Here is a 72089-nt window from a genome sequence, read left to right as displayed (position 1 = left end):
TTCCACTGTATTTGTTTTCCACTGTCTTGAATGCTGAAGAACAAAGACGTACTGTTTCTCTCTCACTCTCTCCTCCTTCCCTCGCTCCCTCTCTCCTTCGCTCTCTCGCTCGGCCGCTCGGGCAGCTCTTCACGGGCCAACAGTAATAATTAGGCGAGGGCCCACCCGACCTCCGGCAGACTACACACACACACACACACACATGCCAACACAGACAGACAAACATTCACCAAACAGGCCGACCCGCCTGGGCTGTTCTTGAAAGCAAAATGGGGAAATAAAAACACATTCCACTTCCCGTAAAGCGGCGGAGAGGGAAGGGGGAAGGACTGGAGAAGAGCCGGAGTGACTCACCGGCTCTTAACGGCTGCCTTTTCCTTAAAGATACAATCAGGAGCTTCTAAAAACACCAGCACTTTAACCAGCATTAATAGACCTGTCTGAGATCCTGAAGCTCAGTTAGTATAGGATGTGGGACGTCCACAGTCAGTGGTCACTGATTGCACCACCTAGATTTTTCATTTACTTTATTTATAAAGTGGCAGTCCATATTATTTTGTTTCTAAAGTGAAAGCAGAAGCATTTCTGAGTAAAGAAGGGATAAAATATAGTGTCGGGTCGTTTTTTTGGCCTTCTTTACATACTTCCGTCAAACGTACAGCCTCTAAAAGAAGATCCGGCTCAGTTTTACTGAACGTGAGTGGCTGGTGGAGCAATGGAGACTTCAGAAGAGGAAACTCAGAGCTCAGAAGTTCATTCACATATAGTAAAAACAAAGAAATGAAGGAGCGAACTTTCTGACTGAGCGCTCTCTCTCTCTCTTTCTCTGTAACTGAACATAACCTGGAATCGGATTCATCCGCTCTGAAAAGAGACCGCATCACACCCGCCCAGTTTAAAATGAGTCTTCCGCATGCTCTGTGCAATTACCCATTCTCACCAGAGAGGTCCCTAAATACCCCAAATCTAAACTAACTAACTTACGGACATAAGCTTTAATTTCCAGTCAAAACCAGACATTATTCATCAACAGAAAAAGAGGGCATGGGCATGGGACAAAATCTACTCTGGTGTTCCCTGATGTTGGCCATATACTCTTCTAAACATTTAAAATAACTGTATTTCAGACAACGTCAATGCATCCACTTTCAGATGTTGTAAACAAAGTAGAGCCTTCAAACAAATAAAATCAAATGAAAAACCACCATTACTATTTTTAAAGGTTATAGACGTTGATGTATATTATGATATATGATGTTAAGGTCTGAAATATGTGGTGATTCTAATGTCTTCCAGCCAAAACATGGGCTAGGTGGTCTTCAGGTGAATTCCAGGTGGGTTCTAGGTGGGCATGGACTCTGTGGGTTTGAACATGAGCTTTTAATTGGACCAGGTTGGGTTTTTCAAATGAGCACCATAATTTTAGCCCATTTTAAGCTCACATGGGTACCATCTAGACACTACTTGAGCTATAGTTAAGGCCAAAAGTTTGGACACACCTTCTCTTGTAGATTCGCACTGAAGGCATCAAAACTATGAATGAACACGTGTGGAGTTATGCACTAGTTTCCTCAAAATAGCCACCCTTTGCTCTGATTACTGCTTTGCACACTCTTGGCAACATTCTCTCAATGAGCTTCAAGAGGTGGGCACCTGAAATGTTTTTTTTAGATGTGCCTTATCAAGGTTTATTAGTGGAATGTCTTGCTTTATCAATGGGGTTGGGACCATCAGTTGTGTTGTGCAGAATTCAGGTTACTACACAGCCGACAGCCCTGTTGGACAGCTGTTAAAATTCATATTATGGCAAGAACCAATCAGCTAACTAAAGAAAAACGAGTGGCCATCATTACTTTAAGAAATTAAGAAATTACTCTAAATGTGTCCCCAATTGGAGTCGCAAATACACATGAGGAGGAAGACCCAGGAAAGGAAGACCAAGAGTCACCTCTGCTTCTCAGGACAAGTTCATCCGAGTCACCAGCTTTAGAATTCGCAAGTTAACAGCAGCTCAGATCAGAGACCAGTTGAATGCCACACAGAGTTCTAGCAGCAGACCCATCTCTAGAACAATAGTTAAGAGGAGACACGCAAAATCAGGCCTTCATGGTCAAATAGCTGCTAGGAAACCACTGCTAAGAAGAGGCAACAAGCAGAAGAGATTTGTTTGGCCCAAGAAACACAAGGAATGGACATTAGACCAGTGGAAATCTGTTCTGTGTGAAGTTTACAACCCAAATGGCGTCCATGTTTTGCCCCTCCTGGTCCCATAACTGACCCTGATGGAACAACATGGAAACTATTACCTGGGCTGCTAGAGAATTTTGTGACGTAATGTTAGAGAAGAAACTGGTTTCACCGCAAGTCCATAAGTATGACTTTACCATGTCACAAACATCTCTAACAACCAGTTCTGCTGGAGTCTTCCTTAAACCTCGTCTTTAGACAGGCTTCATCTGACCTGACCTTATTGACCTAAAATAAATTATTGACCTAAAGATAAACAGAAGTAGCTTTAGTGGTGGTGCTACACTTTTAGTTCCCTTCTTTTTGCTTCTTGTTTGAAGTAAACGAGTCCCGGTGGAAATCTGTGATTGTTCTTCTCCTTTTTTCGGGCCCTGGCTTGAGGGAAAACATGACTCGCTACATTTTTCCACCACAGATGCTCCAAGAACCTCCTCAAATTGCAAGTCTTGACAAGACAATAGCGTCCAAAAAGGGGGGGTTGGGAGTAATTACAAGGGTTGTTCTAAAGTGCTGGAAGAAATTACAGCTGGGAGAATGGTAAACAGCATCCCTGCACCACGTAGCCGTCATTAGCGAGACGCTGACACACAGGCTGGGTTAGCCGTGGACGCTGAGGTTCTCTCGCGCCGTCTGTCAGCCTGAATGTCGCCCGTTGCCACTTCTTGTCAGATGCCATCGGCACGTCTTTAGTCACAAACAGATAACAGCGCCGTGTCAAAACAATCACTCGCAACCACTGTCAGACTGTCTTTGAATCTTCCAGGAGACAGCGTAGAGATATACAGCTCAAAACTGTGTGTGTGCATGTGTGTGTGTGTGTGTGTGTATGTGTGTACGTGATATATATATACAGCTCTACAAAAAATTAAGAGACCACTTCAGTTTCTGAATCTCTGATGTTACTATTTATAGGTATATGTTTGAGTAAAATGAACATTGTTTTATTCTAATTCAAATAAAAATATTGTTGTTTGCAGAAAATGAGAAATGGCTAAAATAACAAAAACTATGCAGAGCTTTTCATTTTTTTTATCACAGTTTTCATGCATCTTGACATGTTCTCCTCCACCAGTCTTACACACTGCTTTTGGATAACTTTATGCCACTCACTCCTGGTGCAAAAATTCAAGCAGTTCAGTTTGGTTTGATGGCTTGTGATCATCCATCTTCCTCTTGATTATATTCCAGAGCTTTTCAATTTAAGTGTTCTCTTTTTTCCCAGAACTGCATTTATACATATGCATAGTAATAGCATTGTTATAACACAACAGTAACAACATTATAATGACAATATTAATACTAATGTATGGTTGGAAAGACAGATGAATAAATAGGAGGATGGATCAATGTATGGACAGAGGAAGGATGGATGAAGGGGAGACTGGATAGATGGATGGATGGATGGATGGATGGATGGATGGATGGAAGGCTAATGGATGATGGATTAAAGATGGATGGAGGGAAGGATGTAGGTAAATGGATGGTTAGATACATGAGAGATAACATATGAAGGTGAATAGGTAAATGTTTGCAATGATCTATGGATAGATGGATGAATGGATGATGGATGTATGGATGGGAGGCTAAATACATGATTGGATGGATATCTAAAAGGCTAAAATGGATATCTAAAAGATAGATTAATGCAGAGATGGATGGATGGATTGACAGATATTGAGATGAATGAATGAATAGATGGATGGATGATGGATAGATAAATGTATGGAATGGATATGAGGTTGGCTACACGTGTGAATTGAAAGAAGGCTGGATAGATGGATGGATGGATTGACAGATAATCGGATGGATGAATGAATAGATGGATGGTTGGATGGATGATGGACAGATAAATGTATGGAATGGATATGAGGTTGAATACACATGTGAATTGAAAGGAGGCTGGATTGATAGGTGTATGTATGGATAAAAGGCTGGATTGACAGGTTAATGGACGTAGATTGATGAATTAATAAATGGATGGATAATGGACGGATAAATGAATAGATGGATATAGATTTCACAAGAACTTTTTTTCTTTTCTCACTCTTTTAAAAGCTTGAATAAACTTGTAGACAATAGAGACAGCTGCTGGTAAATGCTATTATCTGTTAAACTCACATGTTCTCCTGAATCTTCTATACGATCTGCTTTATATAGCGTCACACAGCTGCAATCAGCTTCACCCTCCAGTTTAACGATATCTGGCCATATGAACTCGTCAGCCGGCTGTTCCCTGATCAGCGCAGCCCTACACGTGTGACTGTGATTCATAAGTGATAGTGATTCACTCCAATTATAAAGCAGCGTTGAGAAGTAGCAGTGCAGATATTATAATTGTGTTCCTGAAGAAAAACTGATCCCAGATGAGCAGCCTTTAGATCACTGATTCATACTGTGTGCTGGTAGAACTGGTACACAGTGCTGGCACTTCCCACAGCTCCCACAGCTCCCCCAGCTGCTGCTGATTCACTTTATACAGCCACGTGAGGGCAGTTCTGTTTCCTACACATCCCAGAGCATCTTCACTGATCGATTAACAACAGCTGCAGCAGGAATTCAGAGAGATAAGCAGAGAGAAGATCACTGATACTGTTTGAACTCAGCTAGAGAAAAGAGCGATGAATGGATGGATGGTGGGACAAATGGATGGATGGATAAATGGAGGAAAACCTACATTTTTAATTGGGTAAATTAAAGATATGACGTAAGATGATGGACATATTAAAGATAGATATCCTGCAAAAGACACAGAATGGCACACGTGTAGATAGACAGGTGGATGGATAAATAGATGGATGGATTTGTAGGATGGGAAGGTGGAGAGATTAGAATTAATTAAGAAATGGATAGGTGAGAGCATGGATAGAATGATGGATGGATGGATGGATGGATGGATGGATGGATGGATGGATGGATAATGACTATATGGACAGATGACAGAGGTGAAGGATGGGCTAAATTAAAAATTATTGGTTGGATGGATATAGGGTTAAATGGATGGGAGACTGTGTAGATGAAAGAATGTACGAACTGGCGAATGAACAGTGGGATAGGTGCATGGATGGATGAATGAATGGAGGGCAGAAGGATGGATGAACCACTAGATGAATAAATAGGTGAATGAATCAATGAATGGAATTAAATTATGGGGAGGGATGGATGAACCAATAGCTAAATAGACTATAGAAGAATGTGTGAACAAACCAATAGATAAATGGATGGAAGAATGAATGGATGAAACAGCAGATGAATTGATGGGAGGAATGGATTAAGAAATAGATGGACAGTTGAATGCAAGGATGGAGAGATGAACCAATAGAGGAATAAATAGGAGAATAGATGGATTGATAAACCAATAGATGAATGGATGAACCAACCAATGAATGGATCAGGTTTGGATGCACTAACCATATAAAGAACAAATAGGAGAACAGATGGCTTGATGATTCAATAGATAAATGGATGGAATGGTGGATGGATGAAACAATAGATCAATGAATAAAACTGAATGGGTGGGATAAATGTCTAAAAGGAGTGCTGAATGATGGACGGCATAGTTGGATTACCCAACAAATTATTAGATAGAAGGATGGAGGGATGGATGGATGTACCAAGAGATGAATGAATGGTTGGATGAAGAATGGAAGAAAGGGGATGAGGTGAATGGAGGGAGGGATGTAGGTGAAGAGATAAATGAGAGATACCATAGAAGATGATGATTGGATGATTCATGATATGGAAGAAAGTTGGAAAGAATGGGTGAAATAAGGGACAAATGATGGACAGTTGGACGAATAGACAGTTGGATGGATACATAGGTGGAATGAATGGATTATAGAAGAAATAAATAATGGATAAATGGATAGGTGAATTGATGGATGGATTGATGAGGTAGATAAAAGGCTGAATAGACAAAAAGACAGTTGACTGGCTTGGATAAATGGGGGGTTAGATGGATGCGTCAAAGTATAAATGATGAATGAATGGTTGGATGATAATGAATTGGTAGCTGGGAAGAATGGGAGAAAATAGGAATGAATGAATAGGAGATAGATGACTGGATCCGATAGATGGAGGGAAGGATGTAGGTGAACAGATGGTTAGATAAGGTGTATGAAAATTGGATAGATGATAATGCTGTAGATTTTAGTTGGGTGAAATGTGGGATGAACGATGGATAGTTGGATGAATACACAGTTGGATGGATGCACAGGCGGGATGAATGGATGACAGAAGAGATAAATGATGGATGAATGGATTAGTAAATGGATGGATAGATGAGATGGATGACAGGAGGTGGATGGACAGATGAGATATGTAGATGGACAAACAGACAGTTGGCTGGGTTGGATAAATGGATGGTTAGTTGGATAGGCCCATAGAATTATAAATGATGAATGAATGGTTGGATGATAATGGATTGGTAGCTGGGAAGAATGGGAGAAAATAGGGATTAAAGATAGATGACTGGATCAGATAGATGGAGGGAAGGATGTAGGTGAACAGATGATTAATTATAATAATTGGATGGATAATTATACTGTAGTTGGCTGGGATGAATGGGTGAAATTAGGGAGGAATGATGGAGAGTTGGACGAATACACAGTTGGATGGATGCATAGGTGGGACGAATGGATGACAGAAAAGATGAATGATGGATGAATGGATGGACAGATGAGATATGTAGATGGACAAACAGACAGTTGACTGGGTTGGATAAATGTATGGTTAGTTGGATAGACCAATAGAAGTATAAATGATAAATGGATGGGCAGATAAAAGTTCTACTTTTCTTTTTCTCTCATTCTGTTCTTTTTTTGTTTTCTTTTTAGGATCCCATTTCCCAGAAGATCCAGATCCAGTCATTAGCATTAGCTGGCTGTTTTTAATGAGCTTAGTTCTTGTTGCTAGTTGGACTCATTTGTTATCAGATCCGGCTGTGTGGGAGATCTGATAATTTATACACATTTATTATAAAAGTCGAATATTTATCACTGTAATATTAACCCCACTTTCCCACGAGTGTGTGTATGTGTGTGTGTATGTGTATATATATATGAGGGGTTTCAGAGCTGTGTGGTGATACAGCTGTGTGTGGGTGAGACCAGACACAAACACACACACACACACACACACACACACACACACACATCACTTTACTGTGTGTCCCCCTTAAACACACATATAAAACACACACACACACACACTCCCACACACCAAATTATACACAGAGACTCCTGATTCACACACTAGAAAGTCCTCTTTAAAACACACACACACACTTACACACACACACACACACAACCACAGGTCTCTCTGTTCTGTTTCCAGGACCCACGCACACTCAGCCACAAACAAGACTCAAGCACACAACCTCAGGGAAAAGCCTGTGACTCACACACACACACACTCACACACACACACACACACACACACAAGGAGACGGACAGGCCGAGACTCAGACAGAGCAGTTTGAGTGCACAGACAGTCGCTCATACACTACTTACAGACACTCAGACATAAATAACAACAGCATAACGACTGCCACACACACACACACACACACACACCCAAACACACACACACATACGCACACACTTACAGAATTGTGTACTATTTAAATCTTTAAAATGCAGGCTTTTACTATATTTATAATTCACGCATACATGTACAAAATTCTGGTATCTAAAAATACGAAAGTATTGGGATCAAATGGATAGGTATTATTGGCTATTTAACGCATTCATGGCACTGAACACACACACACACACACACACACACACACAGTGTGTGTTAGCCTTGTTCCAGGTCACCTTCCATCCACCCTTCCATCACATCCCCACCCCCACTTCCAGACAACTGGACCAACACCCACTCTAAACATGAGCTACAGGCACTAATCCAGGGCACAGGAGTGGCAACCTGGCCTTCACGTGCAATTCCTACCCAATTCACACCTACTGCTACTGAGAATTGAACCAACAACCAACCTCAGGCTACAGGCCAGAAGATTGGACCTACCTACTGCTGGTCCACTGAATTAGATTGAACCAACATCCTTAAAGACTACTCTAACCTTAAGCCATTGGACTGTACCAATCAATTTGCAGTCCCAAACATTATATTCCAGAGAACTGAGCCAGCAACCTTCTAGGCCCAAGCCCATTCTAACTCTTAAAGTATACTTCAGTGTTTTTCCCAATTTCTCCTTGCCCTGGAGTTTAAATCTGCAACATTCTGGACCCAAACCCACTTCCTACTGGTCCAGGGAATTAAACAGGCAACCTTCTGGTCCCAAGCTTGCTTCTTTATCTTTTAGACTAGTGTCCAGAGGGTTGACCCTCTACTTCCTACTGGCCCAGGGGATTATACAGGCAACCTTCTGGACCCAAACCCACTTCCTACTGGCCCAGGGAATTGGATAGGCAACCTTCTGGTCCCAACCCCCACCTATTACAGGTACAGGGAATTAAATAGGCAACCTTTTGGTCCCAAGATTGCTTCTTTATCTATTAGGCTTGCTTCTCTGACTTTCAGACTAGGGTCCAGAGGTTTGAACTCCAATTTACTACTGGTCCAGAGGATTGAACAGACAACCTTCTTGTCCCAAGCGCCAATCTACTTCTGGCTCAGGGAATTGAACAGTCAACCTTTTGGTTTCAAGCTTGCTTCTCTAACTTTTAGACTAGTGTCCAGAGGATTGAACACATCCTTCTTACAGGTCCTGGGGATTGAACAGGCAACCTTCTGGTCCCAAGTATGCTTCTTTAACTTTTAGATTAGTTTCCAGAGGTTTGAACCCCAACTTTCTCCTGGTCCAGGGGATTGAACAGGCAACCATCTGGTCCCAAGCTTTTTTCTCTTACTTTTAGACTAATGCCCAGAAAAATAAATGACCACTTCCTACTGGTCCAGGGAATTGAACAGGCAACCTTATGGTCCCAAGCCCCACCTATTACTGGTACAGGTAATTGAACAGGCAACCATCTGGTCCTATGCTTGTTTCTATAACTTTTAAACTAGTGTCCAGAGGATTGAATACCAATTTCCTATTAGTCCAGGGATTTGAACAGACAACATTCAAGCCACACCTACGTCTGGTCCAGGGAATTGAACAGGCAACCTTCTGGCCCCAAACCCCACATATTACTGGTCCAGATAAATAAACAGGCAACTTTTTGGTCCCAAGCTTGCTTCTCTAACTTTTAGAACAATGTCCAGAAGATTGAATACCCACTTCCTACTGGTACAGGGAATTGAACAGGCAACCTTCTGGTCCCAAACCCCACCCCATTACTGGTCCATATCTTCCCATACCATACCTTATTTATTTACTTATTTACTTACTTATTTATCTTTTAATATAATGTTTTATGGCGTATCCATGTCCAATACAACGAGGCTTACAATGAGTGGGTTATAATTAAAAATATATATATCTGCAAGAATATGTAAAGAAGTATATTCTTACATTCTTGATGTGAACTTGCTAAAAAAGTGTTTTTATATTCGTTGCCTTGTGCATCCTGCATGTTTTGGGTTCTCACTTGCTCTAAAACACCTGATTAAAATAATCAGCTTCTTACTCAAAGTCAAAGTGTAAATTAAAGATTGCTATATTCACAGTGGCTTCCAAAATTTTTATTTTACCCTCCAAAAAAAATATGATTTATGCTATAGAGGGTTAAATGATTCCCTGCTTCTGTTGTGGTTATTTATATTGGTGACCTAATGAAGGTAAAAGATGAAGTCACCCCTATGGGGAAACACTCAGGGGGAGTTTATGTCTGGCCTCCCCACCTACACTCTCTTTAGCGGGTACAGAAAGGGAGGAATTCCTTGCCCCCTCACTCTGGAACTTCCAGTCATAAAGCTGATGGAAGCCCCCTTGGCCGACGAGTCTCTTCCCCTTCTGTTACTCAGAGGTTAAGCTTGGCTGACCAAGCGTTCCCAGTAGTTATGTTTTAACTGATTTAGGATCAGTTCTTTCTGGGCAAGTCTTAAAGCAATTTAAACCAAAAGTGAAACATTAGACCAATTTCCCCCTTATTCTAAATGTAATTGATCAACCAGGGGAGGAGCTTAACAACTTTAAATGCTTTGCAGAAATATGAATTACATATTAATCTGGCATCTACTATCAGGCTTCACTCCAACTCCCACAATTCACCTTGTCTTGCCATTAGCAAGATGGCCTGTAGTGTTCATTTGACACTCGCTCAAAGATTGAGACTCAAATATAACAGCTCACACCTACATGACTTCTGCCACGTCAGTGTAAATAGGCTTGTAAAACCACAACCAAAGTCAAACACTTGCTAATTATGCTTTAAAAAACAAGTGCTTAATTAATGAAAGTAGCATCACTACTACAACATTTGTATCTTGTGTAACATCCCTACTGACATTGGTAGAACTCTGTATATTAAACTCTGTAAAGAAGAAACTCCATAGTGGCATAAAGTTATCCAAAAGCAGTGTGTAAGACTGGTGGAGGAGAACAAGATGCCTGAAAACTGTGAGGGCTATTCCACCAAATATTGATTTCTGATCTCTAACAACTTTATGAATATAAATTTGCATTATTATTTGAGGTCTGAAAGCTTTGCATCTTTTTTTCTCATTTTCTGCAAATAAATGCTCTAAATTACAATATTTTTATTTGAAATATTTGTCTGTAGTTTATAGAATTAATGCATTATGTTCATTGTACTCAAACATAAACCTACAAATAGCAAAATCAGAGAAACTGATTCAGAAACTGAAGTGCTCTCCTAATTTTTTTCTAGGACTGTATATATTTTATGGGTGCCTACTAAGCAGTTAGTCTGCTGGCTTGCTACAGTAGCTGGTTAGCCACAGAGCAGTTAGTTAGCTAGCTAATTGTAACGGTTAGCATAAAAGCTAAAGTTCAATTCGGTACTTTTTAGTTTTCAGTCTTTTTCAAGCCTAATTAACATCAAAGAAAGTACATTTTTGTGGTCTTTGAACTGTTAGCTTAGCTTAGCTATTTTAATATTGTCTATATTTTAAATAACAGAAATGTTCCAAGTCATAAAACTTCTAGTAAACTTTCCTTTTTTAATGAAGGTATTTATTTACAGTCTATTTAAGGATGTGATGGTTTAAATAAGGGTTCTAACAATGTAATTTAAGTGTCAAATTCATACGATGTATTTAAAAATGTCTTTTTGGAGTTTTATGAGGGTCCACACTTTGATCCCTCGTTTCTATAACTAACATAAATAGCAGTTGAGTAATAAAGGGTTAACTAGAGTCAGTGAGCCTGGCTAGGGCGACCGGCCAAGCTGTTCCCAGATCAGCACTAAAACCGGAATCTAACCACGCAGTCCAATCAGTATGAAATCATCACACATATTAAAAAAAACCTCCAACCACACACTCGTAAAAGCCCCCGGTTGCCCGTGGTGATAATAACGCAAAACAAACTGCGGCGGGCGACGTGTTTACCACCTCTGCGTCTCGGGTTCACGTGTTACGGCTTGATGCCGTAAATCTTGATGAGTCGAAGCCCCTCTGGGATGGAGGGATGGAAAGCGGCTCGGAATATCTGCCACTTCCCACTTCACCAAGTGTATCATTGACTTGTGGAGGGGGAGGGGTATTTTTGGGAAATGTTTATGAGGGAAAAAAATGCACGCTTCACACTCCAGCACGTGCAAATGCTCACACATACACTCACACACAAATCTTCAAAGAGAATCTGAAGTGAACGTTTTCTGCAACGTCTTTTACTAATGTATTATTTTACTAATGTCAATTATCAACGTCCAACGAAGACGTTTAAAGAAGTCGTCACTTTAATGCTCACTGTAGATGTTTAAAACACATCACTTTTCAACAATTTCTAAACATCCTTAATTAACGTTTTATTGATGTTTCATTTTGAAATTTCTGGACATCTTTGAAGTACACTGTATTTATGTAAAGCAACTTTGCATTATGGGTATAAATAATATCACTATTCTTCCTTCTACCACTTTTCTCTGTGGTAGTAGTTTTATATTAGATTTTATATCAGTAGACTTGCAAAATCCAGCTACTAAAGCACACTGAAAAAAATGCTGAGTAAAATGTACTTAAAAAAAGTTTTGCAACTTTCTGCATTTGCTTTTTTTACATAAATTTAATTTCAGATAAATTTAAGTAACTTCAACTTGGATTCAACTTGGATTCAACATTCATTTAAATGTTACACAGAGTAAATAAGTGAACTGAACTTCAGTCAATCCTTTCTTTTAGTAAACTTTACTTCATTTATTTTTACTGAATCAATCCTTTCTTTTAGTAAACTTTACTTCATTTATTTTACTGAATCAATCCTTTCTTTTAGTAAACTTTACTTCATTTATTTTACTGAATCAATCCTTTCTTTTAGTAAACTTTACTTTTACTCTTTTATTAAATTGTATAAATGAAGTAATTGTAATTAGGTAATATTGTATGCAGAAATTAAGTAAATTTTACTAAAAGAAAGGATTGACTGAAGTTCAGTTCACTTATTTACTCTATGTAACTCTATTTAAGTCTTGAAACTGAGTTGAAGTTACTTAAATTTATCTAAAAAAAGCAAATGCAGAAAGTTGCAAAAATTTTTTAAAGTAAATTTTACTCAGCATTTTTTTCAGTGCAGTGAAAAGCGTCTGTATTAAATCTGTATAGCATTTGTGTGTAACTGACTGAACCATTTAAAGGAAAATCCTGAGAGTAAAAATCAATTTTACGCATTTTAACCCTTGCAATAAATGTTCTCTATCAGAAAACAAACATGTCTGATCTAAAATATCTGATAATTATACGAATATTGTGTCTTTTTTACTTCAAATCTTAAAAAAAATGGACTATTCATCATATTTATAAGACGTCCGGCTTCACAGAAATCATATTTTTCTGCTTAAATATAAGTTAATTTCACTTTTTTTATTCCCTGTCATGCATGCATTGTCCACCCTTTCACAGCAAGCTGCACTTAAAGGGGCGGAGTTGTCCTATGAAAATATCCAAATTAAATGGTAAAATTATTAAAACATCTTTAAAAAAACGTGTATTATTGAACCACTGAAGACACGGCTCCCATATTAAAAAAGAAATATATAGAATGTGTTTAACATGCTAACGTGAAATTAGCAAGCTTGCTAATCTAGCAGGCAGACTATCGAGGCATCTGCTACTTTCTTTCCCACTTCATTTTTCTCCAACTGTGTCCCTTTAGTTGTGCAAATATACATTAAATAAACAGGAAATGAAGAATCAGCAGCTATAATCCTGTTTGTTATGTTCAGAACACACACTGGTGTGGATATTAGCAATCAAATATTTACTGAGCAGAAGATGTGGAGATTATTTTTGGTCAGTTGGTGTAAAATGTCTTTTCACAGCGTCATTATTCAATTGAATAAATTTGAGAAAATGTTAACTCAATTTGCCGTTTGTCTCTTGTAGGTAGAAGCAGCTACCAGCTTATTACTGTTATGTTATTAGCATATCAATACTATTGTACTTTTACTGTGTTGTTATTGCATTTGTGCTATTACTGTTGTATCACAATGTTACTATTACTATTTTGCAATTCCTATGATGCCACTTTTGTGGTATTATAATGTATTACCACTATTGTGGTTTTTAACATGCTGTTATGGGGTTAAAATGTCATTATTATGGTGTAAACTTTGCAATTTGGTGGAGACATTTCTGGAAAACTTTGTGCTGTGTGTGGATGAGCATTATCCTGCTGAAAAATGCCCAACTGTCGTATGGGATGCTCTCCCCAGATCATCACACCAAATATAAAAATACAAAAATTTATTGATAAAATAGGATTAATTGATAAAAAAAATAAGATAAAAAGAAGATAACATTTATACAACCGCAGTTGGAGCAGTGTGTCCCTCCACAACAAAGACTAGAGAAGTACAAATAAAATAAAGACAAATCTGTACAGCTGGTTTCTAAAAAGTTTAAGATGAATGGATGATAGTTAGACAGACAGATCGACAAACAAATTAAACCTTTTATGAGTTATTGATCCTTGAGAAATAATAAGAGAAGAAGCTTATTACTATTAAGTTATTACCATGTTAATACTATTGTGCTTTTTCTTTGTTGATATTACAATTGTGCTATTACTGTTTTATTACAATGTTGATACAGTTTTGGGGATTACAATGTTATTACAATATTATTACAATGTTATTATTACAGTGCTGTTGTTGGCCTGTCAAAATAATAGCTTGATAGCTAGCCATGTAGACAGCTAGATGAATGGATGGATGGATGGATGAAGGCATAGACCTGTTACACCTTTTTAAAGTTATTTTTCAGTAGGAAGAAAAAAAAAGAAAGATATAGAAGAAGAAGAAAAAGAAGACAGAAAAAGAATTGTGGCTATAAATCATATGCTTACATAGGAAATGAATGGTCACATTTTGCTCTGTTGCACACACACACACACACACACACACACACACACGTCATTCCACACCACAAGTCTTAGCATGGGTCTTATTGCGAGATGTTGGAAGTTTTCTGACGCTGCCAGGCGCTTGTTGGGGGCTGTTCTTGATTACCAAGTACAAAGTACAAAGTACCTACTATTATACTATTATACAGTAAACAATGCAATATCATTTTAATTTCTGTCTTCTTCTTTTTTTCTATATCTTTCTTCGTTTCTTTCTCACTGAAAAATAACTTTAAAAGTTGTAACAGGTCTATGCAATCAACCATCCATCCATCCATCCATTTATCTAGTTGTCTAGCTGGCTAGCTATCAAGCTATCATATTGATAGGCCAACAACAGCACTGTAATAATAACATTGTAATAACATTGTAATAACATTGCAATCCCCTGTATCAACATTGTAATAAAATAAAATATCAACACAGAAAAAGCACAATAGTATTAACATGGTAATAACATAATAGTAATAAGCTTCTTCTCTTATTATTTCTCAAGGATCAATAACTCATAAAAGGTTTACTTTGTTTTCTATAGATCTGTCTGTCTAACTATCATCCATTCATCTTAAACTTTTTAGAAACCAGCTGTACTGATTTTTCTTTATTTTATTTGTACTTATCTAGTCTTTGTTGTGGAGGGACACACTGTTCCAACTGTGGTTGTATTAGTTTTATCTTCTTTTGATCTTATTTTTTTTATCAATTAATCTTATTTTATCAATTATTTTTTGTATTTCTATTTTTATTTTTTTATCTATTTTTATATTCTATTTAATATTAAGTTAAAATAACTAAATTTAGCTATTATTTTCTTAGTCATTTCAATTCCTGTTTTTGTAAATGCTCGGCTTGAAAATGAGGGTTGCCCTCAATTTACTTCCGAGTCAAAATAAAGGTTGATTGATTGATTGATTGACTGATTGATTGATTGATGTGATGATCTGGGGAGAGCATCCCATACGACAGTCAGGCATTTTTCAGCAGGATAATGCTCATCCAGATTGCAAATTTTACACATGCATGGTTTTATTGAACACGACATGTTAACATTCACAGTGCAGGGGGGGAAAAGTGAACCCCTAGGCTATTGACTTTCTAAGAGCTAATTGGAGCCAGGATGTGATGAGATCGCACAAAAGAGCTCTCAGAAGACCTACGTTCAAGAATTGTTGACTTGCATGAAGCTGGAAAGGATTACAGAAGTATCTCTAAAAGACTTGATGTTCATGTGTCCATGGTAAGACAGACAAACAGTCTACAAATGGAAAAAGTTCAGCACTGTTGCTGTTCTCCCTAGGCGTGGTAAAGTCCTGTAAAGATGACTGCAAGAGCACATCTATCATAATCCTCTTCCAGGAATTTCTCCACCAGACTGCAACGCTTACTTGGCCTTATCGCCAATCGATCATTTATGGTAGCAGCTGGTAGACAGCTTCAGCAACCTACGAGTGTGTAGAACAGGATCTACATGCCCTGCTGTAACATGTTCTGCAAGATGCCATACAGAACCTGAACACCTCCATACCCAACTGTCTCAATCTCATCTTGTATCCAGGATAAAAGCTCCAACATGGTCTAAACTAGATCCTCTTTCCAATTGTATCTACGCAATACTCTATACTATATTCTTTCGCTCTAATATCGGCAGTAATCACTCACATATATCATCATTACATTCCCCACACATAAAAAGCTTCATTCCATTCCAACAACTGTTAATAGTTTTAAAAAGCAATAGAACTGAAAAGTGAGCCAATTAGAAGTGTGGAGACTGTGGGACTGGATGGATGGAGGGACGGATGGAAGGATGGAATGGAGGGGAGGATGCGAATGAATGGAGAGAGTGGGTAGGAAATAGGATGATTGCAGGCTAAATCAGACTGAGAACATGATAGAAAGAGAGAGAGAGGGGGGATACAGATAGAGAGAGATAGAGAGTGAGAGTGATAGAAAGAGAACGAGAGAGAAAAAGAGAGAGAGAGAGAAAGTTGCCAAGGCTGTGCAGCTGCTCTCACAGAGCTAGTGCGTCAGAGAGCCTATTACAGACCTGCATGTACGCACATGCGCGCACGCACACACACACACACACCACACACACACACACTGCACTTCTCAATATTTTCTAAAAATCGAATTCTGTGGGGGTTAGTGGGCGATTGAGGGTGGGGGGAAGTGGTGGTGGTCATGTTAAGACACGAGCTGATGGATATCTGCTCTCTCTCTCTCTCTCTCTCTTTTACTCCTCCGTTCCATTTTACACTCTTTTCCGGACCCCCGCCCACCCCAGCCCCCTCCAATACAACCTTTATTACATCATAATAGCTAATTAGGCCTCTGTGACCTGCTTTTATGTTGCCCCTAGCAACCCTCGCTCTCTTACCTCGGGCACAAACGAGAGCGGTATTTATTCAGGAACGCCATTCTTAGAAGAACTCGTCTGGGTCTCCGAACTCTCCACGTCCACGTCTCCACGGCTCTGATGAGCTCCACGGACGGAGACAACAGAGACAAAGAGGGTCATCATGCAGATAAACAATCTACAAATACAACCCAAAGTCAGAAAACTGTTGAGTATGGAAAATGCAAAATAGTGTACTGTCCCAATTGCTGGGTGTGATAATCTAAAAAAAAAAACGTTATATACGACAATCAGTTACCCCTAGCAATGATATAAAGAATACTAACAGCTGGTACCGTATGGAAAATGCAGATATGTGCAGGATATAGGCATATATCACACTGCTGGTGTGATAATCTGAAAAAATCATATACGACAATCAGCTACCCCTAGTAGTGATATCAGAAACACTAACCGCATTTTCAACACATTGCACCAACTGCTGGTGTAATAATCTGAAAAAGCCAATCAATCACACATAGTACTGATATGAGGAACATTAACAGTTCAGAGATATGTGCCGGACATCCTACAGCATTTTTTCACAGTATGGATGGTTTTCAGCAGGATAATGCTCCTTCACAGTATTGACGGTATAGATAAAAGTGTACTGTCCCAACTGCTGGTGTGATAATCTGAAAAAGCCAATCAATCACCCCTTAGTAGTGATGAGGGACATTAACAGTTCAGAGATACATGCAGGACATCCTGCAGCATTTGTTTAACAGGACAATGCTCACCCACAGTATGGATGGTTTTCAGCAGGATAATGTTTTTTTCACAGTATTGACGGTATAGAAAAAAGTTAACTGTGTAATTGCTGGTGTGATAATCTGAAAAGCCATCATATATGAACATCAGTCACCCCTAGTAGTGATTTGAGTGACACTAACAGTTTAGAGACATGTGCATAACATCGTGCCGAATTTTTTTTTTTTGCAGGACAATGCTCGTCCACAGTATGGACTATAGAAAATGCAAGAAAAGTACAGTGCACAAAGAGTCTGAGAGACAGCCAATCAGTTTTTAGTGTGGGTGGGCAGTGTTTTTCCCTCCTCCCGGATGGGATTTGTTCAGTGAGTGAGAGAAAGCAGATCATGGCGGAGGCAATATTAATAATTATTGTAATATGATATGAAATGTTTTTGATTTTGTGCAATTACTTGTGAAATTGTTACTGTCAATTTTTGTCAAATAAAAAAAAAAGCATAGGCAGGAAAGCAGAGGCAGGGTCTTCCAAAAAGAAAAAAGATAAAACTCATTTCACTTAACCTCTGAATACTCTAAATTTAATATGAAAAAAAAAACGTAAAATTAATTAATATAAGATTAAAGTTTCGTTATCCTTTGGTGTGTAGGTTGATTTTTTTGTTTTTTTGGAAGGAAAATCAGCTTTTGCAACTTGATGTCTGTAGTAGTGATATGAGGGACACTAACGGTTCATAGATACGTGCAGGACATCCTGCAGCATTTTTTCAGCAGGACAATGCTCGTCCACAGTAGAGACATACGCAACAACACAACAGTTATAACGCAATACTAATGCTAATGTCAAAGTAATTACATGGTAACAGCAAAATTGTAACAAAATATCAATAACATTGTAATGAACACAAATATAGTGACAAAAAGCAATTACAATATTATTAAAACATGACAAAAATGCTGCAATAATGACATTGTAATAACATGGTGATAACACAGTTGTAATAATAATAATGTCAAGCTAAAATAGCATAATATTTCAGGCTATTATTCCAATAACAGTATTCTTGCCGATATGAAAATACGCTAAAAGCACTTCTGTAAAAATATAAATGTTAAAGTTTTATTTAGTATAACATCTTTAGTGATTTAATAGAAACAATCAAATCTGTAAACCCTTGTCTGCAGGACTTTCATGAGATTCTATACAAAAAAGGTAATGCATTAAAAACGCAACATTAAAATGTAACACAAAAACAGAAAAAGTGCAGGATTTTTGTGTATACTACGAACTGCAAACATGTATTAACAAATATTCAAAAATACACACCCATAGAATGAAACTGGACCTATGAAAACAGATGAAGAACACAAATATATCTATGTAGTGTTGCTTTAAAGGTTCAAATGACAAGAAATGACAATCACAAGCATAATGTATCAGGTCCAAGAATTTATATATATATATAACAATACAAATGATGGGCAATACATGTTTTTACTGGTACTGTTTGTCCAAATGTTTGTGGACACCTCGTGTGATAGGTGCATTCAGCTGCTTTAAGTTGCAGATGTGCTAATGCAAACATGCAGTGTGCAGTTGTGCATGCTTGTGTGTGAGATAAGTATCGATCAGGCGTTTTTCTTAAAAGCTCACTCTGAGCTCCAACCGTGGAGGGAAAAGGAAGTGAAAGCTGCTGGCCAGCATGCAGAGGAAGTGGCGAGCTCTCTCTGCAGGAAACGGGTCTTGAGAGGAAACCTCAACGCTGTTACTGCAAAATCCTGGCGGCGGCCTGAGCGTACGAGACCCCGCACAACCTCGAGCAGAAAGGAACTCTGCAGAAACTGAGAGGAAGAGCGTGTGCTCTTGATACTGCATGATCGAGAGCATGCTCTTCCTTTCAGTTTATTATGCAGTTTTGTAAATGTCCCTCAGGGCCCCCTCAGTCCATCAGGGCTCAAGTTTAGGGTCCATGCAACTGATGCTACCTATGACAGAAAGATAAAAGTTACCAGAAACAATAAATGATTAAATATTTAGACTAATATGGGCTATAATAACTAATAAGAAGTAGAAGTTGTGCAGTTGTAGAGGTTCCTAATGGAGTTCTGTAATAATCCATCCCATGCAGCTCCAATATTTCCAATATTCTCGCACAGTTCCTGCAGTTTTTGTAGCAGTAGAGGTGTTGGGAGTATTGATAGCAGGTCCAACAGAATCCCACACGTTTTCAATCAATCATGGATAAGTCTTGTGATGCAGCTGGCCATGGTATAGTATATTCAATAGTTTCTTCAAGGCAAGGCGAGATCTTGAGACGGTAGCAGTTTGTGGACGAGCATTGTCATGCTGAAACAACCAACTGGAGTGTGAGTTACCAAAGAAGGTTGGGTCACTGGTTGGTCACAATGTTGGGTTCGCAAAGTGCCTGCAATAAAGACTATGTATGGTTATACTTGTCATACTGGTCAACAAAAGTATCCTCAATGCTAGCTAAATGCTAAGATGACCAACAATGGCAGCTTGAGCATGCCATGCTGTTTTTCAGCAGGTACATTATTGGAACATTTAATTTCAAATCTTTAAAAGTTGCAATAGTTACTAAAATGAAAAAAATCACAAAAAGAATGCTCAACATTTATTTGGGTGGACTTGTTTTAGTAAAACATAACCAAGCCAGCAAGCTAGACCAAATGCCTTACAACACAAATCCCAAACTCTTAACTGATACGTGTGAACTTTAGACTTACAATGTATGCAAGACGAACAGCCAATCCTAACCGACTTATTTCTAAAGTGTTTTTGAATCATTTTTGTTTATTTCATATTTAAGTCTTGGCTACTTTTATTGTAAAATGCATTTAACCATTGTACATTTTTTTTGTTTTGTTTTGTTCCTACTCTTTACCTATCACACTTCCTGCCCCCCCCCCCCCCCCCAACCCCCTCCCCCTCTTCTCTGTCAATGTTCAGGACTACAATTCTCAATATTCCACTCATGTCCTGAGTCAGTCTATGAAAAATGCTCCTTCTCACCTGAGTTCTGATTTTCCACACCTGTGTTCATAGCTTAGACCACTTAAAATGATTTCTTTGAGTTTCTTTGATTTTACCAAATTGAAAACCTCTGGAATATAATCAAGAGAAAGATGGATGATCACAAACCATCAAATCAAACTGAACTGCTCGATTTTTTGCACCAGGAGTGAATAGCATTGAGTTATCTAAAAGCAGTGTTTAAGACTGGTGGAGGAGAACATGATGCCAAGATGCATTAAAACTGTGATTTAAAACCAGGGTTATTTCACCAAATATTGATTTCTGAACTCTTAAATCTTTATGAATATGAACTTGTTTTCTTTGCATTATTTGAGGTCTGAAAGCTCTACATCTTTTTTTGTTATTTCAGCCATTTCTTATTTTCTGCACATAAATGCTCTAAATGACAATATTTGTATTTGGAATTTGGGAGAAATGTTGTCCGTAGTTTATAGAATAAAACAACATTAATTTAAATCAAACATATACCTATTAATAGCAAAATAAGAGAAACTGAATCAGAAACCTAAGTAGTTTTTTTTTCCAGAGCTAAATCTTTTGCACCTGGCCTGGCTTGCATTTGGTGGTACTCTTTTGTCTTGCCCATTGGCTGTTAATACCTCTCTCCTTAATCTTTAAGCTGTAGCTGTAATGCAACATTAAAAACAAATCTAAAGGTTGGTTTCCTGTGTCCTGCGCTGAATTGTGTAACTCTTCTTCCATTAAACTCCTTCTGCTGCGTTCAAGTGTTGGCTCATAGCAGAATTTGTGCAATCAGCAGTTGTAGGTCACAGGCTGAGGCATGCAGTCCTGAAAACATTACCATTACTGGAATTACAGTGGCAGTGCTGGTGGTGCTAAACCCTGTTTTATACTTTAAAATGTCCCAAATTAACCCAGTTAGTCTAGAATTTTAGACTCCTCCACCAGTCTTACACACTGCTTTTGGATAACTTTATGCAACTCACTCCTGGTGCAAAAATTCAAGCTAATGTGCTACTGCTGCAACAGGCCAGTCACCAAATTGATGATATGCCAGCAAAATGTCCATTTCCATTTCCCAGTCATGTTAGAAATATCGTAATTATGATGAGATGAGAGCTTTGGAATGTTTTTTATGACATAAAAAAACACTTATTTAACATCAACTATAGTCTATTTTTATTGAATTAGTCTCTCTATGAAGCATTTAGGTGCTCTTATCTGGGGTGCTTTTAACTTTTAGCGGTTTCTGAGGTTGATAACTCGTAACTCTTGCTCTTCCTTTCCTGAGATGGCCCTGATGAGTGCCAGTTTCACCATAACGTTTTTGATGGTCTTTGCAACTGCACTTAAGGTTACTTTCAAACTTGTCAAAATGTTTCAGATTGATTGAAGTTCATTTCTTTAAGTATTTTTTCTTTCTTTACTTAGTTAAGTAGTTCTCGCTTCTCATAATATGGATTAGAACATTACACAAATAGAGCTATTATTTACTGTATACCTGTAACTTTACAACTGATGCTCTCAAACACTTTATTAAGAGACAAGAAATTCAAGTAATTTATTAACTCTTGACGAGTTCAGCACAGCTGTTAACTGAAAGCCTGAATTCCAGGTTGCTAATGAGAAAATCCAGCCAAGATTTGCAAAACTGTCATCTAAGCATAAGGTGCTACTTTAAAAAATCGAAAATATAAAACATATTCTGGTTTGTTTAACACTTTTTTGTTTACTAAATAATTCCATATGTTTTTTCTTAATAGTTTGGATGAATTTAGTATTAATCTACAATGCAGACACTGTGTTGTGTGAATCAACAAGTTGTGCAAAACAATTACCAGGAAGTCACACTTTATCCATATCGTAAAATCTTTCAAAACTAGTTTACTTTCATACGCAGGACTTCAAAAAAAAAACAGTAGGACATGCTCCAGTGGCATCCAACATGCAGGTTAATTCACTGGATCTTTATTTCCCCCTTCCTTCCAGAAACCAAAAATGCAAATATGACAAAATACACAGCTGGCCTGATAAAAATAAGAGCCTGACAGATGTCTGATGAAAGGAAACTGGAATGGCTTGATTTTCTGTTGCTGCAAAGTAGACACTGAATACTACTGAATACAGGTGGATCAGACACTGCAGCAGTGCTGCTGGAGTTCTTAAACATTCACTAATACTAATTCTCTAGTACTTTGTCATTGACCACAGAACTCCGCCCAGAGGACGCTGCCCACGGGATGCTGCCCACAGGTTGCTGCCCACAGGACCCTACCCACAGGATGCTGCCCTCAGGACTCTGCCTACAGGATGTTTCCCACAGTGCACTACCTACAGGATGCTGCCTACAGGACACTACCCACAGGACTCTGACCAAAGGACTGTAAACACAGGACTCTGGACACTGACTACAGGATGCTGCCCTCAGTCCCCAGGACAATGTCCTCAGTACTCAAGACACTGCCCTCAGTACTCAGGATGTTGCCCACAGGACGTTGCCCACAGGATACTGCCCACAGGATGCCGCCCTCAGGATGCTGCCCAGAGGACTCTGTCTACAGGATGTTGCCCACAGTGCACTACCTACAGGACGCTGCCTACAGGACTCTGCCCAAAGGACTGTAAACACAGGACTCTGCCCTCTGGATACTGACTACAGGATGCTGCCCTCGGTCCCCAGGACAATGCCCTCAGTACTCAAGACGCTGTCCTCAGTACTCAGGATGCTGCCCACAGGACGTTGCCCACAGGATACTACCCACAGAATGCTGCCCAGAGGACTCTGCCTACAGGATACTACCCACAGGACGCTGCCTACAGGACACTACCCACAGGACTCTGCCCAAAGGACTGTAAACACAGGACTCTGCCCTCTGGACACTGACTACAGGATGCTGCCCTCAGTCCCCAGGACAATGCCCTCAGTACTCAAGACGCTGCCCTCAGTACTCAGGATGTTGCCCACAGGACGTTGCCCACAGGATACTGCCCACAGGACTCTGCTCAAAGGACTCTAAACACAGGATGATGCTGCCCAAAGTACTCTGCCCACAGGACTCTGCCCACAGTGCACTACCCACAGGATGCTGCTCACAGGACTCTTCCCACAGGACGCTGCCTAACAGGAAGCTGCCCAATGGACTTTAACCACAGCATGCTGCCCACAGAACACTGACCAGAGGACACTTGCCACAGGATGATGCCCACAGGATGCTGCTCATATGATGCTGTTGGTGGACTATTCTCAGTCCAGCAATCCCACTGAGTTTGTTTAACTCCACCACTATGTTTAAGAACTCCAGCAGCTCTGCTGTACCTGATCCACTCATAGCAGCACAACATATACACTAACCACTAATAGAATAATGCATATAGAAACTTAATTTCTTAACTTTCATTAGTTCATTCTCACAATACTCTTCAAACGAAGCTCAAACATCTTTAAGATTAAACAGGATTCCCATTGGTTGCCTACCATCAAAATTTAAACGCAGAATAAAACTTTAACAGCCCGAACAACATAACTTACATATTAGATATTAGTTTCAAAACAGTGAATAATTCATGCTAGGTAATATGTTCTAAGATTAATATCTGAATAAGGAGAGGGTTATAATCACTGGGCCGAGCTGAGGCTAAATCTGAGTGCTGTGAGGGGGATGTGGAGCATGGAGAATGGGGAAATAGCTGTGCAGGAACAAACCTGTTGGTGTGATTCACAGATTGCTTAACACATCTCTTCCCCGCTGACGTCAATCGGACAATATAAGAATTCACACCTAATGAAAAATCAAACCCATCAGGCTGTGAGCTCGCACAGCTGCAGCAGAGCTTAATGGAGCTGCTGACAGGCCACGGTCGGGTGCATGGGCTGGATGTACAAACATAAAGTGTGAGAGAAAGATACAGTAGATATAGCTACAACATAGTACCTCCAAATATTTGAGGCCATTCTTTCTTCAAATGAATACTATCTGCCTTTAACTTTGTTTTTTTGTTTAGTTATACTCATTGCTGGCACTATTGGGATGAGTCTACTGGGGCATTCCCTCGAAAACCGATGTTCTTGTCAATGAATTCAGTCAATTCCTCACAGCAATGCACATTCAAAGTCTAGAGTCTAGAGTAGAGACAGTTACTCCAAGAAATGCAGGATAAGCGTTTATGTTATGATGATTAACACTGTCCAAAAATGTTCTTCTCATTATAAACAACTCATTTTAAGAGTTTTGGACCCTATAAAACAGGACAACAAAGGATGGCTAGGCAAAAAAAAAAATGCTAAGCTAATGCTAACAGCTAATGCTAATGTACTGAACACACAGACAGCTAAAATAGTGGTTGCACCCAGAAGGAACGAACAAACAGGAATGAAACTTGGTGGGTAGTGGGTCATCTTCAGTCCTGCTTTTGTCTTGGTGGAGATGACCAACAAATCCATGTGATTGATCCAAGGTGAATGGTTACATTAATGAGGTCCTGCAACCAGAGGCTCTATTTTTTCTGAATGACCTAAAATGTGAATGTTGGAGCTGTATGGGATGGATTATCACATTAGGACTCCATTGAGAACCTCTACAACTTCACAACTGCTGAGAAGTCTGGCATTTTGAGTTCGTTACACATGTGTTACACACTACTTTTGTATGTTTTGTTCAATAAAAATGAGAAAGAGAAAGAGAAAAAATAAATAGCTACACCCAGAAGGAACCAATGGACAGCAATGGAACTTGGTGGGTAGTCATTCCAGACTGTCATGTATTAACTACTCAGATTGGCCTACTTTTGTCTTGGTGAAGATGGCCAACGGATCCATGTGTGGAGAGGCACCGTGGCCAGCACCAATCAACAATAAGGTCCTGCAACCAGAGGCCCCTCCCTTTTCTGAACGCATCAAAACATGAAAGTTGGAGCTGTATAGGTTGGATCATCACAGGACTCCATTAGGAACCTCTACAACTCCACAACTGCTGAGAAGTCTGGCATGTTGGGTTTGTTCCAAATGTGTTACACATTACTTTTGTATGTTTAGCTTAATAAAAACGACCAAGAAAAAAAAAACAGTTGCACCCAGAAGGAACCAACGGACAGGAATGAAACTTGGTGGGTAGTCATTCCAGACTGTCATGTATTAACTACTCAGATTGGCAGTAGGTCATTTTTAGTGACAATGCCCACTTTTTTTTGTCTTGTTGGAGATGACCAACGAATCCAAATGTGTGGAGGCACTGTAGTCAGCACCAAGCACGAATAAGGTCCTGCAACCAGAGGCCCTACCTTTTCTGTACGCATTATAATGTGAGTGTTGAAGCTCTATGGGATGGATTATCACATTAGGACTCCGTTAGGAACCTCTACAACTCCACAACTGCCTAGAAGTCTGGCATGTTGTGTTTGTTACAGATGCATTATACACTACTTCTGTATGTATAGCTTAATAAAAAATGACCAAGAGAAAAAATAAATAGCTACACCCAGAAGGAACCAACGGAAAGGAATGAAACCTGGTGGGTAGTCATGTCAGATTGGCAGTGGGTCATCCTTAGTGACGAGTACCACTTTTTTCTTGGTGGAAATGACTCTGTGGTCAACACCAAGCCCCAATAAGGTCCTGCAACCAGCTACCCTACCTTTTCTGAACGCATCCAAACATAAAAGTTGGAGCTGTATAGGGTTGATTACCACAGGACTCTATGAGGAACCTCTACAACTCCACAAATGCTGAGAAGTCTGCAGTGATGGTATAGTTACTTTGAAAAAGTAATCCGATTACTGATTACTGATTACTCCTTTAAAAAGTAACTTAGTTACTTTATGGATTACTTGATTTTAAAAGTAACTAAGTTACTTTACAAGTTACTTTATTAGTTACTTTCAGCAGCTGCAGACACCACCTCCCGCCGCATTAACATAAACATTATAACCAGTTTTGCCAATACTCCCTTTATTGGAAAATGAATTTTTAACAGCAACAATTTATCTCTATTAAGTTGAACTATTTCCTAAAAAACATAAGTTTTTTTTTTTTATAAAAATAAAAAAATTAACTTAACATAAATATTGTTTTAATAAAAAATAAAATATGGTCTTTCTTGATTTTACTAAACATAAATACTTGTTTTTATAAAAATATATATAAAATAAAGAAAGCCCAACTACTGAGAAGGATTTAATTCTGACAGTGTTCATTTAAAGCACAGGAACTTTTCTTGTCTTTACGGTATGTGCGCTCTGCGCCACAGTGAACTTCCAATCACGTGTGGTGTAAAATCTTTAAACGCTCTCCTCTGCCAATCAAATTTGTGGCAGACCGCTGCCCTGGCTAGTGAATTGGGACGCGGCCGAAAACGGGCGGAAACTAAAGACACGCCGAGCGCGAGAGAGAGAGAGACGGGAGAAAGCGAGACGCGTGTGATTGGGGAAGAGCGGAGGAGGAATGGGTAAGGGAGCGGTGTGTGTGTGTGTGTGTGTGTGTGTGTGTGTGTGGAGGAGATGAGGTGGAGAGAGAGAGAGAGCGAGTAACGCACAGTGACTTAAAAAAGTAACTTTAATCTGATTACTGGATTGGAAATAGTAACGCGTTAGATTACTCGTTACTGAAAAAAAGGGTCAGATTAGAGTAACGCGTTACTAAGTAACGCGTTACTGACATCACTGGAAGTCTGGCATATTGAGTTTGTTACACATGTGTTACACTCTACTTTTTATGTTAAGCTCAATAAAAATGACCAAGGAAAAAAACAGTTGCACCCAGAAGAAACCAATGTACAGAAATGAAACTTGGTGGGTGGTTGTGTCAGATTGGCAGTGGGTCATCTTTAGTGACAATGTCCACTTTTTTTTTGTCTAGGTGGAGATGACCAACGAATAGAGGCACTGTGGTAGGCACCAAGCACCAATAAGGTCCTGCAACCAGCAACTCTACCATTTCTAAACGCATTAAAACATGAATGGATTATCACAGGACTCCATTAGAAACCTCTACAATTCCACAACTGCTGAGACGTCTGGCATGTTGTGTTTGTTACACAAAAGCTGCACCCAGATGAAACCAACGGATAGGAATGAAACTTGGTGGGTAGTTGTGCCAGACTGTCATGTAGTGTCTACTCAGATTGGCAGTTGGGCATCCTTATTGACAATATCCATGTTTTTTTTGTCTTGGTGGAGATCCGAGACCAACAAATCCATGTGTAGAGGCATCGTGGTCAACACCAAGCACCAATAAGGTCCTGCAACAAGTAATTTTACCTTTTCTGATCGCACACTCTGGTGCACTGTTCCTACAGGACAATGCTCATCCACACACCGCTGCCATCTCAAGACACGGAGCATCACAAGACCTATCTATCCCTGACTGAAAATGTGTGGTATACTATTGGATGTGCTATTAAAACGTGAATATTCTAGCTGTATGGGATTGATTGTCACATTAGGACTCCATTAGGAACCTCTACAACTCCACAACTGCTGAGACATAAATGTGTAGCTCTGTGTAATAAATATGATCAAAAGTTATTATAGCCAATATCAGTCTAAATTACTATAAATACATTTTTAATAGTAAGTTTCCTTCCAAAAACCATTGCCATCCAACTTTTTATATATATGTTATCTTTCAATAAATGATATTTACAGTGATATTTACAGTGATCTTTGCGTCCACCTCACACACACATCCCCCTCCATAAAGGTCAAATCCAGTTTGTCTGCTATTAGCTCACCTTAAATCCCCCATAATTGCTGCTGAAAGAGTAAATAGCGTGAGTACTGAGAGAAGCATGCACGCACGTCCTACCACTTACACACCCCCACCCCCAACACACATACACACAAGCTCACATGTGCACACACACATATACACACATACACACCCACACCCACAGACCTACACCCACACAACAGGAAACGTTGAGAACATCCGGTACAAATTTTGGTGAGAGCTTTGAGAAGAAATGCAGTGCTGCAGTGTTGGGTGGCCCAAACCCCACAGAACATTTCATACTTTCATACTCTTTAACTCTTGACTGTGACTAAAGCTGTGAACTTGTATGTTTCATACTATCAGTAATCAATTATTATTTATTTATATTTTAAAGTATGAATTTTCTTTAAAAAAAAAAACTGAAAAAAAAAATGACCTGCCCCATGCTCCACCCACAAGTCACAACCAATGACTTGTTATTTCACTGGAAGTGTTGCAAGACATGACTTTACAAGCTTTACAGAAATCCCACAGAATCTAATCAACGTCATTACAGGATAATATTTTCTATCTGTAGCAATTAGTTTGTAGTATTTGTCTCTATAATTCACAGAAAACAGTATTTTTTTGGCTTGTTTGGGCTACTGCTCTTGCGCAGATCTCCACACCGAGGCGCTCATAAATACACACTAACATTAAATCTCCTATACTTTGGAGATTGGCTCTGTTGGCTAATGCACAGGATTTTCACCATAAACAGAAGCCATGACTATGTTTACACAACAGATATAGTGGCCCAAATCTAATCTTTTTTTTTTGGCCATAGTTGACACAGACGTATCATTTGTGTGGAATGTGAACAGAAAAAACACACTGAATCTGACATTTTAATTAATTTTAATTTAAAAGTTTGGTACCTGATGCATACCATATTTTTCGGACTATATGGTGCACTTTAAATCCTTTAATTGTCGTGTAGAGGCACCATGGCCAGCACCAATCACCAATAAGGTCCTGCAACCAGAGGCCCTCCCTTTTCTGAACGCATTAAAACATGAAAGTTGGAGCTGTATAGGTTGGATCATCACAGGACTCCATTAGGAACCTCTACAACTCCACAACTGCTGAGACATCTGGCATGTTGAGTTTGTTACACATGTGTTACACATTACTTTTGTATGTTTAGCTTAATAAAAACGACCAAGAAAAAAAAAACAGTTGCACCCAGAAGGAACCAACGGACAGGAATGAAACTTGGTGGGTAGTCATTCCAGACTGTCATGTAATATGGTGCACTTTAAATCCTTTAATTTTCCTAAAAATCCACAGTGTACCTTATAATACGCATCACCTTATGTATAAATTGTACCAGTCAGGTATTAAGGAGCAGTAATTCATAGTAAGTTAGTAAGTTATAAGGATGAGTTTTCAGTGAAGTTTCTCCAGCACTAAGGCTGGGTGCAGCAGCATTAGCATTAGCCGCTAACGCAGCGCTAGCACTTTCGCAGTTCAGAGCTAAGTAAATCGGACTGTAGTGAGTATATCGGACCGCTAGGTGATAGCACCCTGGCTTACCGAAACACTCAGGGTTCCTCAGTCTAGCGCTATGTTTAGGTTGCATTTATGTCCCACAAGTGCTGCAGTTAGTGGCTAATGCTAATGCTGCTGCACCCAGCCTGAGTGCTGGAGAAACTTCACTGAAAACTCACCCTTGGAAATATTGGAAATCTAAGCTTCCTGTAAATAAACAGAAGCGCTTTTTACTCACCCAAATAAACAATTTTCAGCAGAGAAATCTGTGTAGATTAACGTCCAGTGCTTGTTTGACATTAAAAGAAAATGTTTTTTTTTTTTTTAAGAATTACAGTTTTGATTACTAAGGAGCTTCCCCATTAGAAGGGAAACATGGCAACCCCTGCTCACTTTGATATAGGCACCCTTACTAGTGTCACTTAAGTATTAGTGCGCCTTATAATACGGTGCGACTTATGTATGAAAATAGACCTTCATAGAAAAATTCAGTGTCTGATTTGCGACAATTTGATTGGAATTCATGCATCATTTTTTTACATCAAGGAGATTGAAAGAAATGGATGTGAGGAAAAGGAAAATGAACAACAGCAGTGAGGGAGGTGTTTTAGTGGTGGTATAATGAGGTAACAGAGACAGAGACAGTATTTGACGATATCACTACCATATCAACGACTGCTAACAACATTTTGTGTCAGGATTTGAAGCATAAACTTTTATTCCTTGTTAGCTGCATTAGCCTACATGTAGCTCCAGGAAAGAAAACCACAGTTTAAGACCAGCTTTTGCTGGGAGCTGTGTTTGTATAGATGGTCTACAGTGGTCATTAATGGTTCAGAGGATTGAAAATCGGTTGAAAATTGATTTTGGTCACAATTCATCATGCTGCCCATGCTTGGTTTAAAGAACCAAGTATGGAAACCAGAGAAGTGGGTGTGGCCAAGCTTTCAGCCATTGGAACACCTTGATAGCTCCTGTGATTCTGCCGAAAATGAAACCGAAACTTCACGTGTATAACAAGAAATCCCATTCATTTTTCTTCTTATCATTTGTAACATATCTGATAATCAACTTACACTGGAACTCAGACACTGATTTACTAGCTTTTCTAGTTTGTTTGTTTGTCTGTACAAAGATACCACATGGAGAATCCTGATTGGACAGATTTCCACTGGAAGACTTGGGTTGGTTTTGAAATTCTCAGAATCTCAGTTCTCAGAACTCATTAAGCATTCTCCAATGGCCTGAAGGCCCTGAGAATTCCTCACCAAAAACTAGGAACCCACCAGAAAAGCTAGGGTACCACACACAGAATGCTTGGATCGCATTGGGCTCCCATCACTATGGAGATATTGGCCACGCCGCTCGGAGCCTGCCTGTCAGTCTGATTATAATTGGACGATTACACGGCCTCTCGTTAGAACTCCTTAAGGCCAGCAGCCTCTGATGCAGCCCTAATGAGGTAGATGCTAGCAGGGCTTTAATGAAGAGCTTAAAGCTCCAGCTGCTGTCTCTTTACCACAGAAAACATCTGCTTTTAATCATAGACACGTATATGATGGATGATATGTACGTCTATACAAATGATACTTCGGTGAAAATTTTGATTTTTACCACAGGTTTATTCAGGCAAAGTTAGGATGCTACTGCAACTAGCAGATAACTGAATAGTTAGCATTGTGCTAACTGTCTTAAACTGCTTTGATTTGGTAGTTAGACGTTAATACATCTGCTTGTGTGCTTTCTGACACAGTATAATATAGCACAGTCAACACTTTTCTGTCAGGATGTGGTTAGTTTTGGAATATAAACTATTTATTTTATTTGTTAGCTGCCTTAGCCTAAAACAAGTATCTACAGGACAAAAAAAAAACTGTTCATGAGCAGGTCGGAGGGTTTAAATCTGATTATACAGGCAAAAATATACCCTATATTGTTAGGCTAGCTGTTTAGCCAGGTCTTGACTAGCATAGCATGTTTTGCCTTTGATTGAAGTCATGATTCGTCAGCCTGGTCAATCAGCTTGGTATGGCTGGCCCACAACCAGCTTGGTGATTTTCTTCAAACTGCTCAACCACTGTCGTCATCATGGTCAACATGCTTGTTCTTGCTGTTCAAGCAGCTTAATGATTCCTGCTGTTCATCTTAGCTTAGAATTTGGTCTTGTTGACCAATCAACATGGTGATTCTGGTCAAATAGTTTAGTCTGGCTGGTCATGCTGTTCAACCAGCTTGGTGATTCTTGATGGTCATTTTAGATACATTCAGTTCATGTTGACCAACAAGCTTTGTGATTCTGCTCATGTTGACCAACAAACCTGGTGATTTTGGTCACGTTGACCAACCGATTTGATGATTCTGCTCATGTTGACCAACCAACATAGTGATTTTGGTAACACACCTTAGTCTAGCTTGTCAAGCTGTTCAACCAGCTTGGAGAGTCTGCTCATGTTGGCCAACCAGCTAGATGATTCTGGTCATATGGACCACCTAACCTGGTCAGACCAAGCTATTTAACCAGCATGACCAACAAGACCAACCAATATGATCAGCATCTCAAAGTTGGTTGACCAGCAAAATCCACATGAGCAGCCCTCTAAGCTGGTTGAACAGCATCACCATGTTGGTTGGTCTACCCGACCAGAATTTTCGCTTAGATGTCCAGCAGGAATCACAAAGCTGGATGGGATGAACAGAGAGAGCAAGCTGGTTGACCACCATGGTGATAGTGGTTGAGCAGCCTGAACAGAATCACCAAGCTGTATAAACAGCATGACCAAGCAAGTGGGCCAGCTATACCAAGCTGATGAATCATGACCAAAATCAAAGGCAAAACATGCTATGCTAGTCAAAACCTGGCTAAACCGCTAGCCTAACAGCATAAGGTGTATTTTGCCTTGATAATCAGATTTGAACCTCCCTGATCTGCTCTAGAACTGGAGGTTTCTGTCCTGTAGATACCTGTTTTAGGCTAAGGCAGCTAACAAAGAAAATAAATAGTTTATGTTCCAAAACAAGCAGATTTATTAGCATTTAACAAGCAAATCAATGCAGTGTAAGACATTAAGCATCACCTTGCTGGTCTTACTGATTGACCAGCATGGTCACGATTGTTCAAGCCGGATTAATTCTGCTTGTAGACCAACTAAACCATCAAACTCAAACAAAAACACACACATATATATATAAAACAATATATATACCCTATACTGATGAAGAGTTATGCTGGTCAACTACTTAAACTGAGCTTAATTGAATGTTTGAGTAATTAAATCAAATGATTGAATAACTCTGATATGATTTATTACATTTTATAACTTTAGAACTTAATCAAATAATTTTTGGTTCAATTAGCCAATAGTTATTAGCTATTATTATAGTTATATTGCACTAAAATGCTTCTATGAGAGACAATAGATAAATTTTGCCTGAAATTACAGTAAAATAAATGTTGGGGTTTAATGTGCGTTTACAGTAACTGCAGAAATGTCAAGACTCTCTGATTATTTCAGAACAACCACATAAATTTGAATAATAAACACACACACACACGATCATGCAAATAGCTGTGACCTTTGTACAGTTGAAGGTGTTTGCTGGCATTCTGCGTGGTGAAAGTTGTCTTTTATGTAAGTGACTTTTTCTAACATCTAATATGACATCGGTGATCCATCAAAAATATGACACAGTGATGAGTCAAACACCCCTCCCCCGACACACACGCCCACCCACAGCCGCCGCATCTCCAATATCTGCATTCATATTCATCAGGGAACAAAATCAGAACCCAGAGAGATGAAGCAGATACACTCAACAAAAACTCACTGAAGTAAAACTTGATTCTCTATTTTACTTCACATTAACTGTGTTAAAAAAAAAAGTGTTGGGATGCATTTTTATTCTTTGAGAGCTCATCCTGTTTTTGTTGGAGTAACTGTCTCTAAAGTAAAAAGAAAAGGTTTTAACTAGATTTTGGAACTAGATTTCTCTGAGAATTTGATTGCATTTAGTGACAAGAATATTTTTAGTTAGTTTAGGGAGGTTAAGATGTTGGATGATCACCAACCAAAACTCTTACAGAGCTCCACCATTCCAGAGAACATATTAGTGCATCTCAAAAAATATGAATATAATTAAAAAGTTCTTTTATTACAGTAATTGAGTTTAAATTGTTATATAGATGTATTACACACAGAGTGACATATTTTAAACATTTAATTATTTTATTGTTGATAATTATGGCTTACAGACAATGAAAACCCCCAAATCAGTTTCTCAGCAAATTTGAATATTATATAAGACCAATTGGTACTTTTGGCACTGTGGGCAGTGTGCCAAATCCTGCTGGAAAATAAAATCCGCATCACCATAAAACACAGTGGATCAACACCAGCAGATGACATGTCTCTCCAAACCATCACTGATGTGTTTTGGAAGGGGGTAGCCCACTATTGGACTCTGTGGAGTTGCCTAAGCTTTTGTTCTTTTTGTTCTTTCCTCTAACGTTATTTTTACTTTTAAGTAGTTTTAGCACCAATACTTGTTTTAAATACTTTTAATTAATGAGTAAAAAGCTTGATGTGATACTTCACCCTCTACAGATGTAATATAAACCCTAGTGTCTATAATTCTACCTGAGATGCTAGTTATAAATATCCTTCATATGTGTTAAACTGAAATTCCTCTAATATTTGAGTTAGGGCTCGTGTCTCTGGGGTCACTACAGGTTAAAACGTCTTGCCATGCGTGTAGGCTGGATGGTGTGAAAGTTGGTTGGCTGTTCTCTGAAAGGGTGTGACGGGGCTGAATGAGCTGAGGGAAAGCAGTTTAACCGTTTGAGTGCCGGGCGGTTCTGAGTGGTCTGCAGATCGGCTGACTAAAACCTGACACTTTCATTTTTGTTTGTCGCACTATCATGGGTTTAGTTTGTGCCACTCTCGGAGCTACTGTCACGAGACCACTGTGCAAGGGGGCTGAAACTGATAGGTTTACCTATGTGTGTGTGTGTGTGTGTACAGTTAAATCATAATTAGATACGAACTTTTGTGTGATGCTAACTGGGGAGCGCCTTTGAGTTTGTTCACCATTAGCATGCTATTAGCATGCTGTGGCTATTAGCATTACTGTTCAGCAGTGGATTTGGTGTAGTTTATTGCATGAAGACACACATAACAGTGTGTGTGTATATAATTATTATTTGAGTAGTGAAACTGTCGTAAATGAGATTTTGTTCATTTTTGCCATTGTCTTTCAATAATAAGAGTTATGACTTTACTGTTACTGACAGTACTGTTATTTCGGATGAGCTATGGAAGTTTGGATGAGGTGGGATCATGTGCTAGTCATCCTTAAAAATCCTAAACCTCACTTTTGGACAAAAAACAATGAATAAACAGGTGTCCCAAAACTTTTGGTAACATTAATACTCTGTGCTCGCAAACAGATACAGTACATTGTACACAACATTGTAGTGTGTGTGTGTGTGTGTGTGTGTGTGTGTGTGTGTTTATGCAATTGCAGCTTTCACAGTCGATATGTAGCAGATGTACAGAAGGGAGATTTAAGAGATAGTGTGGAAAATACCTTCTGTCTCTTCGGTAACCCATTCATGGCCATCACCTACGGGTAGGACAGTGAGGAAAAATCCCACAGAACATACGAGTTCTGATTCATTCATCTCCATTTTCGTTCATTTTCTTTTTTACTACATAATTTTAATACAAATGCAGAGTGGACCAATAGAAATCTAGCATATTTGGTTACATTTGTTACATTGTATCAAACTTTGATAATGAATGGACCAATAGAAATACACAAACATTCGTTTGTTACATAGTATCAAACATTCATGAACAGATCAATAGAAATGTACCAAATTTTATTTGTTACATTGAATCAAAAATTCATGATGAATGGACCAATAGAATGTACCAAATTTCATTTGTTGCATAGTTTTTTAGCATGTATGATGAATAGACCAATAGAAATGAAGCAAATTTTGTTACATTTGTTACATTGTGTCAAACATGCATTTTAAACAGACCAATAGAAATGTACCAAATTTAATTTGCTAAAAATTGATTGAATTAAACATTCATGATAAACGGGCCAATAGAAATGTAGCAAATTCTGTTACGTGTTACATTGTATCAACACATTCATGATGAATTGACACATAGAAATGTACTGTCACGTCTTGGCCTCGTCTCGTGTCTCTGTGTGTCTTCCCCACGTGACCTGTGCTCCCCTGTGTCTCCCGTCTCAGTACTTTTCCACCTGTTTCTCATTTGTAGCTCCGCCCCTTCCCCAGGTGTTTCTAATTATAGTGTGTTTCCTGTTTCTTTAAATAGCCCTCCCCTGTTGTTTTGTCTCTCTGTGCTTCGTAGTTTCTCCGTTTTTCATAGCCTCTGTTCCTTGTTATTTTCCCTGTTTATTGCCCTGCTCAGTTTAGTCTTCCTAGTCCTGTTTATTTCTAGTTTCCCTTGTTATTCTCTTGTATATACCCTGCTTTGTGTTTATTTTCTAGTTTTGCTCCTTATATATATTCCCTGTTTGTTTATCATTATTATTATCTCTAGTTTGTTTATGTTCTCTAGTCTCCCTCGTTTATTTTGGTTTATTATCTTTGTTACGTGTTTACTTGTTTCTTTGTTTATCTTTGTTATTTATTTATTAAATATTTCCTTTTGTTCTTACCTGCACTTGTGTCCGCTTTCCTCGTCTCCCTGCCTGGGTCATCCGTGACATGTACCAGCTTTTATTTCTTACATTGTCCCAAAAAGTTATGATGAATGGAGAATTGTATCAAATTTCATTTTTTTTATAAAAAAATCAAAAATCCATGATGAATGAGCCAATAAAAATGTAGCAAATTTTGTTACATTTGTTATACTGTATCAAACACTCATTTTAAACAGACATACCAACATAACAACATACCATCCTACATTGTATCAAACATTCATATAGAAATATACCAAAATTAGTTTGTTACATTGTATCAAACATTCATGATGAACGGACCAATAGAAATTTACCAAATTTAATTTCCTACATTGTATCAAACATTCATGATGAACGGACCAATAGGAATGTACCAAATTTAATTTCCTTCATTGTATCAAACATTCATGATGAACGGACCAATAGAACTGCACCAAATTTAATTTCCTACATTGTATCAAACATTCATGATGAATAGACCAATAGAACTGCACCAAATTTCAATATCCATGATGAAGAAACCAATATAATTGTATTACATTTCATTTGTGAGACTGTTTTCAGCATTCATGGTGAATGGACCAATCAAAATGTAGCAAATTTAATTTGTTGCATTATTTCAAACATTTCTGATGTTTATAGGCCAATAGAATTGTAGCAAATTCTGTTACATTTGTTATATTATATCAAACATTTATGATGAATGGACCAATAGAACTGCAACAAATTTCATTTGTTACATTGTATCAAATATCCATAATGAACAAACCAATATAATTGTACTACATTTAATTTGTGAGACTGTTTCAAAAATCCATGATGAATGGACCAATAGAAATGTACCAATATGAATTTGCTACATTGTTTCAAACATTCATGATGAAAGGACCAATAGAAATGCTGCAAAATACTTGACTATATGGTATACAGTTTATAATATAAATGCACTCATTGTGGTCTGCTATTGCTAACCCACAGTTGTGATAAATAAATGATAAATACATACAGGTGTAAAGTAAATGCATACTAATATACAGTTATATAAGTTGTATAAGATTAGATGTGTAATGTGTAATAATTGATGTAGTTAAGAAACACTGGTGTGTATCTAATACATACTGGTGTGTAGTTAATATAGAGTGGCCTATGGTAAATAGGACTGATCATTTGTTCTGATATCTGCATTGTGATTGGTTAGATGTGCTGGAAGTAGCAGTGGAGTCAGATGCTTACACACTGATGTTTATCGGCACTTTCAGCAATCCTGCCCAGAGAACGCTTTCACAGAGAACAGCCGCCACGGACACAAACAGAATGGTGGTTTTAGTTTCCCGACAAAACCCACACACTAACACACACACACTAAAACACACACACACACACACACACACACACACTAACACACACACACTCACATCACTCACAAACAAGCTCTAGTCATATACGCACTAGAGCAAACCACAGGTGACGATGCACTTATTTTTTCTTGTGTGTGACTGTTCATTGTCACTGGCAGTGTGTGTGTGTGTGTGTGTGTGTGTGTGTGTGTGTGTGTGTCTGTGTGTGTGTGTGTGTGTGTGTGCAGAGCTGTTTCAGACCTCCCTGGGACCCTATACAAGATTCTGATAAGGGCCCCTCCTACCTCCTAAACTCTGTGAGCCCAAATCTGACCATTTTTAAGCTCATATAGGACTTAAATACTGTCTATGAACTATTTAAGGTGGAACTGAAGAATCAAATACACAGAAAGCCAGCTTGCACTTTTGTGTCACCTTAAATGGAGCAGGCACCTGTAACTGCTTTACTGTTTAAGGTGGTGTTATAGTGTAATTGTGTGAATATATAAAGAGTACTTAAGGTGGAACTAGTGTTGTTGTGTGAATATAGTAGCAGTATTTAAGGTGGAACTAGTGTGGTTGTTTGCATATAGTAGCTGTACTTAAGGTGGAACTAGTGTGATTGTGTGAATATATCGACAGTATTTAAGGTTGATGTATTTAAGGTGGAACTAGTGTGATTGCGGGAAAAAAGCAGCAGTATTTAAGGTTGATGTATTTAAGGTGGAACTAGTGTGATTGCGGGAAAAAAAGCAGCAGTATTTAAGGTTGATGTATTTAGGGTGGAACTAGTGTGATTGTGTGAATATAGCAGCCGCATTTAAGGTGGAACTAGTGTGAATGCATGAATACAGCATTAGCATTTAAGGTGGAACTAGTGTGATTGCATGAATACAGCATTAGCATATAAGGTGGAACTAGTGTGACTGCATAAATATTGCGTATGCTTTTAAAGTAAAAGAACTAGTTTGATTGTGTAAATATAGCAACAGTATTTAAGGTGGAACTAGTTTGATTGCATGAATATTGCGTATGCTTTTAAAGTAAAAGAACTAGTTTGATTGTGTGAATAGAGCAGCATCATTTAAGGTGAAACTAGTGTGATTGCGTAAATATAGCAGCATCATTTAAGGTGGAACTGATGTGATTTCATGAATATAGTGGCCGCTTTTAAAGTAGAACTAGCAAGATTTTAGGTGAAACAGAAACACTGAACATTTCTTCTTCACTTTTTAAGGTGGAATGGAATAATAAGGAACTTTAAGAGAGAATTGCTGCATTTGGAAAAGTTTAAACTAGATAGTATCAGACAGAAAAACAAGCTTTTGAGGTTGTGGAACTGCTACTCATGCCACTAAATGTGTTTTTTGGCGCAAACATTAAGTAGTTCAGTTACAAATAACTCTCTAATCTAGGCTATTTTAAGGTAGTGCACCTCTTGGTGAGAGAACCCAAGAGCCAGAACATGTATACCTTTATGCCCTACCATATCTCTTCTTGTTTCCAGGTTATAGAGGTGCCCAAGAGTGTTCAAGAGTCTCCTTTCAATTGTATCTAGCTTCAGTTTCTCCACAAAAAACTAATTCTTTCAATTTCACCTTCTTGGTGCGATTTTTTCACGAAGAGTGTGTGTATATTTACATATAGTGTTTGTGTGTGTGTGTGGTTAGTTAGACATTTCTGTATGGGTATGAGAACAGAACAGAATGTACTCAGTGAATGTGATGAATCTAGTCATAACGGAAGATGACTTGAGGGTACCTGTAAAACACACACAAACACATTTACTCTCAGACACTCCGAGAGTCACCCCCTTGATGATTAACATATTCTGTACTCTGTGGTGGGTTATATCAAGTGTCTCTATAATCAGCGCATTATAGACACACGATAAGCTTCTTATGAGAACCACTGAATTAACTTAATACTGAAAAGAGCATTATGAGTCACGCTACTCTGTCAATATGAGTTCATTCATTTTTTTATTCATTCATTTATATCCAAACAATCTGCCTGCACATATCATTTTGTGCCAAAGTTTCAGTCAAATTCAACTTTAAGCTCCTAATCTGGGAGGTATTTTTACACAATAATTACTACGTTATTTAGTTAGTAAAACACTAATATATGTATTAAAACACTACTAAAACATATAATAATGTATTAAACACTAATATACGCCATTAGCATCACAGCCACATTGCCTATTATCACAGCTACATCATTTTATGCCATTAGCATTTCTACTGTGACAATAGCATCCCTACTGTGCCATTAGCATCGCTATATACACAGCTCTGGAAAAAAATAAGAGACCACTTAAAAATGAGGAGTTTCTTTGATTTTACCAAATTGAAAACCTCTGGAATATAATCAAGAGGAAGATGGATGATCACAAGCCATCAAACCAAACTGAACTGCTTGAATTTTCCCACCAAGAGTGAGCAGCATAAAGTTATCCAAAAGCAGTGTGTAAGACTGGTGGAGGAGAGCATGGTGCCAAGATGCATGAAAACTGTGATTAAAAAGCAGGGTTATTCCACCAAATATTGATTTCTGAACTCGTAAAACTTTATCAATATGAACTTGTTTTCTTTGCATTATTTGCATCTTTTTATTTTTGTTATTTCAGCAATTGCAGTCATTTTCTGCAAATAAATGCTCTAAATTACAATATTTTTATTTTGGAATTTGGGAGAAATGCCTGTAGTTTTTAAAATAAAATAACAATGTTCATTTTACTCAAACATATACCTATAAATAGCAAAATCAGGGAAACTGATTCAGAAACTAAATATATATATACAGATGGACCATAATGTCTATTTTTACCTTTATCTCTCTTGACTCATCATCAAAACATCTTTAAATAATCTCCACATGATGTGAAAATGCAATATTATGATTGTCACAATTCACTGTAAGAGCCAGCTCAGTGAAACATCCCATAATACTCATTACAATATAATGAATCCAACCCTGAACACTATGTCAGTGTGTAAGTGCTTCATACACAGCTATTACACTCACTGGCCATGCCTCTACATTGCTCCCGTATCAGCCACCGGAGTGACTGTACTCCGACGCTCTGACTCTTCTCAGGCTGATCGCGGCTTTTCTCAACTTATACAGACTATCTGGACCTGCTACGTGACTACGTGCTACATCTCAGTGGTTTAGAGAGATTTTCCCCACAAGGCTGCAGGGGAACTGTGTGTGTGTGTGTGTGTTTGTGTGTGTGTGTGTGTGTGTGTGTGTGCTGCATACTGTACCAGTATGTATTGTATACTGGTTTCAATGTATACTATCTATCAAACAAAGCATCACTATGCCATGTACACCACAAACTGGACCAGTATGTATTGTATGCTGCATACTGTACCAGTGTGTATTGTGTACCACATGCTGTTTCAATGTATACTATCTACCAAACAAAGCATCACTATGTCATGTATATCACAAGTTGTACCAGTATGTATTGAATACCACAAACTGTACCAGTATGTATTGTATGCTGCATACTGTACCAGTGTGTATTGTGTACCACATGCTGTTTCAATGTATACTATCTACCAAACAAAGCATCACTATGTCATGTATATCACAAGCTGGACCAGTATGTACTGTGTACTACAAACTGTACCAGTATGTATTGTATGCTGCATACTGTACCAGTGTGTATTGTGTTTCACATACTGTTTCAATGTATACTATCTACCAAACAAAGCATCACTATGTCATGTATATCACAAGTTGTACCAGTATGTATTGAATACCACAAACTGTACCAGTATGTATTGAATACCACAAACTGTACCAGTATGTATTGTATGCTGCATACTGTACCAGTGTGTATTGTGTTTCACATACTGTTTCAATGTATACTATCTACCAAACAAAGCATCACTATGTCATGTATATCACAAGTTGTACCAGTATGTATTGCATACCTCATACTTGACCATTGTATATTGTCTACCACAAACTGCGCCAGTATGTACTATGTATCACAAACTGCACCAGTATGAATTGTATAACGCATACTGTACCAGTGTATACTGTCTAATTGTCTAATTAACACTGCACCAGTATGTAGTGTGTCCACTAACTGTGCCAGTATGTATTGTCTACCATACATAGTACTACTATGTACTGTTAACTGCATACTGTAGCAGTATTTACCAGTATGTATTTTATAGTTTACACCTTAACCATGTATACTGAATAGACCAGTGAACACTAAATATTGTAAACTATATAATGTATAGGTGTGTACTGTGTACTGCACAGTGTAGCAGTATGTATTGTGCCCTGCATACTGTGCCAGTATGTGTTGTATACAATGTGAAGTGTGTATAGTATAATGTACAGTGTATCAGTGTACCAGTATGTAATGTCTAACACAGTGTACTAGTGTTTACTATATACTGTAATTATTACCAGTATATATTGTATATGACATTATATACCAGTATATACAATAGACGGCATACAGCACCACTTTGTTCTGAATACTGCACTGTGCCAATACATGCTGCATACATACTTTAAGCAACACATACCATACACAATCACATAACAAGCCAGTTCATACTGGATACAGCATCAGGGTATACTATACACGGTAAACTCCACACCACAGACTTCTGCTGATGATTAAAGAGAAGATTCAGGGAAAAAACGAATTTACTTAATTGTAAGACTAACCAACAAATATATTCTCAAAGTCTTATACTTCAAAACAAGTCAAGCTTATTCTGTACTATTTTCTATTTTCCTTTAAAAAACAGTGTTTACAGTGCTTCACACAGAAATCCATATTAGCTTGTCTAATAGCTAGTGAGATACAAACTTGATTAAGTCATTTCTTGATAATGCCATTGTGCAAACGACATGCCTCTGTCATCACAAGCAATCTGCGTCAAACTGCGTCAAATTCTTGTGTAATCTCAAATAGACTTGTTTGTGGTTTCTGGCACTGCGTGGCACTTTTATCTTTTAAAAAAAACAAGTGAAAGATATGACATCATCTGTCTATTTTTACTGATATGAACAATCAAAAACAAAAAAAGCAAATGAAGTACAAATGAAGTTTAACTGAAACCTCCTTAGCATGTATATATAACATTTCTTAAAGAACCAATGGTAACAGTGACATATAGGTGCATAAAAAATATATGTAGAATATCATTGAAAAGTTACTTTATTTCAGTAATTCAGTTTAAAGTGTGAAACTCATATATTATTATATAGATGTATTAAACACACACAGTGATCTATTTTAAGCATTTATTTATTTTATTGTTGATGATTTTGGCTTACAGGCAATGAAAATCCAAAAATCAGTGTCTCAGAAAATTTGAATATTATATATAAGACCAATTGTGGTCAGTGTGCCAAGTCCTGCTGGAAAATGAAATCTCCAGACCATCACTGATTGATGAAAACTTCACACTAGACCTCAAGCAGCCTCTGCTGTGTGTCTGTCCAGTCTTCCTCCAGACTCTGTTCTCTTGATTTACAAATTAAATGTAAAAAATCACATTGCAAATGTTCTTTTTTCGATGATACGTATATATTGCGATATAAAACAATGCAGGGCAGGGTCCGAACCGATCAAGAGCTGAGTCAGCACTGAGCTCTCAAAACCCGAGGAAAACTGCAAAACAACAATAATCGGCACTTTAATCAGGCATTTAAATGGCTTTTTAAAAGGTAAATAAGTTTGGGATTTGTCTGGGATTAAAATGTGAATTCAGCTGTAACTGGAAATATCTGCACTGCAAAACTGTGCTGGACTGAGGTGCACAGTTTACAAGCACGTGCCCAACCATGTGGATGGAGGCCATGCTGCAGTTACCTTGTGTTTACTCCTCATGCCTCCCCTCTTGCTTCCCCTCCCCCTCACACTTCTCAGGCAGCAGCAGCCTGTCACTCACACAGACACAGAGACAGAGCTGTGTATGTACTTCTTGTGTCAAGAATTAAAACATTGCAACATCACGTGTTCGATTTAATTGCCTTATCCTGCGATGTGACTATTGAGCATGCTCACATCATGATGACGACGCTTAAACGATATATCGTGCAGTCCTAGTGTGCGTGTGTGTGTGTATATACAGTATTCCCAGCCCCCGTCTTTCTACTTTTCCGTGTTTCTCAGAAGCTCTAGTAATGTAAGTGATGCTAAGAGATGCTAAACTGATCACAATCAGAGATCACAATGAGTGCACACACACACGCTGCAGTTCGCCCCCACGTTCTTAAACAATGCTTGCTTTACTACTTACACACATGCATACACACATACACACACACATATATATACAGCCACCTTCATGCATGCAAAAATATACAAATGCTATTAAACAATACATTTCCACACGCAAACACAGAGTTCTTTGAAATGGACTGGCACGCCGGTGTGTTGAGGCTTTTTTCAGGAAATGATTGTGTGACTGAAGTGCAAAGAGGAATGACTCTGCTCTTCAAGTAATCAATGCCCCAGCGAGGAACTCACACTCAGCCTCACACTCAGAAGCAGAGAGTCACACTCATCCTCGCTCACCTGGAGACGTGGGGGGGCCCTGACCTTTCACTGATCATTTCAGAGTTAGCTTTGTACTCTAGGGCTTTAGGGGTAAAGGTGGGCAATATGGCGGTGTGTTATTGCTGCTGCAGGCCTGGTGTTAGGGTTAAATCCTTGAACCAATACGGTGCGTACCAACCAATACCAGCTAATATCAGCCAATAGAAAGAGATGGGTCAGATGTATCAGATGAAACTCATATATACAAAAGCTCACCAGAGAAGCATTTTATTTATTTAATTTTTTTTTCATTATCGTTCATTATAGTTCAAACAACCTCACGGGCCAGATGTTTTATGTTTGCTGGCCACATCTGGCCGACCCCTGCTGTACACCACTGTAGCTTCTCTGTGATGGTCCTGTGGGGTCATCTCAGATCTGTATCTACAGAACGTGTCAGCTTAACCATTCTTGCCCAGATCTTACGGTTTCACGCACAGCCACCACACCGAGACCAAATGGCTGCAAGAAAGGGGAAGACACAGCTCATTAATATACACACCAAAACCTCTGCTCTACACACACTCAAACACACACACACACGCACATGCACATGCACATGCACATGCACAGACAGATGAACACTTCTGCTAATTCCAAAAAGAGGAAACAGGCTATTGCTAGAAAAAAAAAACCCATACCAGCTCGATGAGGAGGTGGATGCAGAACCCATTTCTGTTTTTTTTTTCTCTCTCTCCCTCCTCTCTTTCGATCTGTCGTTTGTGGGTGTGGGGTTACTGGAACATTCGGGTTGCAACACTCTTTAATGCATGCAGCGGTTATGAATGCGGCATTAATATTCAGCCTCTTTCGTTCGTTCATTCGTGTGAATCTGCAGCCGTGAATATACAGACAAAGCTCAGCTCAGCCTGAGAAAAAAAAGAAATGCATTAGCATGTGTTAGCAGCAGTGTTAGCATTAGCCTTGGAGAAAACACTGGAGAGAGCAGCTAAATTAGCTTTAGTGTGTCTCAAACTTGTGTTTTAAAGTGGGTGTGGGTTACAGTTCCAGCAAACATTTCAGTGAAACCTTGAAAGTGCTACCTTCTCAAAGCTAGCGACACCAATACCACACAGGGAAAGCACCAAGCTCTATATATACATACATATATAAGCTAGCATCTGGAGCTCACTCACAGCTTCTTCATCGTCATCTTCTAGAGTAGAGTACAGAGCTCACAAACAGTCAAATTCCTCGGAAACCACAATCTAGTCTATTAGATTAAAGACTAATTGATTATAGTGTGTCTATCTGCACTAAAAGTCACAGAGCTATCAACACAATACACTTCATATAATCTATTACACTTATTTGATTCATTAAAATATCAATATCTTGAACTATACTGTAAATAATGATCAAATTTGAGATTGTATGGACATACAAAACTTCTGAGAGCAGGTACCACAAAGCTTAAGGCGGCTTCGTATTTGAACAAATCTAAATCTAAAATCTATCCCACCTTAAAAGTGCTAAACAATATATATATATATATATATATATATATATATATATATATATATATATATATATATATATATATAAACTATATTGCTTTGTTTGGTGATGTAAGGCTTGGATGGAGCTTCTCAGCCATATAAACTTCATTGTGAATGGAGATTTCCCATTGAAAAGAAAATCTCTTAGGCTTAATCCCTGTCTGGGAAACCAACCAACAGTGTTTTAGGGTTGGGTTGAGTACCCAACAAACCAAGTCCTAGAGTTTAGACACCTTTCTTCACAGAACATTTCCTTGAGCCCAACCTGATGCCCAACCTTCTTTTAGGCCGGGTCGTATCGGGCTCAAGAAAACAGTCTGTGATGTAAGCATTTTTATTTTTACTTTTTTTATATAAAGCTATGACCTGATAATAACATTATAGCTAAGTAACAAATCAAACTGTGCTTTTTTTTTTTTAAGTTGCACAAGTTAGAAAGTTCACACAGCTTAGGAACTCAGGCACATGTGAGCATCACTTGTTCGCATTACACACTTGGAACTGTGTCATCTTTAGTAATACATCCATTTCTCATCATATGCGAGAGTTGGTCACACCTAGTAGTGATACGAGGGACACTAGCAGCTCAACCATACAGTGTGTGCAGCACATCCTCATGCAAGAACTTCCGGTTGGCCTTTTTCAGCAGGATAATGCTCACCCACACACTGCAAAAGTCTATACTAGTGTCACACATTAGCCTGTGTCTGTCCTGTGTTTTTCCCTCTTTTGGTTTTCTGTGCTCCTGCCCTCTGTTTTCCTGTCTTGTGTTCCCAACCATGTGCTTTTTTGAGCACATGGCATTGTTTTGTTAGTGTCCAGTCTCCACCCTAGCCCCGCCCTAGTCATTAGTGTAATCACCTTGTGTCTCATGTGTAACTCCACCCCCTCATTACCTCCACAGGTGTCCCTAGTGTGTGCCAGTGTACCCCATGTGCTCCTTTGTTCTCTGTCAAGCTTTTTGTTTGATGCTGTCCTGTTCAACCCTGTCTGGATGGTTATCTGTGTTTTGTCTACAGAGTTCTGGTTCGTTTTCTTTATACTGTTTGATTCTTTGTTTGTTAATTTCACTTCTTTGTTTAAGACCGGGTTTAGTCATTTGTTTTTTAGTCTTAGTGTTAATTTCTTTGTCTTAGTTTTTGTTTGTTTTTGTAATGATAAGAAATAAAACAGACTTGCATTTGCATCCTGCCTCTTCCGTGTTACAACTAGTGTCCAGCAGATTCAAACACATCCTGATTGGCCTGCCTACCTGGTTACTAGGTCACTTTGGGGGCCAACACGGTACTAGAACCACCTCTAACTCTTTACACTTAACTTCTTTGATTTATTTAAGTTTAAATTTTAATTGTCTATCAGTCATTTATTTCAGCATGTCTGTTTTAAAAAAAATATTTGGTTAGTAAATCGTTTTCTGAACCTATCAAGTTTTCTAGATGTTCCTAGAACATTTTCAAACGTTCTGGAAATGTCAAGGCAACATCACTTTTATCAAGTTTGGGAATGTTACTTTTAACGTTACTATTACATAAGAAAAGTTCTAAAAATTATGTGAGAAACGCTCTAATAACGTTGTAATGCACACCATTATTATCTCACATGTTTTTAGAACATTCGTAGAACATTACCGTATTTCTGTACTGCTTTACATCTTCTAAAATTCCTGGAACCTTTTAAAAACAATGCTGAACGTTCTTAGAATGTTCTCTGTTTGATGGGGAGCCAAGCTTGACAGTGATATCTTGATGGGAAATCTCGTATGTGTTTGTCAGCATGTGTGTGTGGGGGTGTGTGAAAAAATATCAGACATGTGAAATTGGTGTCATTTAGTGAATTTTACCCTGGCATCACATTCATATAAAGGTCAACCATTGCCCATACATACAGTAGATACATACAACTCAATGGATATAATGACTGGGGTCATCAAGAGGCCATGGGCGGTTATGTCATTTCAGAAAATAAGAAGGAGAGGAGTGTGTGTATGTGTGTATTACAGTGTGTGTGTGTGTGTGTGTGTGTGTGTGTGTGTGTTTTATTGTAGAGTGAGTAAGGCCAGACTCACTCCCACACTAACTCAAACACACCCAAACGTGTGTGAGAGAATACACAGGGCAGAAGAGCGACGTGACAGGCGGTCACTGAGGTGGGAAGAGTGTGGGAAGAGTTTTAGCCGTGTTTGGCGTTCTGTGGAAAGTCTTCTTCCAGTAAAACACAGAGAGGCACGCCCACTGAACCTGGCTCAGCTGGTTCCGACCGATTGCAACACATCCAGGTGTCGTAAGAACACCTTTGGCGAAAAGAAAAACAAACGAAGACTGATAAAACAGAGGCATTCTAATCTACACTTCATGTACTTTAACTATTGGGACACCTACTTACTTGAAAAGATCATTTACTTCATCTACTGTCCAGGGAAGTAGCACCCTGATGTGATGGGTGGGATGATAGTTCAGGGTATAATATTGTTTACGATATTCAGAAATGTTGGCGATATTACTGAAGCAATACGATATGGCGCACCCATACTTAGTGCTGTGTGATATGACAATAAATATCGTGGGGACGATAGAAAAGTGTCCATCTTGCTACTTTTCTTCTATCGTCTATCGTTTCTACAGTAATTTCATCATCAATTATTCATGCAAATATATAAAGTAGGCTACGGTGAAATGTATTGGCGTGGTCACTTTGCATAAACTCGGTTTATATAAGTGATAATAAAGTAATCCTCTCAAAAAAGGCTTATTTTTCAGGTGTTGCGACATGACGCTGCTTTACGTTATTTGACGTACACTTTAAATAATGTTAATTTAGTTTATTTTGATAACTCAATTTAAATACCTGTATAATTTTGAAAAACAAATGCTACTGCATCTACCTCATCTGTTTTCATTTGATACATATACATCGCTGCACAAAAAGAAGGTAGTAATTCTCATTTGTGAAAGTTTGGTTTAATGTCACTTAAGTAAGTAAGCAATGATATTATTTTGTCATATTTTTCAAAGAATAACTGAAAACATACTCAAAATGTGGTATGTCATGATATATATCATTATCGTGATATAAAAAAATCCACATCGTAATATATGATTTTTCCCATATCGCCCAGCACTACCCCTACTTGACAGATACTGTACTGTATACTGTAACATTCAGAAAATGTTAAAATGAATTACCCCCCCCCCCCCCCCCCCACACCCGAATAATAATAACAGCTGCTGTGGTGGTGGTCCTGTGGGGTCCTGAGCATTGAAGGACCACAGTTTGCAATTACAGAACTACAAAGTTCTCCAATACACTCAGTGGAAAGAGGCGATTTCCAAACCTCCCATTCATCTCTGTCAAAATAATAGCTCTGGCAGAATGACTCAACCCATGACTAAATACGCTGTGTGTATTAATTAGCCTCCAGCAAATACTTTTCTATTAACACTGCAGCGGGGGGGAACTGAATTTTACTCATGACCTTTTTTGGCACAGCTTCCCGTCATCCTCACAATCGATGCCAAAAAAAACAGCGTGGTCAGGAATTTACCCGGCAGGTTTTGGCAGAGCTCCTCCACTCGCTGACCTGGCTAAAGGATTATTTATCTCAGGAACTTTTTTTTCCCTCTTATTCAATTTCATTTGCAAATCAGCGACTGCGTAAATCAGCCGAGCTGTGAGCGAGAAAAATAGTGCTTATCTCAGCAAAACACCCAGACTGAGAATATAGCTGACCTCCTGTTTTACTGAGATAAATCGCATCGATTTCCTCACAGCTTTTCATCAGCCTGTGTACAGAGAGAACCTGGGACAGACCGGCACACACAGGGGGTTTCTTTCAACATCTTAACAACAGAATCTGAGTTTAGTTTAGTTTTAGATGAAAACTCTAGATGTTGTACAAATTCTCTGTCTAGTTTACCATTTATGGATCTTATAAGGGAAGTCAATGACACATAACATAAACGTAATACTCCCTTTTGTTCTATAGAATAAAAATTAAACCAAAGTTGTCCATAATGTCGTCGAATTTGCAACAAGAGTCTAGGCAGTAAAGATTAGAGATGGTAGACTTACCTCCTTCTCCTCCTTCTTCCCAAAAACGTGTGTTTCAGACTGCCTTCATTGAGTTTCAACAGTAAGAGTACCGGTACTGTTCATGTATTTTACTACCAACCAATTACATTGCATTAATGAAGCTTAGCTCTGTGTACTTTGTTAACCGCTGAGATGAAACACAGCTACTACAGTCTAGTGTAACCTCCAAAGAGCTTACACAGACCAGTGAAACCATTTAAAAAATATATATTGTTTCAAACAATATATACAGCTCTGGAAAAAAAAATTAAGAGATCACTTCAGTTTCTGAATTAGTTTCTTTGATTTTGCTAATTATAGGTATATGTTTGAGTAAAATGAACATATTGTGCGGACAACATTTCTCCCAAATTCCAAATATAAATATTGTAATTTAGAATTAAGAAATGACTGAAATAACAAAAAAAGATGCAGAGCTTTCAGACCTCCAGTAATGCAAAGAAAACAAGTTCATATTCATAATGTTTTACCAGTTCAGAAATCAATATTTGGTGGAATAACCATAGTTTTCATAAATCTTGGCATCATGTTCTCCTCCACCAGTCTTACACACTGCTTTTGGATAACTTTATGCTACTCACTCCTGGTGCAACAATTCAAGCAGTTCAGTTTGGTTTGATGGCTTGTGATCATCCATCTTCCTCTTGATTATATTTCAAAGTTTTTTTTTTATTTGGTAAAATCAAAGAAACCCATAATTTTTAAGTGGTCTCTTATTTTTTTCCAGAGCTGTATATATAGATTAAGTCCAAAGTGCAAATGAAGCAGTAACTCTAGTCAAACTGAAAATGAGGGATGAGTCTTGGGGAGTTTAGCGAGCCTAGGTTTCAATAAAACATCCATATTTGACATCAAGTATTGATACTATATGACTGAAACAATACGACTGATACATTGTGTTATCGATATATTGTCCCACTCCTATTAACAATGTACAGATATGTAGCGATGCTAACCTTTGTTTGGCTCACATCACTAACAGATTGGCAGCAGGCAGTCAAGTGAGCAGCAGTCGTCTCTGTGTCTTGCCTCTCCTCTGTGTTCACTCTGAGAAGTGTGTGTGTGTGTGTGTGTGTGACCTCAGGGGCAGTGTGTGCCGGCCTTTTACTGCCAGTCTCACTCAGCCCAGCGACATCAGCATGCCTTGTGTTAAAGGTCTCAGAGCGCTATGAGGCAAACCCTCCCAACCTCAGACCCCTCAATCAAACCCTGCCCCTCCCCCCAGACGCCTCCCTCGCAGCTACGCACACATCCACCGCGCCCTCAAATCACGCAATTAGCCGCGCCTTCATTAGCGCGATTAGCCTCACGTTGGACGAACTCCTGACCCACGGCTTTGAGGGGGATAACGAGGCCTGGGCCTGAACATATGAGGAGGAATGTGTATGTGTGTGTGTGTGTGCTTTGTAGAGTTTCAGTGACAGTAGCCATCTGTTAGCATTAAACCACCACATGCTTACTTAGCACATATGTATTTTATAGCACTGGATAAGAAGAAGTTAACTCTACTGTTGGGATCTGTGTCCTAATACTTCTGTTCATACAGTGTATGTTCAAGAGCATTAGCGCAAAAGCTAATGCTACTTAGCAACCCTTATATGTGTATATGGAAAAGTATTAGGACTCATGCTTACTTACTGTTCCTTATTATTCCAAATTAAGAGCGTTTTCACACCTGTAGTTGGTTTCTATGATCTGGATCATTTAATGAGTTTATTTAAGCACAATATCTTCTCTGATTGGTCAGAGCTGTCTGGCGCAGGAGCAAGAAAGTAAATATTGTGAGAATATTCTGTGTTCCTGTGTTCATAGCTGTGGTAATTAGCATTATCTGGCTCTGCTAGCTGGCTCAGCTAGCTGGTCTCGGTCCGATTGCTTTAATTTGCACCCAAGTGTGATTACTCTTTTCACACCTGTTTAAACGAACCGCACTAAGAGTATAAACCAACCAGAGTTAGACAAAAAAGTTATTATATGGGTTACTTGATTTTAAAAGTACATAAATTTGTTTCAAGTTACTTTATTAGTTACTTTCAGTGATTGCCAGCCTGTTGTTATTTTGGCATGTTGTGGCTGACTGTAAGTTCCAGCAATAAAGCAACAACTGTGCTTCTTTATCCTGATTACTGCCTCTCAATCGTGGTTGCGATGCTCAGGGGAGCTAGTTTCCACCGTAGCTCCATGGGCCAGAACGAGCTAAACTTTCCCTTCCACCCCTTCTGATGTAATACCCAAACATTGGCTCTTTTCCAGAGAAAAGATGATCAGAAACTTGGTTAAATTAAAGTACTGGGCATTTACTAAAGCCTGCTAAGTTACTAAGTATTGCTCTACTCTGGTAAGAATGGGTAATTGCACAGAGCATGAATTTGCACAGGTAATTGCACAGAAGCATCGATTTAAACTGGATGGGTGTGACAGGGTCTCCTTTCAGAGCGGTTGAATCCGATTCCAGGTTATGCTCAGTTAGAGAGAGAGAGAGCGCTCAGTCAGAAACTTCACTCCTTCATTTCTTTGGTTTTACTATGAGTGAATAATCTACTGAGCTCTGAGTTTCCTCTTCTGAAGTCTCCAATGCTCTACCAGCCGCTCGCGTTCAGTAAAACTGAGCCAGATCCTCTTTTAGAGGCTGTACATGTGACGTAAGTACGTAAAGACGAGTGATGTGGCCAGAAGAACTCCACGAACCATGAGAAACGACCCGACACCCCAGTTTTTAGAATGAATATATTAGCAGGCTTAGCAGGGGTGGTCATTTCAGCACACTGGTACCATTAAACACAATATTTTATCCATATTCTTCTCCACTCAGAAATGCTTCTGCTTGCAGTATAGAAACTAAATAGCACGGACTGCCACTTATAACTAATAAACGTGAAAAATAAATACTCTTCCAATTTAGTCAATTCAAATCTGTCCATTATTCTGTCCTCACATTTTTTTAACTTTAATAAACTTCAAAGCCTGAAGACTTTCCGTCTGTATGACTAACCATCCGTCTTTCTTCCTCTATCCGTTCCGTCCCTCTAATGTGTCGTCCCGTTTGCTCTCCTTGCCAATGGGCCTCTGAGACAGAGTCACTCCTTACCTGACTCACCGCACCTAGGGGGCTCTCATGGGTCACTGATTAGCATGCTAATGCTAACCTTGCCCAAGTGGGCTCGCTGAGATTCTGTCCGGCCCGTTTGGCCGCGCTGGCCAGCAGTTAAATGCTGGGTAAGAGGCTTTCGCTGGGAGGGAGTGGAGTGAGGAGCGTGTGTGCGGTTGGCTGTCAGAATCACTGTGTACGCCAGTTGTGCTCTGGGCAGCATCTTGTTTTTGTCCTTCAGTGTCTTACGACACTTTCTCCACGGGCTCCTCCAGAACTCACCACTCCAGCTAGAGTTAGAGGTCATCTTTAAGATCACACTGAACTCTAGCTTCAATCCGATATTAGTCCTAATGTAGAAACCGTTATAGATTATTTGGCAACCATTTTAGTTTAAAACTAAGTTTGTAGGATGCCACAGGGTTCAGTTTTAGGATTGATTAAGTTAATGGCAGCAATTGAGTAAAAGTTTGAAATTTGTGATTTAATCTCAATCAAACAATCTTTATTTTTTACTCGGGAAAAACACTGAGGGTGACCCTCATTTACAATGTTGCCGAGCATTTACAACATTAAAGGGATTGAAAACATTTTATAATAAATTAGAAAATAATAAGAAATAAAACAGTAAATAATAATAAAACATATAAAAGAAGTACTAATTTTAAATCAACATTTAAGATATATAAATAAAATTTATATGTAAAACAGAACATTCTAAAATACCATAAAAAACAAATTTGATACATAAAAAGTAAAAGAATTATTAAATATAAAAAGATAATAGTAAAAGTAAAGTAAAATGTTAAGAATGATAAGAAATTATTAAATGAATAATGTTACTATGAACAAGTATGAAAATATAAAACATTAGGATAAAAATAAATAAATAAAAGTAATAATAAATAAATACAATAAATAAATTAAAAATTAAAAGAAAAATCTCTATTATTATTTTATTTATCTATAATATAGATTTTAATTACTGGATTTGAAAAAAATACAGTACAGTAAAATACAGCATAGCAAACGGCTTTACATTTTCATTGTTAGCAACTCAGAAAATTACGTTTAGTTTTACAGCCTACAATATAAGGACCATAATGCTGTATATGATCAACAAGTTTACTTAAGGTGGCATTAGGGAAAGACTACACACTGACAGTGAGTGTAAGTAACTGGGGGTTATAGACAGTATATAAATAGATATTGTCATCTAGCTAAATTAAATAATGAGTGTATTTATTATATATTTATACACTCTTTTGATATTAGCATTGAAATACTAATTCTTTGCAAAAAAGATGAATATGAATATGAAAAGGAGATCCCTTAACAATATCCGCACTTAAGGATGTTTATCAGTCTCAGTGAATGGGTAAATGTTTATGTATCAATATTTACTAAGATATTAACAAATTTAACCTCTGTGGCCCATCAGGACTGCAGGATGACTTACCCTACAGTTACCGGCCTGTATAAAAAATCAATCTCAGTGCCGTGTTTAGAAATGTTTAGCTTTGCGTGACAACAGGTTCTGATTCTGAGAGTGGAAGTGTCTGGTTCAGTCTCTCTTTTCTCTATGTTGACAAAGAACGCTTCCTTTTTTCTCTCTCTCTACCTCTCAGTTCAGTTAAATTCAGCTGAAATTAGCCTCACGTTAAAGCACGCCATTTGCTTTTAAGTTGCAGAAACCTCTTTAAAATGTGCATGTCTATTTCTAGCCCATGTGTTTTCCTATTCTCTATTTAGGAAGAGATACGAATTAATTTTTGCCTGGGTGACCAGACATCCTCCCATACATTTTTCAAATATATTCCAAATGTATTTGGGGTTTATTAAAAAATAATCCAGCTAGGATTTATAAATTGTATAAAATGTCTGGGAAAATAAGGACAAATTATATTATTTGAACTGACCACTGCAGATAACATTTACATATATACCACATTAATACAATAACCTAAATGTTGCTGTAAAACAAAAACATTCCTAATCTGCAATACATGATGAACTGTAGCATGCACCATGCCAACTTTGGGCATGATGCCCAACTGACTGAAGGCACTACACTGACCAGATAAGGAAGAATGCAGAGAAGAGAGAGCATGATGACCTGAGGCCAGAGGCTAATGATAGGCTGACCAGATTCGAAAGATTGACAGAAGGATAAATGCTAATAGTAGAACAACCAGAGATGAAAAAAGGTTAATTGAAAAAGGCTAATTGGAGGGTAAATGCTAACTTTAGACTCAACAGATAAGGAAGAATGGCTGACTGGAGGCTAAAAACTAACTCTAGACTCAACAGATCAGGAAGAAAGACTGACTGAAGGCTAAAAGCTAACTCTACACTCAACAGATAAGGAAGAATGGCTGACTGGAGGCTAAAAAGTAACTATACACTCAACAGATAAGGAAGAATGGCTAATTGGAGGCTAAATGTTAATGCTTAGTCCAATCCTGAAAGGGAGAAAATGCTTACCAGAGGCTAAAAGCTATCAAAAGGTAGACCTGAGTTGGAAAAAAAAGTCTGACTGAATGCTAAAAGCTAAATCTAGACTCAACAGATAATGAAGAATGGCTGACTGGATGCTAAAAGCTAAGGCTAGTCCAATCTTGGAAGGGAGAAAATGCTGAACAGAGAATAAAAACAGAAATGACAGAGATAAAAAAGGTTACTTGGAAAAGGCTAATTGAAAGCTAAAAGCTGACACTAAACTAACTTCAGAAGGGAAAAAGGCTGATTGTTTGCTAAAAGCTAACTCTAGACTCAACAGATAAAGAAGAGAGACTGACTGGATGCTAAAAGCTAACTTTAGACTCAACAGATCAGGAAGAAAGACTGACTGAAGGCTAAAAGCTAACTCTACACTCAAACGATAATGAAGAATAACTGACTGTATGCTAAAAACTAACTCTACACTCAACAGATAAGAAAGAAAGGCTGATTGGAGGCTAAATGCTAATGCTTAGTCCCATCCTGACAGGGAGAAATGTTTACCAGAGGCTAAAAGCTATCAAAAGATAGACCTAAGTTGGAAAAAGGGCTGACTGAATGCGAAAAGCTAAATCTAGACTCAACAGATAATGAAGAATGGCTGACTGGATCTTGAAAGGGAAAAAATGCTGAACAGAGAATAAAAACAGAAATGACAGAGATAAAAAGGTTAATTGGAAAAGGCTAATTGAAGGCTAAAAGCTAACACTGAACTAACTTCAGAAGGGAAAAAGGCTGATTGTTTGCTAAAAGCTAACTCTAGACTCAACAGATAAAGAAGAGAGACTGACTGAAGGCTAAAAGCTAACTCTACACTCAAACGATAATGAAGAATGGCTGACTGTATGCTAAAAGCTAACTCTAAACTCAACAGATAAAGAAGAGAGACTGACTGGATGCTAAAAGCTAACTCTAGACTCGACAGATAAGAAAGAAAGGCTGACTGGATGCTAAAAGCTAACTCTCGACTCAACAAATAAGAAAAAAAGACTGACTGGGTGCTAAAAGCTAACTTTAGACTCAACAGATAAAGAAGAAACATTGACTGGATGCTAAAAGTTACTCTAAACTCAACAGATAAGAAAGAAAGACTGACTGGATGCTAAAAGTTACTCTAAACTCAACAGATAAGAAAGAAAGACTGACTGGATGCTAAAAGTTACTCTAAACTCAACAGATAAGAAAGAAAGACTGACTGGATGCTAAAAGCTAACTCTACACCTAACAAATAAAGAAGAATGACTGACTAGAGGCTAAAAGCTAATGCTAGTCCAATTTTGGAATGAAGAAAATGCTGACCAGAGGCTAAAAGTTAATTACGTCTTTATAAATCTGATTTCTGGGCTATCTGGACACAATCTAGATGTCAAAAAAAATCTGATTTGAGTGGGCAGTCTGAACATAGCTTTAGTGAGTGTTCTATTGGACAAGCTGTGTGAGTGCCTTTGCACATCTGTGTCAGTAGTCAGAGGGTGAAACTTAATAGCAGCTAAATGTATTTATTTAAAGGAGTGTCCACAATCCTTTGGACATATGGTGAATATATTTTATCCATTTTCCTTAAAAATGTGTTCATTTCTCTCTTTTTTTAGAGTAGTTTCTATCTTTTAAGGCCTCTCTCTCTCTCTCTCTTTCGCGCGCTTGCTCGCTCGCATTGATGCGCTAATGGTTGGTGAACTGGTTTAAGTGTTTGTCTCACGGCCCTCCTACAGGCCGTGTGTGTTCATCGGCGTGACTGAATGCGCCCGTGGCATGCACAGTCACTTCCCCCAACTACACACACATACACACACACACTTACACACACACACAATTTTTCTCTGCTTTTTTCGTTTTTTTCTGTGCCTCATGCCACAGGCCTACCTTCTCTGAAGCCCTAAACCCCGACACGTCACTGCCGATTACACTTCTGTTCACAAAAATGACAAAATCGCTTGTATGAGCGGCCAGCATACACTATATGTCCAAATGTTTGAGGACACCCCTTCTAATAGATGTGTTATTCAGCTATTTTAAGGTGAATCCATTGCTAAAACTGTGCAAAGGAACAGTTTGTCTAGTCCCTGTAGAGATGTGCTGCCTAGATTAACATATCGGCATGATGTCTAATGACAGGAGTGGGCTAGCAAGAAGGGTGTAAAATCTCCCAGCATTGAGACCACCATTGAGTAGTGGGTTGGAACAGTGTGTTTTGGGATTGGGATGAGTTAGGAATAAATTGGGATAATGTGCTGATCATCCAACATCCTGACCTCACTAACTTGCTCTTGTCTGAATCTTGCTGAATGCAATCAAATCCTCACAGCAATGCTGCAAATCCAAAATCTATTATACAGTCTTCAATTCTGATGGTTTCACAGTATATCACAGTATATTTAGTATTATTTTTTGCATGACTGGGCTTTAATATAGGGTTGTGAGTTACTGTACTGTTAGGAGTAGAAATAATATAAACACTAAGGCTTTAAATTAAGGCTTTGATTAGTATTGGGTTTACTTTGTCCCACAAAATTACACAATATATGAAGAAATCAGACTTTATTGTCAGAAAAATAGCTAAAGAATGTAAACGATAGACCTTAAAAATAGATACGCTAACAAATTTACCACACAGCTCTCTTTACAAAATTAAATATTTGAATAAATAGTTAAGTAAACATTACAAACAAACCTATAATACTCAATGTTTAAGTATTCAAAGAGATATTTCTCAAAAGCTCTATTGCACAAGTTAGATAGATACAAGTTTAATATCAATTTACTAACTTATATGTTATTCCTGAAGTCATTAGAGGCATTACAGTATTTAAATCAGCTACAATTCCCTTCTTTCTCCAGTTAACAAATGCATTCAAATCATCCTTTAAGCTACAGTATTAATATATTTAAAGGGCTGTAGTTAATCTATTAATCTATTTTACTGGGATAAAAACACTCATACAGTAGAAACAGCAGCAGGAGCTGTTCAGATTTCTCTGCAGGACGGAGCTAGATCAGCATTTGACTCTCTTTTTTGACTCTCTTTTTTGCTGTTCCGCACGGCGCTCCACAGCGCCATCTAGCGGCATGGCGGTATGAGAGAAATGCATACCGGTTCAAGTTTACCCCGCGGTATACCGAATGAACCGGTATACCACCCAGCACTCATGTATAGTAGAGATAGTTACTCCAACAAAAGCAGGCTAAACTACTTTTAATGCCCTTGATTTCATAAGAAATAAAAAACAACCAGGTGTTCTAAATACTTTTGTCCATTTTCCGTAAGTCCACACTCTAAACAGTAAGTAAACACACCCAATCCTCACGTCTACACGCACGCAGAAGACACACACTTCTGGGTAATCCTCTTTGATGTGGATTGGCTGCTGTGAACTGGTAAATGGCAGACGTGAAACGAGTGGGCAGGACAGACGGTGCAGAATGACCTGGCGGAGGAGACTCATATCATGAGGACGACAGTCAACCTCATGATCCTTTGGACTAGAGCTTTCTTTGATATTCTCTCTATTAAAAGAGAGGTTCCTCAGAAGTTCTTGGCTTGGAAGTATTGAGTTAGTGTTTAAGAGAACCTGTCATGTTTATGTGAAATAGATGGAGGTGCTCTAAAGTTCATTACACCTGCAGTACACATTTACAATAATAGTTTTTCAATGGCATCAGCTTAGATAATGCTTTATTATTAGGAATGCATTAGGAACCGAAGGATCGCTTTTACACTTTGAGGGTTTGAGGATATACAATTGGAACCTTAAAATCTTTGGAAACACATTTTTATACGTTTATTTATTTGTTTAATCCTAAACATGCATATTATATGAAGCATTCAGCACAGTTCAAATAGAAAACCCAAAACCGGCTTCTCTGAGAACTGTGTGGGCGTGATCATAATCTTCAAATAAACGTGCACATTTTACATTAGGTTTATATTACCATGGCATTGCACACAGCCTTGAGATGGAGACCTTATTTATTAGGAGGCCACAGTATGAAAGAGGAGGAGAGTACATGTAGTAGTTGGGAAGCCCCTAATGGCTGTGGAGATCTGTGCAGGCGCAGTAGCCATAACAAGCCAATCGGTTATCATACAACAAGTTGATCAGTGATTTAAAATATGCTTCTGAAATGTTAATCTGATGTTTAGTTTCCAGTATTTTGATCTCTTCCTATTCAACCAGGTGAAAGGCTGGTCTTGCCTGACTGTAAATAAGCATCTAGTTATATTGCAAAGATTACCACAGAGTGAACTGATTAGCCTTTAAGGACTTTGTTTATACCCATCCAGCCCATGCCTGGCTTTAAGCAGGGTGGCTCTTCTCTACAGGAATACGACATACTGTAGGTGTGTGTGTGCATCTCAAAAAAACTGAATATAATTGAAAAGTTGCTTTATTTCAGTAATTCAGTTGAAAATGCGAAACTCATATATTTTATAGATGTATTAAACACAGAGTGATCTATTTTTTGTAAGCATTTATTTTATTTATTGTTGAAGATTATGGCTTACAGCCAATGAAAACCCAAAAAGTGGTACTCCTGGCAGTGTGGTCAGTGTGCCAATTCCTGCTGGAAAATTAAATCCACATCTTCATAAAAGTTGTCAGCAGCAGAGGGGAGCATGAAGTGCTGTAAGATTTTGTGGGAAAACAAAACTGCACTGACTTTAGACTTGATAATAAAACACAGTGGATCAACACCAGCAGATGACATGTCTCTCCAAACCATCACTGATTGGTGGAAACTTCACACTAGACCTCAAGCAGTTTGGACTGTGTGTCTCTCCACTCTTCCTCCAGACTCTGGTCTCTTGATTTACAAATAAAATGTAAAATTTACTGATGATCAGTGATGGTTCTTTTCTTTTAGTTTTCTGAGACACTGATTTTTTGGGTTCTCATTGGCTGTAAGCCATAATCAATCATCAACAATAAAACAATAAAAAAAACTTATAAAATAGATCTCTCTGTGTGTAATACATCTATATAATATATGAATTTCACATTTTAAACCAAATTACTGAAATAAAGTCACTTTTCAATGATATTCTAATTATTTGGGATGCACTTGTATATGCTATATATAGTAAATGTAAATACTGCAGGATATGAACAGCACTGATGGGAACTGCAAGAAAGGTCAGAGGCCAAGTACAGATAATAACATTTAAAATAAAAAAAAAGCCACACTTAAATCTGTGGATCGCAAACATAAAAAAAAAAACGGAAAGAACCGTCGCTCGTCTGCGGCTTCCGTGCTATTTTTAGCGCTCAATCTGCCACACTAAACAGTTTCCTGGGCACATATTTTGATTCTGAGATATCAAAGAAGCCACTGTTTTTCTATAATGCTACCGCACTCTTACAGTTGCTCTCTCTCTCTTTCTCGCTCTCTCTCTGTTTCACTATGACTCGTCCCATTCATGAAGAAGCACATGGCACTGCGTCAACATTTAAAGAAGAAGAAAAAAAAAATAGAAAAGAACACAGAGATTAGTCATCACCGTGGCAGACTAAGCAATATGGGGCTCGTATAAATATCTGCGCTATCAAGTGCGAGGAATCCCACCAATCCTGTTTCGCTGAATGAGGTGGCCTTATTTTATTGGTTATAGGTGACTTTAGTATCTTAAACCACAGCTTATTATTTATTTTATTAAGTCATGAATCCTGAAGGAGAACTTGCACTCTGAATTTTTTTTAGTTTGGTTAAACTGTTTGGTTTAGCATTGTTTAATCTTGTGGAGTCCCACAGGGCTCTATTTTAAGGCCTATGAAGTTGTTGTTTGTTACGACAGTAGGGATAGTAGTTCTAAATGTTTTCACTTTTCAGGTGTGGGCTTAAGAAGGAGGTCTAAGGAGTTAACATTTGTTTAGTCATATTAGCTTAAGACTAAAAATAATACTTTCGTGGCAGCAGGGGTGCTAGAAAATCTCTTTTTTTTTTTTTTTTTTTTACAAATATTTGCTGGCATTTTCATGATCTGACAGTGATAAATCAGTGTAACAAAAGTAATTTTGTGTGAAATTACAGAAAATGTAAAATTTATGGTTAGTTTGGTTCAAACTGGCATCCAAAAACTGTTTAAAATTATTTTTATTTTATTCATACAAGTTTCAATAAACAGTATATTGTAATTGTAATATGAATATGAGTAAATTAATATAGTTAAATGCCTGATTTTTTAACAGTGTAGTTAGTTTTGCTTGTAAATAGATGACTATTTAGTTGCTTGTAATGTAAATACATTTTAATTAAATGTATAAAATGTATTTGATTGATTTATTTATTTGTAATAGTGTTCTTTGTTTTGTTTAAGAAGAAATGAATAATTTGCTGGATTATTAGATGATTAGCTTCCAAACTGGAATTTTGGAAAAACTGAGAGATTAACACTGTGGCTTATTTTAATGAACCATGAGGTAAACATTATGATTAATATATATATATATATATATATATATATATATATATATATATATATATATATATATATATATATATATATATAATAAGTTTTGGAATTTACATAGAAATTTTGCAGATACTGAAAAAATATTTGGACAAAACCATTTATTTTATTGTTTAAGCCCTTATAGCCCTATACATATATATATATATATATATATATATATATATATATATATATATATATATATATATATATATATATATATATAATATAAAGCATTAAAAAAAGTTTTACAGTAACTAGGACCTAAACCATAATATTGGTTAAATATTAATGTATAAAGTTCCAAAACTGCATACCTCGTCTTTTATTTAAAATACTTTATTTAAAAGAAGAAGAAAAATTTTAAACATATTAATTTGTGACATTTTTGAAATGTGACATTTATTTTCTCGTAAATGTATATTGTTCAAGAAATATAAATGGAACATACTATATATATATATATATATATATATATATATATATATATATATATATATATATACATTGTACTTGACTATTGTAAGTCGCTTTGGACAAAAGCGTCTGCCAAATGTAATGTAATGTAATGTAATGTAATATAGTATGTTCCATTTGTATTTCCTTTTTTAATACTTTATATATTATACTAATAACCAATCAGATACTATTAGATCACAACTAAACATTTAACTATGACTATTGTTCACACCATTACCTCACTTATGAATTACTAAAGATATAAGCAATAAGCTGCTACCTTCTGAAGATAGGCTGCTTGATATGACTATGTGGGCCAGCTGTGTTTCTCCATGAGATCAGAATAAACAATCCAATGTGATTTGGGCCGTGAGCCCCTGCCTGATTTGAACTGAAGGCGTGAGAGGGTTGCGGTCAACACGTATCATCATAACTCAGTCAGTCACTCTGATAAGTTAGCCAGAGGAGTCGGCCAAGAAGTGCTGAGCTGGCAAAGCAGCAGAGTGCCCTTGTCCTTCATAACGCTACAGGCCCACAGTCACTTTACAAACTTACAAAGTACAAAGTACTTTTGATATTTGTATTTGAATTTTGTCTAATTAACTAATATACATCCATTCCTGCATTTCAGGCCTGAAACTCATTCCAAAAAAGTTGGGATTTAAAACATTTACCCATTTGAAATGTTTTTTATTCCTTCTCACAACACTTAAAATTACTTTTTGGGATTGAGGATACCAAGTAATGAAGTGTTTCATGGGGTTATTTTCACCCATTCATCCTGTAAATACGTTTTAAGGTGTGCAAAATGATGGAGATCAATCTGCAAGTGGTATTAGTAAATATAGTAACTCTGTATTGTAGAGAAGTGGGCGGAGCTTCTGGTCATGGTGAACATAATGCTTGTGTTGTGTACAGTAGTAAAGTTGTAAGTGGTATTAGTGAATATAGTAACTCTGTATTGTAGTAGAGAAGTGGGCGGAGCTTCTTCTGGTCATGGTGAACATAAGGCTTCTGTTGTGTACAGTAGTAAAGTTGTAAGTGGTATTAGTGAATATAGTAACTCTATTGTAGTAGAGAAGTGGGCGGAGCTTCTTCTGGTCATGGTGAACATAAGGCTTGTGTTGTGTACAGTAGTAAAGTTGTAAGTGGTATTAGTGAATATAGTAACTCTGTATTGTAGTAGAGAAGTGGGCGGAGCTTCTTCTGGTCATGGTGAACATAAGGCTTGGGTTGTGTACAGTAGTAAAGTTGTAAGTGGTATTAGTGAATATAGTAACTCTGTATTGTAGTAGAGAAGTGGGCGGAGCTTCTTCTGGTCATGGTGAACATAAGGCTTGTGTTGTGTACAGTAGTAAAGTTGTAAGTGGTATCCTATGTCTACAAGGCCTCCATAAAGTCTGTATGTGATGTAGATGGTGTGGGTTTGTTTCCTTTCCTGAAGAGTAACCACCATGCATAACTAACACACACACACACACACACTCACGCACACACACACACTGCCTACCTGAGGAAATGGGTGAGAGGTGACGCGTGCTGTTCCTGGCTGTGGGTGTGGATATGGCCTGTCTGTGCTGATTCACCTCACATTACCGTACTTATTAAAACAGACAGTGATGTCATTTCACCTCCAAACAGGTGTTGGGTCAAAGCCCTGCAGAAGCCCAGGTGTTGTTTGTTTAGACAGATTGATAGACAGACAGACAGATTTACAGACAGACTCTATTGTACACCCCTCTTTCTGTGTGAATAGGTTTAGGCTTATATTTGCTCAAGAAAGTCCTAATCTATTAGCAATACTTCTCTTTAAATTTAATGCATTAATGTATTTATTACAATGGGGTGTCTACAAACATTCGGACATAGAGTGTATGGTTACTTTAACATACTGTAACAGACTGTTTGATTGATTGATTGATTGATTCACAGAGAAAGGCAGACCAACAGAGAGTGACAAAAAGAGATTGATAGACGACAGACAGATACTCAAACAGATAGACAGACATTGTCTTGATTGATTGATTAACAGACAAACAGAGACAGGCAGATGAAATAGACAGATAGATAGGTATATATATTAAATTATTGTTTGATTGATTTACAGAAACAGGCAGACAGACAGTTAAACAAATTGATCGACGGACAAGACAGACAGACAGACAGATAGATAGATAAATAGATTAAATTGTTGGTTCATTGATTATCAGAAACAGGTAATAAGACAGTTAGACAAACTGATGGATAGACACACAGACCGACAGTTAAATACTCAAACAGATAAACATAAAGATAGACATAAGCACAAGAGATTATCAGACAGACAGATACACAAACAGATAGATATGTAGACAGATAGACTGAAACACAGACAGACAGACAGAAAGGTAGTTACACAAACTGATCAGTAAACATACAGACAGAGAGACAGATGCACAAACAGATAATCAGACAGGCAGATACACAGACAGACAGACAGACAGACAGACAGACAGACAGATAGATAGATAGATAGATAGATAGATAGATAGATAGATAGATAGATAGATAGATAGATAGATAGACTGACTGATTGATAGAGAGAGGGGGGGATGAACAGACATTTACACGAGCAGATTGACAGATACTCAAACAGATAGACAGACAGATAGATAGATAGATAGATAGATAGATAGATAGATAGATAGATAGATAGATAGATAGATAGATAGACAGACACTCAAACAGATAGATAGATAGATAGATAGATAGATAGATAGATAGATAGATAGATAGATAGATAGATAGATAGATAGATAGATAGACTGTATCTTTGTTTATCTATCTGTGTGGCTGAGAGAGACTTGTTACATTGCTGGTTAGCTTATGTGTATTATATTTCAGCTGTGTTTTGTTGCTACACTTAGCTCACCCTTTTTCTCTGTACTGTTTTTAGCTCTTTAGCTATCTGCTCTCTGATATTTCTCCTGTTTCCGCTCCTCCCCGCGCCTGTACTCTCTGTTGTGTGTGTTGTTGTTGTTGTTTTATTCCTCCAGCCCGGGGGAAAGTTAGCTGAAAGTGTGTGTGAGAGAGAGAAAGAGAGAGTGCGGCTTTTTAAACGCGCTGTTTTTGCGCCGCGGCTGTGGAAACACGACGACGCGGGTCCTGTTTTTTTACAGTCTGTCAGGGGTTTCCTGGCAACGACGTGAACGGAGGGGGGCGGGGCGAGGCGCGCGAGGAAAGTTGCGGGCCAATCGCGGCGGACTCGCTCTCCTGCGCGCGTGCTCTCCACAACTTATAAAAGGGGGCGTTCACGCCGGAGCGCATTCTGTTGAGAGCAGAGCTGCGAGAGGCGAGGAGTGAAGGATTGAATTTGTGTTTATATAGAGGCGATTTAGAAGCGAAGAAGTAATTTTTTCGGGGAAGGAGGAGTGTGAAAGAGTGTGGAGGAGTGTCACGAAGTTCTGGACTGCGCTCTGAGACAGCTGTCGACTTGGTACAGTAAAAGAAACCCGTTTTTGAACTGTTTTTTTTGGGACTATTTCCAGATGTTTGGACTCTAGCCTTGTTTTTTGTAGTCTTGCTTTTTCTGTAGTTTAGCTGTTTACGTTAAAATCCCTTTACACACAGCTTTAATGTAAAAGGAAGGTGGATGTTTAGGTGTGTGTATATGTAGTTAGGTGTGGGTGTATGGTGTCTAACCTACCTACCTATCAAATAATTAATATATAACTTATGAAAACAACATCAGCAGTACCACCAGCAGCAACCACAGCAACATCAGAAAAATGGAGCAACCGTTTTATCATGACGACTCGTTTCTCTCTGCTTATGGCCATCCAGACGCTGCTCTGCACGACTACAAGCTCCTCAAGCAGAACATGACGGCGGGCTTCGCTGAGCAGTACCGGAGCCTCAAGTGCCTGAGGGGGGAAAGCGACTTCTACGGGGCTGCCGCTGGAGCAGGGGACGCGGCATCGCTCAAGCTCGCCTCGTCCGAGCTGGAGAGGCTCATCGGTGGTTCTGGAGGAGGCGGAGGAGTTGTGGGTGGTGTGATCACCAGCCCGAGTACCGGTGCCAGTGCTGGCGCCGGCCCTGGAGGGGTACCACTCCAGCATCAGCATCACCACCAATTGTACGCTCGCACCATTGCCGAAGACCAAGAAGGCTTCGCCGACGGCTTCGTCAAGGCTCTAGACGAGCTTCACAAGATGAACCACGTCCCCCCACCCAACGTGGCACTCGGAGGAGCCGCCGCTGCCACTGCAGCCACCACAGCCACAGGTGGTGCCTCCTCATGCGCCAGTGCCGCCTCCAGTGTCTTCCCGGACACTCCAGTGTACGCCACTCTCAGCAGCTGCCATCCAAACACTAACGTCTCTGGCCTTCCACCGGCAGCCAGCGGCTACCCCACTGCAACCATCAGCTACCTGCCTCAATACCACCACCACCACCATCTTCAGCATCATCAGCACCACCACCAGCACAACCCCCACAACAACCACCACAGCCACCACCAACCTCCCAGCCATCACTTCCAGCACGCCGCCAGACTAGCCGGCCTCAAAGAGGAGCCCCAGACCGTGCCAGACCTGCAAGGGGACAGCTCGCCGCCCACGTCGCCCGTGGACCTGGAGGACCAGGAGCGCATGAAGGCTGAGCGCAAGCGGCTACGCAACCGCCTGGCGGCCACCAAGTGCAGGAAGCGCAAGCTGGAGCGCATCTCGCGCCTGGAGGACAAGGTGAAGGTGCTGAAGACGGACAACGCCGGGCTCTCGAGCGCCGCCTCGCTGCTGCGCGAGCAAGTGGCGCAGCTCAAGCAGAAGGTCATGACGCACGTCAGCAGCGGGTGCCAACTGATGCTGGCCCCCAAGATTAAGACGTACTGACGATGCTGATAAGGTACTGATACGGTACTGATAAAGTAGTACGGGAGTACTGGACAGTGTTTTATTGATACAGGACAATGCACTCTGAAATGGACAGTCTGTGTTTAAGTGTGTGTGTGTGTTGCGAGGATGCTCACACTTAAGATGCATACAACCCAACACAACATGGGTGAAAAAAAAAAGTACTGGACAGTGTGTGTTGATAATGGACATAAGTGCATACTGACATGGACAGTGTGTGTGTGTGTGTGTGTATGTACATTGGGAGGGACGGGTCAAAACTTGCTCTAAGTGAAATGATGACTTTACAAACTCTGTGTGTGTTTGAATGTATTGAGAAGCTTTAAACCAACTTTAAAGGTGCAATATATAGTTTTTTCTTGACAACACATGCACTGAACTCTAATGAACTCAAAATTATTATTACACAACATTATAAATCACTAAATATTGCATATTAGCAACTTCGTGAGCTTTAAAACAGAAAAAAGGAATCATAGCTGTAAAGAAATACTGTATATTGCACCTTTAAAAAGTATGTTTGAGTGTGTATTTGTGTGTTTGTTTGTGTATGTTGGGGAATGGGCTGCACACACCTAAGATTTAAAAGTTTTATTCACTATAAAACAAAAAAGTAGGTTGTGTGTGTGTGTCTGTGTGTGTGTCTGTGTGATTGAGAGAGAGAATGCCATACAATGCAAAAAAACACACACGAAAAAAAATAATGATGCATTTTTTGAATGCAACCAGTCCTGCAGCACTGAGCATTTCATGCATTTTGTTAATTGTTGTTTTCTTGTAGAAAACTTGTTTTACTTTTAATTTTGTGTTGCTCTCTTTTGTTTTACTGTTTTAAAGCATTTCCTTCCTTACTTTTAAAAACAAAAACATACTTTTTGTTTGTGAGGTACTTCCCTGTGAAATGAAATGGGAACAAAAAATGCACACAACAAGGTGGGAGGGGCTTTTTTTTATTTAAAAAGAAAAGGAAGCAAGAAAAAGACCCTAAAATATGACCTGATTCACATTATTTTTATGTGAGTGATATCCTATGAATACATTGCAGTAAGTTATTGTCACTGTATAAGTCTGTGTGTAGTATATGTGTACGTGTGTGTGTCTGGTTGAGCTGGACTGAACTGTAAACTGTAGAAAAAAAATTCATTTTTTCATTTTTTGTTGATTTTTCTTTTCGTATTTAAGTAAAATCCTTTAAAACATTCATTCAAATGGTTTTGAGTTGTCACTTAAATGAGTTGGTCATTTAAAAATATAGAAAAACAAAAAAAAGCTATAAAAAAATCCCTAAAAAACAACGCATTGGTTGTGCGTGTTCACGTGGGCAGCATTTACGCTCGCGACGTGCCCACGTTGGGGCAGTTTCCCGCTGACGTAGAGCCCAAATAAGGGCAGATACTGAGCACGTGCGTCACTGAGGACAGCAGTGCCGGGAACCCCCGCCCACATGCTTTTTTTTTGGCTTTACGCTTTATTTTTTTCTTCATTATTTCCCCTTTGAAGTGACGTGCGAGTGAATGGGGTGAATGTGTGTGTGTGTGTGTGTGTGAATGGGTCGAGCTTCAGTAGCTCAGCCGGGAATTTCCCCGCCTCCCCACACACACACACTCTCAACTTCCCAAAACAGTTTCAGCGAAAATAAAATCTAGCGATAAAAATAAGAACACAGGCCAAGGATTTCCAAGTAGCTGGCATAAAATTAGAGCCGTCGCAAGCACAGATGAAGATCGGAGATAAAAGAGTGGAGGAACGGGTTCAAAACCCACAAAAACAACACTTTCCTAATGATTTACTCTGAAGAAAACGGCAGCCTTTAAAGCTCTCTTTCTCTCCATTGTGACATCATCTGTTGTTTATCCATTTATCCAGTCTATATAACCCTGTGTAGTAATTAACCCCCCAGTTCTGGACTGTTTTGCTTGGTTGCGGGGCAGTAACCCCCCCCCCCCCCCCCCCCCCTACCAGAGTATTTGAGAACTCTGTTTCATGAAAAGCTTTAATACAGCTTTAAAACTTTAAATCAAAGATGACAAAAGTACATAGACACAGACTGAGAAACCAGTTAATCTTTTAAAAGAACAAAATAATACTAATTCTGTCAAATAAAACAGTAAATAAGGTAGTTTTCCTGACTGCTGTACCGTATATATATATATATATATATATATATATATATATATATATATATAGTCTGACATTTTTAAAAAGCTCCAATCAGAAATAAGCAAGGATATATCATCAATAAAAATGTGGTAATTTCACACTCAGGGGTAATAGCTGAGTAGCTGTTGCTTGTTTTACGCTTGAAAGAGAGGCAAAGACAATATCTAGGGGGGCAAACAGGCAATTGTACCAAGTATCTGCATGGCATGAACAGCAAATCCTTTTGTGATAAACGTTAAAACAGCTGACTTCATAGTGACATCATTGATTATAGGTCACCTACAGAAAAGCACAGCATAATAGCTGTAGAGAACAACAGATGATGTCACATACAGCACACCCTTACATTACTTTGAGCTATTTGTATTTGTATGTAAGTGCTGCATATAAAACATTATGCACTATACATTGTTATCATTATGCTAAATACACATTAACCACACAGTCAATCCATAAATAATTGATCTGTCTTTTTTTCATCCAAAAATATGCCCACACTTATAAGTATAATATTTTGTTTCTTCTATATGTAGGATTACTATAGTGGCATTTTTGTAGGTTTTCAACCTTTTTTTTAGTGTTTTTTTTTCCAGTAGTTTATTTAAAATTAGAGCTCTTGCAAGCACAGATGAAGATACGAGATAGAAGAATGGAAAAATGGGTTCAAAAGCCACAAAAACAACACTTTTCTATTTAAAACAACTGCCATTAAAGCTGTGTAGCTGTTGTATTGTGAAATTGTGACATCATCTATTGTTTATTACACTGTTCCAACTGACTGTCATCAGCTGACCTAAACGCTATATATATATATATATATATATATCAGCTGATGACAGTTCATATATATATATATCTTTGCCATAAATCATGGTGTCATTAAATGTGTTCTGATCTTCATCTAAGTCACAACAATAGACAAACACATAGTCTGCTTCAACTAATACCACCAAAAAAAAAAATATATATATACTTTTACTTTTTCCACCCTGCACTGTAAATGTTAACATGTTGTGTTCAATAAAACTATGCAAAAATACACACGCACACACACATATATATATATATATATATATATATATATATATATATATATATATATATATTTTTTTTTTTTTTTTTTTGTGGTATTAGATTAAGCAGACTGTGTTTGTCTATTGTTGTGACTTAGATGAAGATCAGAACACATTTAAAGACCAATTTATTCAAAAATTCAACTAATTCCAAAGGGTTCACATACTTTTTCTTGCAACTGTACATATATACACATATATAGAGCTGATGACAGTCAATTGGAACAGTGTAGTAAACAATAGATGATGAGCTTTAATGGCAGTTGTTTTAAATGGGTTTTGAACCCATTGTTCCACTTTTATATCTCATATTTTCAGCTGCGCATGCAAAGCCTCTAATTTTATATCAGCTACTTGGGAAAAAAACACTAAAAAGGTTGCAAAACCACAAAAATGCCACTTTAGTAATCCTACATATAGAATAAACAAAATGTTTCACAAGTGTGGGCATATTTTTGGATGAAAAAAAAATACATTTATGGATTAACTGTGTGGTTAATGTGTATTTATCATAATGATAACAAAGAGTTCATATATTTTTCTTACAACTGTACATAGTGTTATATAGGATATTAATAAATAATAAGTGTTTGTTCACAATGCAAATTACTTTCTGACTACTTATGGACAATCATCAGTAGATCCAATGCAATGGTGTTCTTAACAATTTAAGAGTATGCTTCAAATATTAGTAATGTCACAATAGATACAATACAGTAAATAGACATTATCTCTACACAGTCGCATCCGCAAATTACCGCACTTTCTGACGAGCTTATTTCCGTACAAATGCATAGCTTTAAAAAAAAAAAAAAAAAGTAGCTGCGTTGTTCTATAAATAGGATTACAAAGCTGTTTTTTAGTGGTTTCCTGACCTCATTTCTCTGGGAAGTTTGCTGCGTAGCTTGCGTAAAATTAAAGGTATGGTAAGCACAAATAATAAAGATAAAAGAGCAGAGAAAGCAGATTTCACCACCACAAAAACACTAAACGCCTCTGTGATTCTATTGTTTCTGTACTGAAACAACAGCTGCTTTTAAGTCTGTAGTGCGTTTTATAAATGTGAGTGTATTTCTGTATGAGGATAAGCTATTTAACACTGAACTGACTCCTGCATTGACTGTGGTTGTGATCCATGGATTTCTGCC

At 38.3% G+C, this 72089-nt stretch overlaps 1 protein-coding gene and 1 long non-coding RNA gene across 3 annotated transcripts; one reads left to right on the top strand and one right to left on the bottom strand.

Annotated features, from left to right (window-relative positions):
• Positions 1-44949: 44949 nt before the first annotated feature.
• LOC111193518 (uncharacterized) lies at positions 44950-64883 on the bottom strand. The gene is made up of 3 exons (XR_007428225.1): positions 64330-64883; positions 45379-45606; positions 44950-45199 (listed from the first exon to the last, which is right to left on the bottom strand). It is a non-coding gene; the product is annotated as an uncharacterized LOC111193518 (long non-coding RNA).
• Positions 64884-66111: 1228 nt separating this feature from the next.
• junba (JunB proto-oncogene, AP-1 transcription factor subunit a) lies at positions 66112-68911 on the top strand. 2 transcript variants are annotated; one of them, XM_007246637.4, is made up of 2 exons: positions 66112-66294; positions 66642-68911. In XM_007246637.4, the coding sequence occupies exon 2, from the start codon at positions 66680-66682 to the stop codon at positions 67685-67687; it is 1008 nt and encodes a 335-aa protein (XP_007246699.2). In that variant the 5' UTR covers positions 66112-66294; positions 66642-66679; the 3' UTR covers positions 67688-68911. The 2 variants fall into 2 exon arrangements, with proteins under 2 accessions (XP_007246699.2, XP_007246698.2); XM_007246636.4 differs by having other exon boundaries at positions 66112-68911.
• Positions 68912-72089: the final 3178 nt, after the last annotated feature.

The sequence above is a fragment of the Astyanax mexicanus genome, chromosome 21 (genome assembly GCF_023375975.1).
Source record: "Astyanax mexicanus isolate ESR-SI-001 chromosome 21, AstMex3_surface, whole genome shotgun sequence".
In the NCBI taxonomy this organism is placed as follows: Eukaryota; Metazoa; Chordata; class Actinopteri; order Characiformes; family Acestrorhamphidae; genus Astyanax; species Astyanax mexicanus.
Note: the sequence above shows the minus strand (reverse complement) of the source record. Positions and strands in the feature narration are given on the sequence as shown.

Coding starts and splice junctions, on each gene's coding strand:
- junba (XM_007246636.4), top strand. CDS start 66,587: ATGGAGCAACCGTTTTATCATGACGACTCGTTTCTCTCTGCTTATGGC.